Source organism: Rutidosis leptorrhynchoides, chromosome 7, assembly GCF_046630445.1.
Source record: "Rutidosis leptorrhynchoides isolate AG116_Rl617_1_P2 chromosome 7, CSIRO_AGI_Rlap_v1, whole genome shotgun sequence".
NCBI lineage: Eukaryota > Viridiplantae > Streptophyta > Magnoliopsida > Asterales > Asteraceae > Rutidosis > Rutidosis leptorrhynchoides.
Window position 1 is genome coordinate 352,592,333 of NC_092339.1, and position 72,089 is coordinate 352,664,421.

The following is a 72,089-nucleotide window of genomic DNA, read 5'->3' on the forward strand; positions in this document are numbered from 1 at the left end:
TTAGATTTTTGAATATTACCAACAAAGTAAATGAATCCTTATATAAGGCACGTCTCGTTTTGTTAAACTATTGTCAAAATTGACTTTTTGAAACGACTTTGGATAACTTTTGTATGTCGATCTCGAGCATTAGGATTGTGATACACTATGACCTGACCTAGCTTGATAGACATTTATTGACCAACATATGTTCTCTAGGTTGAGATCTACGGTTATTTGGTAATCCGAGTTTCGGTCACATTTTGGTGATTGACTTTATATGCTGCTAAGGTGAATTTCATTTGCTCCCTTTTTAATTGCTTTTGCAATCTATATTTTTGGGCTGAGAATACATGCACTTTATTTTAAACACAATGGATACAAGTACATACAAAATTCTATACTGAGTTTGAACCGAAAATCCCTTAGCTTTGGTAACTAGTAACTGCCAATTATATGAACTGGTGAGCGCGAGTAGTTGTATATAGATCCATAGGGCTTGACATCCCAGTCTGTTCCAGGTTTAGAAACCCTAGCCTGAACTATTAAACAGACGTATGCTATTTGAGTTTAGTACACGTTGGTTTGCGTGTATTGTACATGTTGGTTGCATGTATGTTAAAACAGGGGTACTTATTATAACGTTAAAGCTTAGTTACCAGGGTGCTCAATTTTGTAGAATATTTTGATAAACATTTCTGGATGAAACAATAGAAATCTTGTGATCTACCTTTATGTACAGATTATTCAAAACATTAAAACTATGAACTCACCAACCTTTGTGTTGACACTTGTTAGCATGTTTATTCTCAGGTTCCCTAGAAGTCTTCCGCTGTTTGCTTATATGATAGACAAGCTATGTGCATGGAGTCTTACATGGCATATTTTTCAAGAAAACGTTGCATTCACCAAATCATCACCATGTATCTTATTTTGACTGCATTGTCAACGGAAGTACTGTTGTAAACTATTATTTACGGTGATTGTCTATATGTAGAAATCATCAGATGTCGAAAACCTTTGATTTAAATATTCATATATGGTTTGCCTTTTCAAAAGAATGCAATGTTTATAAAACGTATCATATAGAGGTCAAATACCTCGCAATGAAATCGATGAATGACGTGTTCGTCCATATGGATTTGGAGCGATCGTCACAATTGGTATCAGAGCGTTGGTCCTAGTGAACCAGGTCTTGCATAAGTGTGTCTAACTGATAGTTGTTAGGATGCATTAGTAAGTCTGGACTTCGACTGTGTCTGCATGTCAAAAGTTTTGCTTATCATTTCTTGTCAGAAATTACTTGTCTATCATCTTATGTCTAAACGTGTCTTATTGCATTGATTGCATAGATAGTGTATAGACAAAATTCATATCTTGGCATATCTATTACAGCAAACTTTGACTGACATCTTCCGTAAAATCCTCCGTAACTTATGGGATTCTAGTATTGTAAATACATATGTAAACTATGTATGGAGGAATACCAAATTAGTCCTATAATCTATTCATTCCAAAAATATTTTCCTTGATTACACAAAATGGATCATGTGTCTAGTTCAAATTCCTCAGATTCCGACAGCTATTTCGATATGGATTTCCACTCGAGCGCTGAAAGCAGTGTGACCGGAATGGATCAACCAATTAGCCATCATCTATTCTGGATGAATTGGGGATGGGTTCGTAGTCTACTTAATCATTGGAGACAAGAAGAATGTGATCCCTTCCATCCACCACATTCACCTCTTGGCGAAGAACCTGAAGCACTTACCGGCGAACCTATTCATAATACCATTTTCTCTCTCGTTTCCCGAGTATCTCGTCACGATTATATACTATCCCATATTCTAAATCTTATTTATCCGATCATCCGAACCACCGATCATCCCAGTATAATAGAAGAAGTCAATGAGCTTCGCGCTCGGGTAGTGGCTTTGGAGAATATGTTGCAAAGATTACAAACACTAGCAGCAGCACCAGCAGCATAACCGGTATCACCATCATCAACACCAACGGAATCATTACCACCACCAACAACCACTTCCGCATCACACGCCTCTACATCACAATCTGTACCTCGGATATCAACATCATTCCCACCATAGATACCAAGGAATACCAACAACAACAAACGACGAAGTATTAATTCATAATTTCATCAAAGAAACATTCTACGGCGATTATGTAATTTCTAAAAGTTTAGAGATTATCTATTCTGGCCTTAACCCTAAATCAGATAGAGTAGAAACCTTTATCATAATGGTGTAAGATACAAGCTAGACTTGTATTTCCAACAGCATCAACAGTACCCTTAGCCTCACCAGCACAGTCAGTGCTATCAACATCGTCAGAATCAGCAGCACCTCTAACATCACAAGCTCTGTCAGTTCAAGAAAGCACCGTGGACATCATTACGAGTCAACAACGAGTATATTGTATCAATGAGTTATGAAGTAATAACTCAATTCATCTAAAGAATTAATATGTATATCTTATATATAAATTTTAAAACCATCATGAATCTTTTCGTACTAAGCTATTACGTGTGAATTTTAAGGGGTAGATACTACTCGGTTAATTCATATTACTAATATGATATGATGTACATCCTTCGTTAACAACTTAACCATCGTTAACTACAAATCTCTGTTTCAACTCAATGAATTCCATTTCCTAATAAACTAAGTGTATTATTCAATTACATAATTGATTTTACATTTTCATTTTCGATGTGCTCAAAACTTTCCAGAAAACATCATCTGTTTCCACGAGCATCAACATCCTTCACCGAGGAATAAGAATAAATAATGAAGTATTGATTTCATTAGTGAAATACTCCGTGAAGATTATGTAATCCTTAATGTTTTAGAGATTATTCATTCAAGTCAAAAATCAAATGAGCTTAATATGATATTAACTCATCAAATCTGTATTACATCTGAAGAAAATATACATACATATATTTTCATAAAGACGGTAATAAAAATTCTTTTGTACAAAGTATTAATTGTGAAATCTTTAACAGGTAGGTAATACTCGGGGAAATATATAAGTTCACAATTAATATGTTATACTGTACATTCTTCAACTTTGATTCCAAAATTATTAACTATGCTCACACCCATATACAATCGTTTCCATACAAATTCAATTACATATTCTGATTTTGAAAAATTAGAATTCAAGCCAATATTTAACAGAAAACATCACTCTTAGATTCTTACATTATAACGACCCTACTTTTTCCGTTATCTTTTACCGTTAATTATTTAACGACCGTTAACTGTTATTCGTGCCACGTCATTTCTATGACCTATATTATTATTTTTTTAATAATATATTAATTATTATGTGTTAAATGAATATTTGTATTCATATTTTAAATCGTACGTTTCTACGTGTCGCGGATTTCTGTCCGGCGAATCTTTTCGGTTTTCAAACCAACGGTCGCGTTTTTGGGATATTTAAATCCTAATTATTTTAAATATGATATTTTAAGGTCATATAATTATATAGGGTATTTATATTTATTTTTCGTCGCGCGTTTATTATCTTTCCGGATTTTTAATCGCGTAAGTGCGTTTTCGCGTTTCGGGACTCGTTCGGGATTTCGGGCCATCAGGAATTAATCACTTAGCAACTTGAGCTAGTGGGGCCCACTCCACACACCCCTATTCAGCCGAAATTCCAAGGGGGGAGGGAGTAATACTCCCCATTTTCTTTTTTTGGCATTTTAATTTTATCACTTCCACTTTTAATTAAAAACCTAAATTTAATTTGCTCTCCTCCCTCTTCCTTCTCCCTTTGGCGATGACACCATCATCCCACAACATCATCTTCATCAACCAATTGTATTACTTGGATCATCAATCAATTAACACCAACGCGTTCCTCGTTTCGTTCTCTACGCGATCATACCAATTGTTTCTTGATTAGGGTATAAACCCTAACCCTAGTACTTTTAATTTTTCTTTATTTTTCTGTATTTGATGTCTATTTTAATAGTATGATGATTAATTGTTATTGTAATGGTGTTTGTATGCATAGAATTACTCGTAAATATATGTTTTCGGTTTGATATAATTGGGACAGAAGCTTTTTCGTGTGTTTCTGACTTGGTGACTGTAATAAAAGTTAAAATAAAGTATCTAGAAGAGTTCCTCTCATCAAGACATTAATTTTAGACTCCGGATTCATGTCGTTTCGATTCCCGGAACCCTAATTATGATCAAAATGGTATTTTGTTAAGATTGAAATGTGATTTTGGTATGAACCAGGTTTGGTCCGACTTTGTGACCATATTTGGTGACTTTAGGGTGTTTTGGTGTGTTAGGACTGATGTTGGGGCGAACTTTCATGTTCGGGTCATCTTAATCCGAGCCACGAATCACCCGTTACGTCTAAAACACGTTTTTGATTGAATTGAAGTTGCAAGTAGTGTGTTGGCTGTATATCACGACTTGTGGGCTATTCATGGTGTGTTCTTGAGTATACCAAAGTGTCGGGTGGTTTGATTAGGCGGATATATATGTAAGGCTCGCCGAAAACCGACACCCGGGGTTCAGGATACGACCCGATGAACTTTTGATTTAAAACTTTTGACTAATTATGAAACTTATGATATAAATAATGGATTTCATTATCATTTAATTACTTATGATAAAAAAAAGTAATTATTATTATTTACAACTTATGATATATATTTATTATATCATTTAATTAATATTTATGATTTAATTAACTTTTTAATTAAACATATGATTAATAATACTTCATTATTAATGGAAAAATACTTATGATAAGTATTAAACTGATATTATGAGATTATTATAATAAGACTTATAATAAGGATTAAGTAATTATTTAATTATTATAAGACTTAGTTATTATTTAATTATAATTTAATTATTAAATACTTATGATTTAATAATTATAATTAGAAACTTATGATATGATTAATAATTCATTATTAATTAATAATACTTATGATATGATTTAAAAATTATTATTAATTAATAATACTTACATTATGACTAATATTTAATTAATTAATTAATTAAATACTTATGTTATATTAATTATATCATTTAAACTTCTATTAACTTTAATAATTCATTTTAATTTAATAAAACTTATGTTATGACATAATTAGACATATTTAACGTTAATAAACGTTATAACTTATATAATTACTATAAATTATACTTTTAAAATTTACGTTGACCATGTTTGACCAAGGTTGACTTTTGAGTTGACTTTCGGTTGACTTTGACTTTCAGTTGACTTTTGTTGACTTTCTAATTAAGGAAACTTTCCTAACTTATAAACTTTCCTAAAATAGCAACTTTCTAAATTTGGAAACTTTCCAAAAATAGAAACTTTCCAAAAATAGAAACTTTCCAAAAATAGAAACTTTCCAAAAATAGAAACTTTTCAAAAATGGAAACCTGCTAAAAATAGAAACTTTCTAAAAATAGAAAGTGTGTGTCCGTAAGCTGTTCCGATTAAACCGATGCATATTGAGTATTGTTCTATGACTACTTGCAACATGTACAATAGCTATCATACTAAGACTTGACCTAAGTTAGTTATTTATATCGACCTGCTTTATTTATAGGTCGGCGTTGTGATCATTCCTGATCACTATACTACATTTGCTGTTCGCTTAATTGTGTTGGTTACTTCATTACTATTAAGGTGAGTTATAGTCCCATTTTCCTATTTAAATCTTTTGGGATGAGAATACATGCAATTTATTTTATATTTTTGGACATGTGGAAGTTGGTTTAAATTATTCATTGTGAGTTGAACAAAAATATTCCCTAGTCTGGTAACTGTAATCACTGGTTTCTACTGGTGAACGCGAATCCTATGGATAGATCTATCGGGTTTGACAACCCCATTTCAAGCTAGTCGCGCTAGCAATTTATAATCGGAATGTTTAGTACTTCGTATTTTGTTGTAGATACACTTGTTCGGTGTATATTATTTATTGTGTTTTGTAAGGGTAAATAAATGGTTAAGTGATTACCAGGTGGCTCACGGTAAATGGAATAATGTTTTTATATATTTTCTAGCATATAATTTTGTGGTCCAAAAAGGAGTTTTTATGTTTTCAAACATAAATTTTTACGGTTTAAATTAGATATTGTTTACAATATTAAACCTATAATTCACTCAACATTTTTGTTGACAGTTACTCGCATGTTTTATTCTCAGGTTCATGATTGATTGCTTTTGCTGTGCTTAGAGAGTCTGCATATTTATGATGACAGCTTTTGTTAAACATTAACTTGCATTCTATTTTGATACATTAAATAGTGGATGTTGTTGACTTTATTTTGGTCAACTTTTGGTTAAGTAATAATGTATGGGTTTTCTAAACTTACACATTTTGGTAGGTTTCCTTTATAGGAAATCATTTTTAAATAAAGAATGCAAGGTTATTTATTAAATTCATATAGAGTTATGATCAAGCTGTGGGACCAAGTGACGGAGCCATTAAGTGTTTTGACGGGGACATCACATACATCTTTCAAATGCTATACTTTAACTTCAAAACTGTGCTAGAACATCACTTCTATTCATAAACCCAGAAGAAAAAAAATATTTGTATCGTTCAAAATTCTAGAACATTATATGTATCTTGATAATTACAATCTTCATGCAAACCCTTCAAACTTTTGAAAACACCTCGGATTGATAACCGACGATTCGGTTATGATAACTTTGAATGCTGATGAAGCAGCAAAAACTGTAAACGACCTTAACAGCCAAAAGTTTGATGATAAAGAATAATGTGTTGGCAAAGCTCAGAAAAAGAGAAGGTTTGGAACTGGAAAACGGATTGAGCAAAGTATGAAGGAGGCTGTGGATAAATCACAAAGACTAAATGATAATGCTAAAAACGAACACATATTCCATAGCATTATTCCTCAAGAAAGACAAGATTTTAGTTGCAATTGTTCTATTTACAAGTGATATTCGTTTAAATAATAAAAGGTGAAGACAAAAGGCAGATTCGACGATTTAAAGACGCAAACGACCAAAAAGCTCAAAAGTACAAAGTACGATTCAAGAGGTTCAAATTATTGATGAGAAACGTCTCAAAATTACAAGAGTACAAGTTACAAAATGCAAAGTACAAGATATTAAATTGTACGCAAGGACGTTCGAAAATTCGGAACCGGGACCTAAGTCAACTTTCAACGCACGACGCAACGGAGCGAAAATTACAAGTCAACTATGCATATAAATATAATATAATATATAAATAATTCTTAAAATTATATATATATTATATTTATTTATTAAAAAATTCGTCGGCAAGCTAGGAGCCAAACTTGGATGAGCTGTAATCCACCACTCCGCGATAGCGGAGCTGTGAAGGAGAAACCCTTCGAGATCGCGGAGGACACCAAAACTGAAATGGGGCCTATAAAAGGCAACGCATTCGATCGATATTTTTACACCTTCTTTTTTCTTTTCATCATACGTAAATATATATAAATATATATATATATATATATATATATATATATATATATATATATATATATATAATTTATAATTTTAATTTTAATTTAAGATTAATAATAATCAGGTTATGTTAACGAATGTTTTAAGGTTATAAGTCGAAATTCTGTCCGTGTAACACTACGCTATTAATACTCATTGTAAGTTATGTTTAAATTATTTTCATTAATATCTCGTAGCTAAATTATTATTATGCTTATTTAAGCCGAAGTAATCGTGATGTTAGACTAAAAAATAAAGAAGGGGTAATTGGGATTTGTACCATAATTGGGGTTTGAACAAAAGATCGACACTTGTGGAAATTAGACTATGGGCTATTAATGGGCTTTATATTTAATTAATGATACCTCGTTAATTTAATATAAAGGTTATGATTTGACGTATCTATATATAACCACATACGCTTAATCGGGTACGGTGCGCGGGATATTTATAAGTACAAATTATTGTTCATTTGACCGAATACGGGGATGGATTAATAGTCAATGGACTCATTAAAACAGGGGCGGATTACATTCAAGGGTAATTGGTGTAATTGTTAACAAAGTAATAAAACCTTGGTTTACATGCAGTCGATAACCTGGTGTATTCATTAAACAAAGTATTAAGACCTTGTTACAATTCGAATCTCCAATTAGTTGGAATATTTGACTTCGAGAATAAGAATAATTTGACGAAGACACTCGCATTTTATGATTATGATTGATGGACTTTTATGGACAAATCCGTATGGACATATCGAATAATCCAGGACAAAGGACAATTAACCCATGGTAATAAACTAAAAACAACACGTCGAACATCATGATTACGGAAGTTTAAATAAACATAATTTCTTTATTTCATATTTAATTGCACTTTTAATTATCGCACTTTTATTTATTGTTATTTTATTTAATTGCACTTTTAATTATCGTTCTCTTTAATTATCACAATTTTAATTTTATCGCAATTTTATTTATATCGTTATTTACTTTACGCTTTAAATTAAGTTATATTTATTTTTAATATTTTACATTAGGTTTTAACTGCGACTAAAGTTTTAAAAATTGACAAACCGATCATTAAACGGTAAAAAACCCCCTTTTATAATAATAATACTACTTATATATTTTGTATTTTTACAAATATAGTTTTTAAAAATATAGCGTTAAGCTTGTTTAAAAGATCCCTGTGGAACGAACCAGACTTACTAAAAACTACACTACTGTACAATTTGGTACACTGCCTATAAGTGTTGTAGCAAGGTTTAGGTATATCCACTCTATAAATAAATAAATAACTTGTGTAAAATTGTATCGTATTTAATAGTATTTCCTTGTAAAAATACAACTATTTTGTACCCCTTAGCTTTATCATCAAGTATTTTTGGCGCCGCTGCCGGGGAAAGCTGAAGCAAAACGCTATAAAAAAAAAAAGAAAAGGATTTTTATTAAGTTTTAATTAGTTTTGTAAAAATACGTTTTTAAATATTAAAATTCAAAAACATAAAAAGAAAAAAATATATATATTTATTTTTAAAAGTTTGTTCAAAATATATAATATATAAAATTATAAAGTAATTTTATTTCTATTTTAGTTTTTAAAATTAAGTTTTTATTTAATTTATATAAATATATTATATAAATATCAAAAACAGAAAAGAAAAAAAATAAAATAAAAATAATTAAAACTGAGAATTGGGCCGAAACCCGTCGAAGCCCAACACTGTTTTTATTTAAATATCGAAGTGGGCCGAACTGTTTTTAGCCCAATACTGAGTCCAGTAATATTTTACTCTGCGATCTCGAAGGAGAAAAGGCAGAGAGCTACGAGATCGCGTAGCACCATCTGACACGCCTGGTTTGACCTAATTCTGCATTAATTACGGAGTATTAATTATTATTATTAATTCTAAACCCTAATTAGTTAATTATTATTATAATTTAGTTTTAGTTTTTAAATTAATTTGTATTTTAAGTTATATTTAGTTTTATTATATATAAAAATTAATACTTTTATAAAAATAAAAATATAAAAATAATATTTTTATAAAAATAAATAATTTTATCATTTTTAGATTCTTTTTATTAATTGTATATTTTTATTGTTTAATTCGTAATATTATATATTTTTATCGTTCGTAACTAGTTTTAAGTTCTAGTATTTTGCCGTAGTTTATTTTTATTTCTAGATTTTTAGGCTTTACCGTAAAATCCCTTAAGTGCTTTTTCTTTAGACTAAGATTTAGGTGCTTTAGAATTTTGCGACGTTGTTTATAAATTTTAGTGCCTTTTAAGTTACGACACGCTACTTTCTTTTTATTTTTTGACCTTTTATTTTTCGACATTTTTTGACGCGCAATCTTTTTCTTTCTTATTTCTCGACGCTCTAGCTTTTAGGACATAGAATTTTTTTTATTTCTAAAATTTCAAACGAAAAATTATTTTAAGTGGTTAAATTGATAGACATCAAAATTTTCTGGTTCGTAGTAATAGTTGGATTTGTACGTGGACCGGGTTATTGGAGCCAAACATTACTCAATTATATTGAGACCAAACGAATCCTGCCCCTCTGCTGCATCTTTTGGTTATTCGAAACGTGGGCAAAATCAAAAAAGTCTATTAATTTGATAACTTATATAATTTTTCTTATTTTTATAACTAATAGGATATTCAGTGAATGCACCGAGCAAAACGTTCACCACCTTTTGTACGTTCACCACCTGTAACTCGATCAAGACATCTAGCAAATATTGTCGCCGTTGATTTTTCTTTAGAATCGTCATCCAGTCGACCAAGTACTCCAATTCAAATTTCCGATAATCCATTTTTTGAACCCGACCTCACAATTGAGAATCCGGAGGATATTCAGGGACAATTCAGAGACCCTGAACCACTAATCTTTCCTCCGGAACCACCAATCATTCAAACAGAAGTTGTTGAGGAACAACCCATTAAATCAGAATCCTCTAGTGATTCAGATTCAACAAATTCAATTATGGAGAATCTGGAACCTCTAAGTATGGAAGACCGAATGCGAGCTAAACGCACTGGCCAAGGTCACGCAATTACTCAACCTGACATTAATGCACCAGATTATGAAATCAAGGACAAATTCCACACATGGTGACTAATCAATGCCAATTTATTAGTGCACCGAAGGAAGATCCAAATGAACATCTTCGAACTTTTAACAGGATCTGTACTCTATTTAAAATAAGAGAAGTGGAGGATGAACATATATATCTCATGTTATTTCCCTGGACTTTAAATGGAGAAGCCAAAGATTGGTTAGAATCGTTACCTAAAGGGGCGATTGATACATGAGATGTTTTAGTTGAAAATTTTCTTAAACAATTCTTTCTGGCATCTAAAGCCGTGAGACTTCAAGGAGAAATTGTTACGTTCATGCAAAATCCAAATGAAACTTTATATGAAGCGTGGACAAGATTTGGAAAGTTATTAAGAGGATGTCCGCAACATGGTTTAGACACTTGTCAAATAGTACAAATATTCTACCAAGGATGCGACATCACTACAAGGAAAGACATCGATATAGCAGCTGGTGGTTCCATTATGAAGAAAACCGCAACTGACGCTTACAAAATTATTGATAACACTGCTTCCCACTCACATGAGTGACATCAAGAAAAAGATATCGTTAGATCATTTAAAGAAGCTAGAGCCGATTCTAGCCATGACTTCGATTCCATTTCTGCAAAGATAGATGTTGTCGAAAGACGAATGGAAAAGAAGATTAAAGATATTCACTCAATACGAATTAGTTGTGAGCAGTGTGGAGGACCACATTTGACAAAAGATTGTCTCAGTATTGAACTAACAATGGAACAAAGAGAGAATGTTTCATACATAAACCAAAGGCCTGGAAATAATTATCAGAATAATTATCAACCGCCAAGACCAAACTACAATCAAAACCAAAATTATAACCAAAATGTTCCATACAACAACTAACAAGGTCCTAGCAATCAACAAGTATCTAACAATACTTATAATCAGCAAAGACCTATTTTTCAAAATAAACTACCACAAACCGATGATAAAAAACCAAATTTAGAAGATATGATATCGAAGCTAGTTGAATCTCAAACGCAGTTTTTCAGATCTCAGAAACAAACCAATGAACAAAATGCTCAAGCATTTAGAAATCAACAAGCTTCTATTCAAAATCTTGAACAAGAAGTAAGCAACCTAGCAAGGTTGATAGGTGAAAGAAAACCGGGAAGTCTACCTAGCGATACTAATGCTAACCCCCGGAATGAAACAGCTAAAATCATTACCACAAGAAGTGGTATGACACTTAAACCACCTGAAATGCCTGTAATTTTTGATGAAGCTATTCCTACTCCACAAGAACCACAATCTGAACAAGATAAGGAAAAAGAACCGGTAGTTGAAAAGGTTAATGAAGATAACACAGTTAAGGCTAAACCTTATGTTAAACCATACCAACCACCACTTCCTTACCCGAGTAAAATGAGAAAAGAGAGACTTGAAGCCGAGCAATCCAAATTCTTGAATATGTTTAAACAAATAAATGTTAATCTTCCTTTCATTGATGTGATTTCAGGAATGCCTAGATATGCTAAATTTCTGAAAGATCTAATCACAAATAGAAAGAAAATGGAAGAACTCTCGGCTATTACTATGAATGCTAATTGCTCTGCAGTGCTGTTGAATAAGATACCAGAAAAACTTTCAGATCCAGGAAGTTTCACAATTCCATGTTTTCTGGGTAGTCTTAGTTCAATAGAAGCATTGGCAGACTTAGGTGCTAGTATAAATTTAATGTCGTATTCACTATACGCTAAACTAGACATTGGAGAATTGAAACCAACACGAATAAGCATACAACTAGCCGATAGATCAGTAAAATATCCTAGAGGGATAATGGAGAACATGCTAGTTAAAGTTGGTACTTTAGTATTTCCAGTAGATTTTGTTATTCTGGACATGGAAGAAGATTCTCGAGTTCCTCTCATATTAGGAAGACCATTCTTAAACACGGCCAAAGCAATAATAGACGTGTTTGGTAAGAAACTGACCCTAAGTATAGAGGACTAGAGTGTTACCTTTTCTGTGGATAGAGTCATGCAACAACCGCAATCTGTAGATGATACATGTTATTATATTCAAACTATAGAATCACATGCAGAATTGTTAGAAGAATTTCCAGAATTACAAGGAACAGGAGAATGTTCTTTAGGAGAAGGAACTGAACCAATTGATGAAACTGAAATGTTAGCTACACTTATGGCTAATGGATATGAACTAACAACAGAAGAAATTCAAATGCTAAAAGAAGAAGACAGATATCGATACAAATCATCGATAGAAGAACCACCGACATTAGAGTTAAAGCCACTTCCAAACCATTTGGAATATGCTTATTTACATGTTGAATCTGAATTACCTGTAATAATATCGTCTTCTCTTACTGAAAATGAAAAATCTCAACTCATTTCTGTGCTAAAAGCTCATAAACCAGCTATTGCATGGAAAATTCATGATATTAAAGGAATAAGTCCTTCGTATTGCACACATAAAATTCTTATGGAAGAAGGTCATAAAATGTATGTGCAACGCCAACGAAGACTAAATCCTAATATGCAAGATGTTGTTAAGAAAGAAATTATTAAACTGCTTGATGCAGGTTTAATTTATCCAATTTCTGATAGTCCATGGGTAAGCCCAGTTCAATGTGTACCTAAGAAGGGTGGCATGACTGTCATCACAAATGAGAAAAATGAGCTTATTCCTACTAGGACTGTAACAGGATGGCGTGTTTGTATTGATTATAGAAAATTAAATGATGCCACCAGAAAAGATCACTTTCCCTTACCTTTCATTGATCAAATGTTGGAAAGATTAGCCGGAAATAGTTACTATTTTTTTCTTGATGGTTTCTTCGGATATTTTCAAATTCCAATTGCACCTGAGGACCAAGAGAAAACCACATTCACGTGCCCTTATGGTACTTTTTCTTACAAACGCATGCCATTTGGACTTTGCAACGCCCCTGCAACCTTTCAAAGGTGCATGATGGCGATTTTTCACGACATGATAGAAGAATGCATGGAAGTTTTCATGGATGAATTTTCAGTCTTCGATGATACATTTGAATCATGTCTAGTTAATCTTGAACGAATGCTTATTAGATGCGAACAATCAAATCTAGTACTTAATTGGGAGAAATGGCATTTCATGGTTAAAGAAGGCATCGTTCTTGGACATAAAATTTCAAAAGAAGGAATTGAAGTGGATAGAGCTAAAGTAGATATAATTGCTAAACTTCCACATCCCACCAATATTAGAGGAGTTAGGAGTTTTCTAGGGCATGCCGATTTTTACCGACGTTTCATAAAAGATTTTTCTAAAATTGCCACTCCTATGAATAAACTCCTAGGAAAGGATGCTCCATTCATCTTTTCAGATTAATGTATCAAATATTTTAATATTCTTAAAGAAAAACTCACTAATGCGCCGATCATGATAACTCCAAATTGGAATCTACCGTTTGAACTAATGTGCGATGCAAGTGATTTTGCAATGGGAGCCGTTTTAGGACAAAGGATTGAAAAACAATTTCAACCTATTTATTACGCTAGTAAGACGTTACAAGGAGCACAAACGAATTACACAACTACTGAAAAAGAACTCCTTGCTATTGTCTTTGCTTTTGACAAATTTCGTTCATATCTCGTTCTAGCTAAAACGGTGGTCTATACCGACCATTCTGCTCTTAGATACCTATTTTCAAAACAAGATGCCAAACCAAGATTAATCCATTGGATCTTACTCTTACAAGAGTTCGATATTGAAATCCGAGATAAAAAGGGAGCAGAAAATCTCGCGGCTGATCATCTTTCTCATTTTGAAAATCCTGAATTAGAAGTTCTAAATGAATCGGCCATACAAGACAACTTTCCTGATGAATATCTATTGAAGATAGATTATAATGAAATTCCATGGTTTGCATACTATGCAAACTACTTAGTATGTGGATTCCTTGAAAAAGGATTATCGTACCAAAAACGAAAGAAATTCTTTAGTGATATAAAACACTATTTCTGGGAAGATCCACATTTGTTTAAAAGTTGTCCCGATGGAATAATACGCCGATGTGTATTCGGAGATGAAGCTAGTCAAATCTTAAACCATTGTCACACAGGACCAACAGGAGGACATTATGGGCCTCAGCTCACAGCAAGAAAAGTTTACGATGCTGGATTCTATTGGCCTACAATTTTCAAAGACGCACACCTTCTTTGCAAATCCTGTGATGCTTGTCAAAGGGCCGAAAAAATAAGTCAACGTGATGAAATACCACAAAATGTCATTCAAGTATGTGAAGTATTTGACATTTGGGGTATTGACTTTATGGGTCCATTTCCAAAATCTCATAATAATCTTTACATTCTCGTTGCCATTGATTATGTATCTAAATAGGCGGAAGCACAAGCTCTCCCAACTAACGATGCACGAGTTGTAGTCAACTTTTTAAAACGTCTTTTTGCAAGGTTTGGAACATCGAAAGCTTTAATAAGTGATCGGGGTACTCATTTTTGTAACAATCAACTTGAGAAAGTTCTCAAAAGATATCGAGTAACTCATAAAATCTCCACTGCTTATCATCCACAAACAAGTGGACAAGTTGAAAATACCAACCGAGCTTTAAAACGTATTCCTAGAGAAAACCGTAGGATCAAATCCGAAGGAATGGTCCATGAAATTGGAGGATGCACTTTGGGCTTTTAGAACAGCCTACAAAACTCCAATTGGAACCACACCTTTTAGACTCGTTTACGAAAAAGCATGTCATCTTCCAGTAGAAATTGAACACAAAGCATTTTGGGCTTTGAAGACATGTAATCTTGATTTACATGAAGCCGGACATCTACGGTTAAGTCAACTAAACGAATTAGAAGAATTAAGACATGAAGCATATGAAAATTCGTTAATCTATAAAGAAAGAACAAAGAAATGGCATGATAAAAGAATCAGAAGTTCAAAAGAATTTAAAGAAGGAGACAGAGTTCTTCTTTTCAATTCACGATTCAAGCTATTTCCTGGAAAATTGAAATCAAGATGGTCTGGACCATTTATAGTCAAAAGAGTTTTCCCATACGGAACAATAGAGTTAATAAATTCAAATGGGATTGAATTTAAAGTTAATGGTCACAGAGTTAAACATTACATACATGGTCCGATGGAAGTTGACAATGAAGTCAATCATAATTTCACCACCCAAGAAAACCTTCAAAATGAAAACATAAATATGTTATCAACAACATATGAAAAATCAAAATTGGAAAATAGGGAGGATTCAAATTGGAGTGATGAAGAAGAATTCTTATACAAACCTCCCATTACAAGAAACGAAGAAAAATGTAAACAAGAAGTTCAAATAGAAGTGAAAGAACCAAGAAAAGAACACCCGAAAAAGGTTTACAAACCAACTCGACTTACTAAAGCAGGAGACCCGGGTAAATTTATCATTTCTTGCTTGCTTAATGATGCTTCTGTATATAATGGACTCGCAGATTTAGGAGCAAGTGCAAATATTATACCTCTTTTCTTATACAAAAGATTAGGTATGGGAAAATTAAAACCAACCAAAATAGGTGTTCAATCATTTGACCTAACCATTAAACACCCGGTTGGAATAGCAAGTAATTTACTTGTTAACGTGGAAAGTTTGACCTTTGTTGCAAACTTTATAGTTATTAATATAGAGGAAAACCTTGATATTCCTCTAATTTTAGGTCGCCCATTTTTAGCAACCACCGAGGCGTTCATTGATGTAAGAGAAGGAAGAATGACACTTAGGGATGATGATAAATCGATCACCTTTGTGAACTGAAAGTTTAGATCTCCACCAACCAAAACTGTTAAACCAATAAAAATGTGTAAGTGTGAGGAAGATGAAGAAACACTTAATGATGATCAGATTACAAAGAACCCCGTTGATGATAAGAAATTAGATGAACCCGTTTTTAACAGTTCAACGAAGAAACTTTATAAACGGATTCACGATGCTAAGATTAAGGGAAACCTTAAGTTATGTAACCGATTAGTATCCAATTTATCGCCAAAAGAAAAGGCAATGTTAGTTGAATTTGTGAAAGTTACGGAGGAAATCAACAAATGGATTGAAGCAAAAGTCAGAGATATACAAGTTGTTGATGATCCAATTGAAAATAACGTTAATCACAATTTCAACACCACATCTAACTAAGTATGGGGAGGTTCGAATCTTTTTAGGGTAATTAGTATTTCTGTTAGAGTTAGATATTCTGTTTTCGTGTAGTTCCCGAGAATGGAATCCGAATGGTCTTTCCCTAGCAGACCCTAAAGAACTAGTCTTCTCCCCCCATTCTGAATTTTTATTTTTTTAGGTTTTACAAGATGAAGAATTCCTTTGATCTGAACCATGGTCTAATGCTACACGCTTTGATCACTAAACATAATAATGACACGCTCCCGAGTGACCTGGTATCAGTAATAAGAGCCAAATTGTATGGAGTAAGAAAAGAACTCAGAAACGATCATAATAAGTTACATTTTGGTAAAGGAAAATCAAAATTCTCAGCGAAAAGAAGAGCACGACACCTTGAAAGATGTCACAAATGCGAAAAATGGTCACACGAAGGAAAATGCTCGACAAATCAGACATATTCCAATACCGAGTTCGTTACTTTATGCAGAGAAGGACCGTTCATATGTTTCGAAGAAAAATCATTGAATGCTCGAGGTTATGCCTATGTAGCTATGAAAAACCAATTAGTCCGACTATCTTATGAGTGGGCTAAAGCAGGTCACTGAGAATTCTATCTCACAGATAAGTATGTACAGTTTTTTATTTTTATTTTATTGCTTTTAACCTTTTGATAATAAACGCTAAATTGTTCGCTATAAAGTATTAAATTGATACTCAATAAAATTAGGTTTTGCGATCGAAATTATTGATATCATACAAAAATTTATTACATCACTGCGAAATTTACCGTTTATTCTTAAGGTATAAATATCTTTAATCAATCAAACCAAAATATTTCAAAAATTCGTCAGGAGTAAAACTAGGTCGTTGAACCGAAATTACTTTACCCAAAAGAGGGACGTATATTTTTGTAAATATTTGTTTGATTAAAGTGGGATAAAAGACCAAAAAGATTTTTAATTTTATTTTTACTTTGTTTTTAAAATAAATAAAAAAATAATATTGTAAAATTTTTAAAATCAATATATGTAAGTTTGTAAATATTTGAAAAAATTATGTTTTTAATATAAGTTTGTATGTATAAAAACAAAATTATAATATAAATTTGGTGTAAATTTTTAAAAATTTTAATAATATGAATTTTTAATTTTATGCATTTAAGTTTGGTGTGAATTTAAAAACAAAAATTTACTTTATTTCATTAAGTTAAAAATATGATATTTAAAATTCGTCGTAAGTTGAAGACTAGGTCGTTGAGCCGAAATTGCTTTACCCGAGGGCGGGACAAGAATTTTATTATCATTATTTTTAATCTTATTGACTTAAAGTATGCCAAAAAAAATTAAAAAACCCAAAAATCTTAGTTTTTAAAACAATCGCTTCAAAAAGAAAAATTTTAAAATTTTGTCGAGGGACGGACTAGGACAACGATCTGAAACGACCTCGTCCTAAATAACAAGAAAAATAAAATTTTTAAATTATGTAATTTCTATTTTAAAACTTAAAGGTTTTATAAATAAAAAAAGGGTTTCGAGATCGCGGAGCCAGGAGGGTGTCCTCCTTCGAGATCGCGGAGATTAAAAATCCCAGAAAGCATAAACTGGTTGACATACCAGTTTCATACACACACACACCACATATTTTTGCGAAAATCCCACGGAAAAAACATACACAAATCGCCATTTTGCACCGTTTATATCAAATTTGTTGCTAAAAATTGATGTGGAGATTCCTACCTAAATCCCTTTCAAGAAGAATGGTAATTTCTACACCCCTAACACTCTTAAATTCGATTTTTTTGTGTTCTTGAGCTATTTTTTTTAATTTGATTTTTGTTAATTTTTAGTGTAATTAGTGTTAAATTGTTGATATATTATGCATGTATAGCCTAGATTGATGTTATTTAACATGATTTGAAGCCAAAAACTTCAAATTTTTTTAGGAATCTAGGGTTTGTGTTCTTGAGCAATTGGAGGCTTTTTGATATAAACGAGTTATGGCCGATTTTTGTTATGAATTGATGCTAAATTAAGTAATATAACATGTTTGATGTGTTAAATGATCCAAACTTTGATTACAAACATGATTTTTGAGACAATTTGTTGACTTTTTAAGTCAAAATTGAATGAACTTGATTAATTTGATATAAAATCCATTTGAAACTTGTTTAATTGTTAGTAATGATTATTTTGACATGTTATTTGAGTAGAATGCTTATAAACTTGGTAAACATTTTCATATATGCTTATTTGAAAAAGTGTAGAATTGTTAAAAATATGAAAATGAGCATGAGTTTAATATGGATTAAACATGTCATGTTAGTTATTTTTAATTGTTATTTTGCTAATACCAATGCATTTTTGGATGCACAATTCCTTTTTGTTTAATGTGTTTAGCAGAATGAACGAGGTGAATCTTCATCCGCGCCACAAAATTTGAATACTTATAATGAAAGTGACGAGGATCAAGATCTCAGTGAACAATACAAACAGAATCAACCGCACCCTTTTATTTCATTGTCACGAGCAGTTAAAGCAAATCTACACCCTAACTTACGATTTGACAGATTTTGGATAGACTATCCAAAATATCAGAGGAACTTGAGCATTCTTTATCCCAAAGATGTTGAAGTGTCCAGGGTGATAGATTGGGCACCATTAGAGACAGTGGGATTGGCCGAGCCAATAAGAGAATTACTTACACAAAGGTATGGTAATTCTACTTTCAATGATTGGATTAATCTATTCACTATACGTAGACCTGTGTATAAGGAATGGTGCGTTGAGTTAGTAAGTACTATTGAACTAAATGATGAAGTAACTAGTTTAACGGATAGAAGTTTTATTAGATTTCTATTAGGAGGTGTGATGCGCCGTATGTCTTTATTAGATATGGCTGAAGCTTTGTGTATTTATACGGCTGAAGAATTATTAACTGATGATTGTAGACAGTTGATAAGTAATGGTAGAAGGGTTGATTATGATTTTGATAAGAATGAGTTGTGGAGTATAATGACTAGCCATAATCGTTTTCGTGGAGGTCATTATTCTTATACTGATATAGATAGAGCCGAGCTTAGGGTAATCCATAGATTCATTTCCAACTCTATTACACAAAGGGGTAGAAATAAAGATAAAGTGACTGAAGATGATTTATTTTATCTGATGTGTATTAGAGACCCACAGAGCTTTGTAAATATTCCTTATTGTGTGGGCTATTATTTGTCGGATATGATAAAGGGAATGCGAAACAATAGTATTATAGGAGGTGGTATTTTTGTGACTTTAATTGCCGAGTACCTCGGTGTGGATATTACTCGGGGAAGGGAGTTAGTACAAGTACCCATTACTCGTGATCGGATTGATATGCGGATATAAGCTGGTGCAAAGGTTTTGTTGAAAAGAAATAATGTTGCACTTCCATATCAAGGGAATCATTCACAGGTAGAAAGAAGTCAACAACAAGGTAATGTGGGAGGAGGAAACCAAATGACCGATATACAAAGAATAATGTCCCAAAATGAATACCAACGGGTTATGCAACAAGAGTTTCAGGCTTGGTAATATCATCAAGAATATATCAAAACCTATTTAGCCTCCCAATGTAGGAACTACATTCCTACTGAGCCATTCTATTTTCCTCCGTGGACCGAGGATACGAGACCACCTTTTCCTACCTATGACCCATTTCAAGCATATCAAGATAGATACAATGAACCATGGAACCCCTACTGGTTTCAGAATCAACACTAGTTTACTTAGTCTTATTTATCTTATTTATTTGTAATGTTGCTATATTTAATACTTATGTTGGTATTGTATTAGTTTTTATAATTTTCTAACTTTTATTATTATATTTTAATAATTTTTGAATGTGGGGTAATATACCAAACTTCAAAAATATGTATATATGTTTGCAGTTTATCTTATGTACACAACAGGGTAAAACAATGCATTTTCAAAGACTGGCATTAAGTTCAGCAAAAGCTACTAATTTTGAAGACAAGATGCAAAATAAATGTGATGAAACAACAAACGGAATGAACAAATGATGTGCACCATTTATCATTCAACAAACAGACAACAATATGTTTGGAAACTTTGGTAAAATTTAATCATTTTTCTACGCTAATTACCCTCAATAATTTAAATTGTTACTGATTTCTTGCAAATGAGGGCATTGCAAGATCTTAAGTGTGGGAAGGGATTAAATTCTTTCGGATTTTTAAAAATTATTATCTTAAACACTTGGTTACCATTAAAAATACTAGTAATGCAGTAGTTGTATTAGAATCTAGTGCTCTCTGATAATAAAGAACAGTCCTAGTCTTATATACTGACTACCTAATTCTAGTAAAATTTTCAAAATTTTCAATTAAATGAATTCAAAATCATGTTTATACATATTTATGAACGATAAAACTAGGTGTTAATACCAAAATTATTGTTACCTCGGAAAGGACATAAATTGATAAACAAATCAAAATGTTAGAATTCATTTAAAATGGAATAGAGGACAATAAAAAGGCAAAGAAAGGAAAATAAAAGCCAAGTGTGGGAAAAATTTACCAAGTTATTTAAAACATATATCACATATTTTTGTACAAATAACTGAAGATACTTTTGTTTTGAACAATTTTATCAGTATTACCCAATTTCTTATAATATATTTGAAAGAAAGATGGATCTACACGATAAATCAATTCTATCATTAAAAGGAAGTAAAGTCTTTCAAAAAAGAAACGCGCTTCTTGATTTAGGTCAGGAAGTTGTCGTCCAGACCAGTTGTAGATCTACGAAAAACCTTGAAAAGTTTTCTCTAAAATCAGCTGGAAATCCGCGGACCTCAGCATCAAACAGGTCGCCAAATGGTCAGAATTATCCTAACCATGAGAGGATCTGTCTCGTAAAATAGGGAGGACGCCGTGCAAATTAGCTTGATAAGACTAATGAATCAGACCCCCAGAAAGGATAATCTCCTTAAAGATTAAAAATCAGCTTTTAAGACTGATATTACTCAATCCTTGAGATTGACTTTAAAGATTGAGAATTACAAACTCATGGAATTCAATGATATCTAAACTCGAGCTTGAACGAGAAAATATTTTGATCAAAAATACAAACCGATTTGTTTTCTAAAAACCTGTTTTCAATGCGTTCATTACCATTGAACGTAAAATCCTAGGAATTCACCTGGAATTCATTAGGTCACCTGAACCGAATCGGGTGTCAACCGTAAGAACGGTGGTTGCATAGCATGGTCGAAGACAGGACCTTGTGCCAGGCCGAAAAACTATAGGGTGAGCTTTACTATTGCTCCTAACAAGGATAGTAATTGCATCCGACACGTTATAGACCATAATTAAAAGCATGTCAGGGGACATTGCCTTAACAATTTCTTGTTCGACGCTTTCCTTTACAACTGGACGGTAGTTTACCGAAAGGTAATATACGGAGCAAGTATACTGAACGTGTTGCTTTCCCAATACAAGGTTAGCAAGTGGGTGACACAAAACCGCAAGTTTTGAGCTAAAATTTTAAAATCTGAAACCCGCCAAACCCACAAAAACAATTTGCAAACACCGGTGAAGGGTTATTCCGGAAAACTTATCTAGGGTAAAAGCTAGATTGTATTTTCAAAAGATCAAATGTTTTCATAAAGATCCAATTTCCTTAAGGATCTAAATTTTTATAGTCATGTGGGACTGTAAACCACAACGTTACTACCATTATTCATACTGCCGTATAGAAATCACTGATGTACAAAGTGTGAAGAATAAAGAAGTGATTCTAGTATGTTTTTATTTCAAGACTATATTGCTTGAGGACAAGCAACGCTCAAGTGTGGGAATATTGATAATGCTAAAAACGAACACATATTCCATAGCATTATTCCTCAAGAAAGACAAGATTTTAGTTGCAATTGTTCTATTTACAAGTGATATTCGTTTAAATAATAAAAGGTGAAGACAAAAGGCAGATTCGACGATTTGAAGACGCAAACGACCAAAAAGCTCAAAAGTACAAAGTACGATCCAAGAGGTTCAAATTATTGATGAGAAACGTCTCAAAATTACAAGAGTACAAGTTACAAAACGCAAAGTACAAGATATTAAATTGTACGCAAAGACGTTCGAAAATTCGGAACCGGGACCTAAGTCAACTTTCAACGCACGACGCAACGGAGCGAAAATTACAAGTCAACTATGCATATAAATATAATATAATATATAAATAATTCTTAAAATTATATATATATTATATTTATTTATTAAAAAATCCGTCGGCAAGCTAGGAGCCAAACTTGGATGAGCTGTAATCCACCACTCCGCGATCGCGGAGCTGTGAAGGAGAAACCCTTCGAGATCGCGGACCACACCAAAACTAAAATGGGGCCTATAAAAGGCAACGCATTCGATCGATATTTTTACACCTTCTTTTTTCTTTTCATCATACGTAAAAATATATATATATATATATATATATATATATATATATATATATATATATATTATAATTTTAATTTTAATTTAAGATTAATAATAATAAGGTTATGTTAACGAATGTTTTAAGGTTATAATTCGAAATTCTGTTCTTGTAACACTACGCTATTAATACTCATTGTAAGTAATGTTTAAATTATTTTCATTAATGTCTCGTAGCTAAATTATTATTATGCTTATTTAAGCCGAAGTAATCGTGATGTTAGACTAAAAATTAAAGAAGGGGTAATTGGGCTTTGTACCATAATTGGGGTTTGAACAAAAGATCGACACTTGTGGAAATTAGACTATGGGCTATTAATGGGCTTTATATTTAATTAACGATATCTCGTTAATTTAATATAAAGGTTATGATTTGACGTATCTATATATAACCACATACGCTTAATCGGGTACGGTGGGCGGGATATTTATAAGTACAAATTATTGTTCATTTGACCGGATACGGGGATGGATTAATAGTCAATGGACTCATTAAAACAGGGGTGGATTACATTCAAGGGTAATTGGTGTAATTGTTAACAAAGTAATAAAACCTTGGTTTACACGCAGTCAATAACCTGGTGTATTCATTAAACAAAGTATTAAGACCTTGTTACAATTCGAATCTCCAATTAGTTGGAATATTTGACTTCGAGAATAAGAATAATTTGACGAAGACACTCGCATTTTATGATTATGATTGATGGACTTTTATGGATAAATCCGTATGGACATATCGAATAATCCAGGACAAAGGACAATTAACCCATGGTAATAAACTAAAAACAACACATCGAACATCATGATTACGGAAGTTTAAATAAGCATAATTTCCTTATTTCGTATTTAATTGCACTTTTAATTATCGCACTTTTATTTATTGTTATTTTATTTAATTGCACTTTTAATTATCGTTCTCTTTAATTATCGTAATTTTAATTTTATCGCACTTTTATTTATCGCAATTTCATTATCGTTATTTACTTTACGCTTTAAATTAAGTTATATTTATTTTTAATATTTTACATTAGGTTTTAACTGCGACTAAAGTTTTAAAAATCGACAAACCGGTCATTAAACGGTAAAAAACCCCCTTTTATAATAATAATACTACTTATATATATTTTTGTATTTTTACAAATATAGTTTTTAAAAATATAGCGTTAAGCTTGTTTAAAAGATCCCTGTGGAATGAACGGGACTTACTAAAAACTACACTACTGTACGATTAGGTACACTGCCTATAAGTATTGTAGCAAGGTTTAGGTATATCCACTCTATAAATAAATAAATAACTTGTGTAAAATTGTATCGTATTTAATAGTATTTCCTTGTAAAAATACTACTATTTTGTACCCCTTAGCTTTAACATCACTAAACTTGCCTTCAAAGAATTCAAATGATTCAGTATCTGCTGAAGCCATTAACGAATACCTTGCTTTTGAATCTAAACCCTTGCGGACAATATTCTTCATCATCCTCTGATATTAGAAATTCTAAGATATCATCGTATCTTTCATTATAAATATCCTCCATATTTCTGGAGATAATTCCATAATCATTCTTATCGGAAATCAATTTTCTCCTTGCGATATCTGTGTAACATCATAAAAGAAACTATTTTAGTTTCTAAATTCTGAAACCTTCGAGTTTAAAATATGAATATTTTTGAAGTGGTGTTGGGAGCTGAAGCATGAGTTAGTATAATATAATGACACTTGATCAACGTGATTATATTACAGTAAGTCATGCTGAGTTTCTAATGGAACTTGATAAATGTTCACAGATCACACCCTCATCATGAACCATGTTACATAACTCTTTTATTCTATTTAACCTCTAAACATATCAAGAAAATATTTTTCTTGATGATTCGGTCTTTTTCGGATATTCTGGTAATTTGACAAATCAAGATCGTGCCATTACGATTACCTTCTCAGAACATTAACTATGTTCATCGAAAACTCCATACCTACGAATTCTGGACCATTACAAGAGATGCCTAATCGCAAGAAGAAGAAACGAAGGGACAAAGCTCCGAAATAGAAATTGGAGTATAAATCGCAGCAAATATGAGGGAGTATTAACTGTGAATGACAATGATTATAGAAGATAGAAGTAGGGACATTGAAATATAAAGCCTAATAACAAAGCCTAATAACAAACCCGAAATTACAAACCGTGTATATCAATGCGTATAGCAATATAAAGACACGGGAGAATGAAAAACACTATAACCCCAAGGTAATGGTAGAAGAAAATAACTTCCTCTGGTGGTAGATGAAAAAGAAAAATGACAGATATGAAAGTTAGGAATATATCAAGAATTAGAACTGGATGAAGCATTTTCACAATCTTTTGGAAGTATGAAATAAGAAAGAAGATTATAGCAGTGGTGAAAATAAATGAAACGGAAGAGGTCAATTTATAGCGAAATATCAGACATAGCAATCGAGGCAGATTATGCATTTAATCAAAGGATATCATAATTTCCTTAATTCCCGAAGAATCAAATCCTATTTAAATTATGAAGATCTTCTATTCCTTAAATTCCGGAAATCAATCATTACTACGTCAAAAGTTAAGACGAATCTTTATTCTTCATTTCACTCTATTACGATAACTTCTCTCATACGCTTCGAATAATCGGATTGTTTTATCCATATTATCCAACGGTGATAAAACTCTATTTATCAACTCATATACATCATGAAAACATTTTTATTGTTAGTCATGACGACCTCACTCAAATTTCGGGACAAAATTTCTTTAACGGGTAGGTACTGTGATGACCCGGAAATTTCTGACCAAATTTAAACTTAATCTTTGTATGATTAAACGTTTCTGACACGATAAGCAAAGTCTGTAATGTTAAGTCACGAAAGTTTTGGAACTATATTCATATAATCAATTATTCTTTGACTGTTCTCTATGATTCATAAACAATATATATAACTTAATGTATATATATATATATATATATATATATATATATATATATATATATATATATATATATATATATATATATATATATAAATATATATATGATTTCAAGTTATTTAGTAAACGATAGTAACATTTGTTTGTTAATTCGATTGATATTTAGATAAGTGAACTAAAACGTTTAAGATAAACTAGTAAAACACTAATTTGCTACAGTATTTTCGAATTGCTACAGTACCCAAAATGCTACAGTGTTTTCGAAAATCGCTATTTGCTACAGTAAAAAGTAACTATGCTACAGTAAAAACACTATTTCAAAATGAAAATGTATATATATATTTTACAAGGTGATAAAATAAAATATTAACTTAATCTTAAAACGATTTGATTTAAAATAATATTATTAAATATATATTAATAAATAACGAGACGATGATTTATAGAAGTAAATGACCAAAACATTCAAATCTATAAGTTATATTTCAAGTGGTATGATTTATGGATAATTTAAATCTATATTTTGACAAAGGTACGATTCGCGAAACGTAAAATGCAAGTTTTCTAAGTGTACGAAAGGATATTCGAAAAATCAGAACCGGGACATAAGTCGAGTGACGACGTACGACTTATCAGAACAAAAATTACAAGTCACCTATACACGAGAATATAATATAATATATAATTAATTAATTTAAATTATATATATTATATATATTATTAATAAACATGTCGACGAACAAAAATACAAAAGTTTGTGAGTTGGATCCTCAGGCCATGCGATCGCATGGCCAATGCTCCTCAGACCCATGCGATCGCATGAGGTACTTTTTCAGGCCAAGTCTATATAAAGCGATCGAATTCAGTTTTTGTGATTCATATTTCTTTTATCTTACACTCCGTATAACTTATATACATATATTATTATTATTATTAATATTATTAATATTATTATTATTATTATTATTATTATTATTATTATTATTATTATTATTATTATTATTATTATTATTATTAAGATTAATATTATTATTAATCTTATTATTATTAGTAGTATTATACATAAAATACTACGACGAGGTCATGAGCGTGTCACTTTCAAAATGGTTTTCGAGGGGGATAGAGCTAAGGAAACTATGGGAAGCTATGGGTTATAGCTATGGAGGTTATGGGTAATGTTCGTGGGTATTATTTTGCAAGTCAAACCTAGTGTTTATCATCTCTGTTACGTCTACGTACTTTCCTGCAATATTGAATCACAATATTGATACGTGAGTATTCATATCTTATCTTTTATATATTAATAATGTATCCATGTCTAGTGCTCGAGTATATATGTTTATGCATGCTTGTATGCTAAATTTCGTCGTTAAACAGTTTATGATAAATCACGAATTAAATACATATATTACTGATAAAAGGTATATGATATGCATGTTTTTGGAAAGCTGGCGAAAAATCAATAACTTTTCATTTAGAAATCGCGTAATTTCGGTGAACGAATCAAAAGATATGATCAACTGAATTATGATTGACGTTAATTGGAATTGCTTTTGAATCTGCAATTAATATTTAAACAACTTGTTTGTAAGATTGATAAATTGGATTTTTTAATATTACCAACCGAGTAAATGAATCCTTATATAAGGCACGTCTCGTTTTGTTAAACTATTGTCAAAATTGACTTTTTGAAACGACTTTGGATAACTTTTGTATGTCGATCTCGAGCATTAGGATTGTGATACACTATGACCTGACCTAGCTTGATAGACATTTATTGACCAACATATGTTCTCTAGGTTGAGATCTACGGTTATTTGGTAATCCGAGTTTCGGTCACATTTTGGTGAACGACTTTATATGCTGCTAAGGTGAGTTTCATTTGCTCCCTTTTTAATTGCTTTTGCAATCTATATTTTTTTGCTGAGAATACATGCACTTTATTTTAAACACAATGGATACAAGTACATACAAAATTCTATACTGAGTTTGAACCGAAAATCCCTTAGCTTTGGTAACTAGTAACTGCCAATTATACGAACTGGTGAGCGCGAGTAGTTGTATATAGATCCATAGGGCTTGACATCCTAGTCTGTTCCAGGTTTAGAAACCCTAGCCTGAACTATTAAACAGACGTATGCTATTTGAGTTTAGTACACGTTGGTTTGCGTGTATTGTACATGTTGGTTGCATGTATGTTAAAACAGGGGTACTTATTATAACGTTAAAGCTTAGTTACCAGGGTGCTCAATTTTGTAGAATATTTTGATAAACGTTTCTGGATGAAACAACAGAAATCTTGTGATCTACCTTTATGTACAGATTATGCAAAACATTAAAACTATGAACTCACCAACCTTTGTGTTGACACTTGTTAGCATGTTTATTCTCAGGTTCCCTAGAAGTCTTCCGCTGTTTGCTTATATGATAGACAAGCTATGTGCATGGAGTCTTACATGGCATATTTTTCAAGAAAACGTTGCATTCACCAAATCATCGCCATGTATCTTATTTTGACTGCATTGTCAACGGAAGTACTGTTGTAAACTATTATTTACGGTGATTGTCTATATGTAGAAATCATCAGATGTCGAAAACCTTTGATTTAAATATTCATATATGGTTTGCCTTTTCAAAAGAATGCAATGTTTATAAAACGTATCATATAGAGGTCAAATACCTCGCAATGAAATCGATGAATGATGTGTTCGTCCATATGGATTTGGAGCGATCGTCACATGTTATTTCCAAAATCGATTAAGTGGACCATGAATTAAACAATTGGTAGTAGGTGTAAAGTGTGGAACATCAATTGTCGGCAAAGGAGTAGATAAATAAAAAAATAACATAAAGGTTTTGCAAGTTGTAGCAGACTTCTTTTCTTTTCTTTAAATATCGATCATATCACATGACAGTTTTCGACATCCTCATTCTTATTATTCGCTGTAACAGCAAGAAAAGAGAAAGGAACAAAAATTAAATAAAACAGCAGCATGGTACTGTTTTGGTTAACAATCCCTATGGTGAAAGTGGTGGTGTAACATGGTGATTGTTCGTTGGTGGTGGATGGTGTTGTGTTGGTGATTTAAGAAATGAAAACACAAGATGGTTTTTAAGATGGCGGTTTATGGTAGACGGTAGTGGTGGTGCAAGATGATATTGAAGTGGTGGTTGACGACTTGGTGATGGTTGATGATCTACATATGTTTGCAGAGAGAGAAAGAGAGAGGTAGAGAGAGAAGATTGGAGTGGTGAGGATGTGGTTTTCTCAATAATGGTTAACCGGTGGTTGTGTTGTTCGAATGGGAACAGAAAACAGGATCGTGCAGCTGAAATTGAACCGTAACTAAACAGATTGCAGTAGGTTCATGGGTGAGAGAGAGATAATAAAGAAGATAGTGGTTGATGGTGTCGGGTGTTCAAGGTGCTCGATGGAATGGAAATGGGTTGTTGCAGTTATGATGTTTTAATGGGTTGGTTTAGGGATGTCCAAAAGGTGGTGATGGGTTGTGGATTGTGATGATGGTGGGTTAGTGATGGGGTGGTTTATGAGCAACAAATTAGGGAATCTTTAATGGTTTAATATCGGTAATAACAGTGAGTCGAGCAAGGTGAATATTTGGGTGATCGTTGATGGTTGTGAGTCGGTAGCAACAAAATATAGGTGACGATGGGTTTATGGTTTTCAAAGGGGTGATACGGTGGTGGTGGAGTGAAGGTTGTGTGGTTTAATACCTCAAATAGGTAGTATGTATATAAAGAAGAAGAGAGTTTGTGTTTTGAGTGAATGATCACAAGAGTTTGTGTTAATACCTCAGATGATTGACTTGTAGTTTTGTGGTGAGTGATTGGGGTCGACAGGTTAAATCACAAGAAAGAAGAAGAAACAAAAGAATTAAAAATAAAAATAAAAAGCAGATAGTGAGTTTTAACCGATTCGTACTAAGTCTGATTCTGATATCTAACAATTTAGAAAGGAAACAAAAATATAAAAGGTTGATGTTGAGGTTCACGACTTTTGCATCATCATGTGGGTTTTAATTTAGTATTAATAATTATTAAGTATATTAATAATAATTATAATAATAATGATAATTAATAATCATAATAATGAATAATAATGATAATAAAAATATGATATGTATAATAATAACATCAAAATAAAGAAAATAATACTGGTAATGATGATATTTAATAATAATGAAAATGATAATAATTTATGATAATAATCATAATATTTTACTAATAATTTATATCATTAATAATAATAATATCATTAGTAATATAACAATTTATATATATAACAAGTTTCATATTAGTATGTTATATTTATTATTATTATTATTTATTTTTTTTAAATATTGAAAGTAATATTACTATATACATGTATTAATAAGAATCCATATATATTTATATAGATTCATTTTAAAATATACTTAGTATTTTGTATCCTATCTTACGTATTTAATTCTAATGTTTAAATTTTATTGTATAATTTCAAGTTATTATATATACTTATATTTATATATATACATATTTATTTACAAAAATTGTTCGTGATTCGTCGGGAATGGTAAAAGGGCAAATGTATTCATGTAAACTGTTCCAAAGTTTTCGAGACTCAACATTACATAATTTGTTTATCATGTCGTGAACATATAAAGATTAAGTTTAAATTTGGTCGGAAATTCCCGGGTCGTCACAAATGGTTTACAATAATATTACACAACAATATATGTCTTCGAATGCAGTTTTCAAACAATATTATACAAGCATGGACTCCAAATCTTGTTCTTAATTTAGTATGCAACAGCGGAAGCTCTTAACAATTACCTGAGAATAAACATGCTTAAAACGTCAACAAAAATGTTGGTGAGTTATAGGTTTAACCTATATATTTATCAATCGTAATAATAGACCACAAGATTTCATATTTTCATTTTTCATAAATATCATCCCATACATAGAGATAAAAATCATTCATATGGTGAACACCTGGTAACCGACATTAACAAGATGCATATAAGAATATCCCCATCATTCCGGAACATCCATCAGACATGATATAAAAACTCGAAGTACTAAAGCATCCGCTACAACGGATGAGGTTTGTTGGGCCCAATAGATCTATCTTTAGGATTCGCGTCAATTAGTAGACAGGTTTACTAATTCTTAGGTTACCAAGCAAAAGGGGCATATTCGGCTTCGATCATTCAACCATAGAAAGTAGTTTCATGTACTTGTGTCTATTTTGTAAAACATTTATAAAGCTACATGTATTCTCATCCCAAAAATATTATATTTTAAAAGTGGGACTATAACTCACTTTCACAGATTTTTACTTCGTCGGAAAGTAAGACTTGGCCACGGGTTGATTCACGAACCTATAACAAATATGTACATATGTATCAAAGTATGATCAAAATATAATTACAACATTTTTTATTACGTTTTAATGATTTGAGTTTGTTAAGTCAGCAGTCCTCGTTAGTAACCTACAACTAGTTGTCCACAATTAGATGTACAGAAATAAAGCAATATATATTATCTCGAATCAATCCACGACCTCGTGTATAAAATTCTCAGGCTAGATCACAACTCAAAGTATATATAATATTTTAAAATCAATCTCAACCCTATATAGCTAACTCCAACATTACTGCATATAGAGTGTCTATGGTTGTTCCAAAATATATATATAGATGGGTCGATATGATATGTCAAAACATTGTATTCGTGTCTATGGTATCCCAAGATTACATAATATATGTTAGAATACATGTATAATACAATATAAGTTAGTTAAGTTAGGATTTGTATATATTTGTTACAAATTTCACGTAGCTACAACAAGCAAAATTATCCAATCTTGTTTTACCCATAACTTCTTCGTTTTAAATCCGTTTTGAGTGATTCAAGTTGCTATGGTTTTATATTGAACTTAAGTTTATGAATCTAAACAGAAAAAGTATAAGTTTGTAGTCGGAAATACAGATTACAAGTCATTTTTGTAAAGGTAGTCATTTTAGTCGCAAGAACGACGTCTAGATGACCATTTTGGAGTTTAACCATGATTTTTGAATATAGTTTCATGTTCATAAGAGAAATCATTTTCCCAGAAGAATAGCTCTTAAATCAAAGTTTATCATAGTTTTTAATTAACTAACCCAAAACAGCCCGCGGTGTTACTAAGACGGCGTATGTCCGGTTTTACGGTGTTTTTCGTGTTTTCAGGTTTTAAATCATTAAGTTAGCATATCATATAGATATAGAACATGTGTCTAGTTGCTTTTATAAGTCAAGTTAGAAGGATTAACTTTTTTGCGAACAAGTTTAGAATTAACTAAACTATGTTCTAGTGATTACATGTTCAAATCTTCGAAGAAGATAGTTATATATATATATGAACTGAATGATGTTATGAACATCATTACTACCTTAAGTTTAGTAGGTAAACCTACTGGAAGTGCCAAAAATTGATCTAGCTTCAAAGGATTCTTAGATGGCTTGAAAGTTCTTGAAGTAGAATCATGACACAAAAACAAGTTCAAGTAAGATTTCTACTCGAAATAAGATTGTTAAAGTTATAGAAATTGAATCAAAGTTTGAATATGAGTATTACCTTGAATTAGAAAGATATCTTACTGTAAATAAGAAAGATTTCTTGAGATTGGATGATCACTTGAAATGGATTTGCAAGATTGGAAATAAGCTAGTAAACTTGAAAGTGTTCTTGATGTGTTCTTGAGTTGTTGTTTTGTAAGTTGTTTTATGTTTGGATTTTTAAGCTGGATTGAGCTAGATTTTGATGAAGATGATGAAGAACACTTAGAATAATGGAAGAACACTTGAGAGAGATTAATTTGATTCAAGAAAATTGCAAAGTGAATGTGTTTGTGAGTACCATACTACACGTGATTTTGTAGTCTCCATATAGGCTCCATTAGTTTGTAATTTTGTGAGATATTTCATGCTAGATGTTAAATGATGGTTCCCACATGGTTAGGTGACTCACATGGGCTGCTAAGAGCTGATCATTGGAGTGTATATACCAATAGTAAATACATTTAGAAGCTGTGTATTGTACGAGTACAAATACGAGTGCATATGAGTAGAATTGTTGATGAAAATGAATGAGGATGTAATTGTAAGCATTTTTGTTAAATAGAAGTACTTTGATAAGTGTCTTGAAGCCTTTCAAAAGTGTATGAATACATATTAAAACACTACATGTATATACATTTTAACTGAGTCGTTAAGTTATCGTTAGTTGTTACATGTAAGTGTTGTTTTGAAACCTTTAAGTTAACGATCTTGTTAAATGTTGCTAACCCATTGTTTATTATATCTAATGAGATGTTAAATTATTATATTATTATGATAATATGATGTATTAATATATCTTAATATGATATATATATATATATATATATATATATATATATATATATATATATATATATATACATTTAAATGTCGTTACAACGATAATCGTTACATATATGTCTCGTTTCGAAACCCTTAAGTTAGTAGTCTTGTTTTTACATATGTAATTCATTGTTAATACACTTAATGATATGTTTACTTATCACTTATCATATTTAAACATAGTGTAACAATATCTTAATATGATTCATATGTATTTAGTAAGACGTTGTTATAACGATAATCGTTATATATATCGTTTCGAGTTTCTTAATTCGATAAACTCATTTTTATGTATAACACTCATTGTTAATATACTTAGTGAGATACTTACTTATCATAATCTCATGTTAACCATATATATGTCTATATATATAACATCATGTAGTTTTTACGAATTTGTAACGTTCGTGAATCGCCGGTCAATTTGGGTGGTCAATTGTCTATATGAAATCTATTTCAATTAATCAAGTCTTAACAAGTTTGATTGCTTAACATGTTGGAACATTTAATCATGTAAATATCAATTTCATTATATATATATAAACATGGAAAAGTTCGGGTCACTACATGTGACACGTAAGCCCTACACGTCGGTCCTAAAGGGCTCAAGCCCAATTCTCAAAATCGATTGGCCCGTCAAGTGAATCCACGACGCGTTGTGGGTCCATGAGTCATAATCCCCAGTTCTTCTTATAAAACTACTATCAAACATCACAAATGAATAATAGTTTTCAAAGCATTACATATCTCTACATGAGCGTCACGTCAGCATTTCTTCTCATCACAAATGAATAACAGATCCACTCGGAACCCACTTCCTTGATAAACTGAGACCCACTATATTAATTAATTATGCCAAATTATATGTTGGGAAGCATAGAATACAGCCCAAAACTCTAATCAGCTGGTGATTCCCGCAATGGCATATGCTTTAAAAGCACGAACGAAATGGTGAAACACCATCAGTATCACAATGAATGAAAATGAATAGCAGGAGTGCATGACATTGCCAATAGCATCATCACCATCAAATGAATGGGACAAATCCGTTGGTAGTGCTTTAAATATTCATCTACTACTTCACATTTGAGAAATTATTATTACTCTACTAATCCCCTAGTTATATTTAATTATAAACTGCTTAACCACTCTCTCGGCTTTTAATCGGAGAGTTAACACCAACTCCTACCAATAATCCATCCCTTAATCGCACACTTGATCAGTAAGGATACATTGTATTTGAATTTGAATTTAATGTCGCTCTCGCTTATACGTGATCCCTGTATACACATAACAGAAATTATAACAGCAATTTCGTTTCTCAACCAATGTACTCAAATGAACAATAATACAGAACATGAAATATACTTGTACAATATCTTAGTATAATCAGAATATAGTATAAAGTCTCCCTCATATCAAAAAATCTGCTAACAGAAAACAGACGTATATGAAACCATCACCACGTAATCGTGTCAGATCCACTGTATTTGCAGTATGTTTTCTTGTAATCATTTAGAACCTTAACCAAAACAAAGCACACGTACAGGTTGGTTAGACTACGATCACACAAGATATTCATTTTAACATATCAAATGCTTTTGACTGCCTTAATCGAGGATCCACAAAAGTCTTCGGTTAGGAGCGGGAGGTGCTAATCCTGGTATATCTGGAATGTTCTTGTTGTTTGGATGCACAAGCTGAAGATTGACAGTTGTACAACAAATTACAAATTCATATATCATTTATTTATATATAAGAAAAAACCATTTCTTCCAACTATCATCAGTTTTGTTTTCTCGGTATAATTTTATGTAAATAATTTTGCAAATCTAAAATTAATAAGTCAAAAGTAAGCATGTACCTTGACGATAATGACTGCTATAACACCAACCACAATAAGGAAAAGTAAAGCCATAATGCATCGATCAGTTGCAACCTATACAAGAAATAACAATATATATATATATATATATATATATATATATATATATATATATATATATATATATATATATATATATGAAATTATGGAAATAAGGTTGTGAATAGTTCAGATATTGACCTGCCTACCAATTTCCTTCACCAATTGAGAAGCTTTCTTGATTGAAAAATGGATCGAGTCAAGTTCGTTAACAATTCTACTCATTTGTTCTGTCTGAATATTTTTTTACACACACACACACAAAAAAAAAAATAAAAAAATACAAGGATTAGTCTCCATTTGAAAAAATGTACTACTACTTTAAACTTCAAAGACCTAAAAATGATAGCATACTTGCGCTTTAAGTGCAGCTGCAGTCTCAGTTCCAACATTTACCGTCTCATGAACAACCTACAATTACCAAATATTTAAACCAATTTATTATATGTATAAAAAAAATTTCCTAGCAGTATTATATGAGTTCTAAAGCATTGAATTGAATAGATCTGTTTATTATTATAAAAAAAAAAAAAAAAAAAAATACCTTTTTTGAACGTTCAATAGCTTGATCAGTCTCATCCATCATATGATGACCATTGTCCATTAGTTGCTGATTTGTCATAGCTGAAAAATAAACACAAATTTCTCGAATTTTACTCTCGTTTTGATATTAAATAAGTAGCCTCAAAAAAATCGTAATATGCATAAGAAAATCCAAAATCTAAGTCAACAAAGTTATTTCAACATTCTTACATGAGGCTAGCAAGCCATTATCTTCCTCAAATCCTTCAGCGGGCCCACCAAAAAGATCAACTCGTTTGTTCTCAATGTTGCTAGCATATCTATATCACCAATCAAAAAGTGATATGAATTAACAACATCATTGAATAACATGAAGTTATACTCACAGTAATTGGATTCAAAGAAAAGATAATTTATATTATTCACTGAGAGTTAAAGGCCTCTATGTATATACAAGAAAAACATGACTAGGAAAAGAAAATTAGATAATTTAACAAGGAACAAGATAAACTTATAAACGTAGATCAATCCTATCTTCATGACTTACTGTTTTTTCAGTGCGACGTAGGAATTCAACTCCTTGACCTGAGTAGAAATGAAATATTTTCATAAGATAACAGACATGCAATGATGTATATACACAAGAAAGATTTGAAATGAGATTACACCATTGATTGTTTTTTCTCGTTCAGTATCTTGCTGGTATCAGGATCAACTGTATGTTCTAATTCCTTGACTTCTCTATCGAACTCTTTGATAAGCCTGGGAATTTGAACATTGTATTTGGGATTAGTTATCATAATCAAAAGCATTTTCCTATATAATCTTCAATCTTTAATGATTAATGATTCACTCTTATGAATCAGCTCCAGATATTTTTTTCTTTGGCAAATAAATTGGAATATATTAATCAAGGAATCAAATGCAGATAGTTCATACAGGTGTCAGGAGCAAATGGCTAAACAAAGCCTGCACAGCAACTAATACCTTACAAAACACCATAATAACATAAAACATAAACCAAACATACACACCCGGCTTAATATAAGCTGTCTCACATTGTATATGACTTGTAATGAAAAGAATTGTTTTTATATTATCATTTCTAAGATTTAATGTCATACGTATATCTACAAATCATCAAGTTAGAAATAATGTCCCATATAGCAGCACTTTGTATTTACCTTATGAGTACATGCGCATATACGAGCAGTCTAACACTCCAACTATATAAATAAAGCTGTAAACAATCAAAAGTTACCTTTTACATTCGCGCATTTTACCAGTGAGCTCTTCCAGCTGTCTACTCTGTCTATTTGCGTCTTTGATTTTCTCAAACTTTTGAAATCCATTTCTGCACCAAATTTAAACAATAACATTTCCATCAAATAGCTTATTTAGGTAACAAAGCTTCAGTGAAACTGCGTAACAGATAGTGGATTCCATCTTTTCAGTATCTACATGATGATGTACATACAAATTTCTAAAACACTAATCCAATAGTTGATTAATGATAAATATCACATCACATATAAGCATTAAATTACCACATTACACGTATTTTTGTTTGCAAATTTGATTTACCAGAGATCACTACAATCCTGATTCGCATTAATTTTGAAACTAAAATGCAACTAAGTTATCTGCAAGCTATCTTAACTAATATTGTATACATTTTATATTTATATACATCATAGAAACAACATTTTAATTCTAATTTTCCCTAACCTCTAAACACTAATAAGGCCTAGATTCTTCAACTTACCTTATGCAACTACATTTCATACATAAAACCTTCAAAGAAATAAAATCTGACATCATACAGTGACAAATCAATCAATCAATTTAAAAAAAAAAATATTACTTACGAAAGTGCTCGAAAAATATCTGAAATCTGTCCTTCAATATCGTCAAGCTCCTCGCTAACGGCCGAATTCGAATAGGCCATTGTTAACTATCTCAATCAAAATCAATAAATTATATGTAGATATATAATTATGTATCTATCTTCGTGTAATAAATCATTAATTGATTCAAATCTTCGATAGATCTCGATCCGAATATTGTTTCAGAACTTGAAATAACGATTTTGAAGTCGCGAAGTTGAACTTAAGTGATCAGATCAGAGCAATGTAGCTCGATTACATACAGATCCGACTGAAAAACTTGAGAGATGAATTAAGCAGTTACTAATTTGGATGTTGTTGACATATAGAGACAGAAAACTATGAGCTGTGGAATCTCAAACTGGCGAGTGATTTTGGATTTGGATGTTATAATAATTTATAATTTATGTTGTACATTATGCAGCGATTGTTGTACTGACTTTGGATTTAAAATCAAGGGCCTAAATTTCGGCCGTTTAAACCGATGAGTGGGTCCATGTATATCATGTTATTGGACCATTAATGAAATATTTTTGAACCATTATACCATTTATATCGGTTTAAGTGACTGCGTCAGTTGGTGATGTGATGGAGAAGAAACGTCAGAATTCGACGTAACAGAGCGGCACTTGTTGGCATTTTTTTGACGTCAGTTGAAAAGAGACGGGAGAAGAAACATGTATTTCTTTATTTATTTTTTTATTAATTTAAAAATATTATTTTTATCTTCTTTTAATACTTAACTCAATTATATTTTTACACATCATCACAATACTCCTAACCAACACCAAAAACTAACTTCACCACTACTCCACCCAAAAAAGAAACATGTCATAGTCATCAAAAAAGTGCAAAAAGCAAGAAACGCGAGCATGAAACGCCACACACCGTTACAAATGGTCTTAGTGAATGGTTTGGCACGTCCATGACGTATGAATGTTATATAAGACCATTTCTATCGGTCCGTTACTATGTCCCGTGAAATGACATGGAACTAAAGTGACGGATTGTCACGAAAATAATGGGGCTTTAGCTACACCCAAAAGTCACCAAAGTGACACAATGTCAAAGTGCCTTTGTTTTTAGGCCAGCCAATTACAATTTTTTTATTAATTTTTTTTTTTTTTTTTGAAAAGCAAGATGGATTATATAAAATAAAATGTTTACATGGAGTATGCGATAGCATATTTTCAAAACAAGGAAACAAAGCTAAATTGAAAACAAAAGGACATGAATATCAACTAGGCTAAAAACTATCCATGGTCGTGGTAGGAATTCGGATTTAGAAGCCATTGGTTCCAATCAATCTTTATCTTCTTCGAACGAGTAGATAACCATTCAAAAGATCTTGTTTGAATTTCGCTTAAAATTGTCGGACCCGTTCCTTTTTTCTTCCGAAAAACAACTTGATTTCTATTTTGCCAAATTGAATAACCACACACCCACTCTATTGCTTGCCTAAAGGATGAAATAGTATAAGCATGCGGCGTATTAACATGAGATAAACCTTTGAATCTGTCTTCTAGAGGCAAGTGATTCGAAATAGACATGTTCCACCATCGGGCAACCCGATCCCATAAATCTTTTGCAAAATTACATTCAAGCAATATATGTTCCACTGTTTCAATGCCATTATCACAAACAGGGCATCTCAATGACTCAAGGTCCATTCCACGTTTATCTAATTCAGTTCGAACAGGGATTCGTCTTAACATCACACGCCATTTATAAATACAAATCTTTTTAGGAAGCAACTTATTACGCATTGTTTCATCGATATTCGGTTGACTGTCAAGTAACTTTTGGTCAAGCATGTGCGTAAGATTGGAAACAGAGAACAAACCGCTTTTGTGAAGATTACATTTCCACGTGTCTGATTCGTGTTGCTTAAATTAAAACTCGCTTAGCATTCTTTGTAGTTCGTCTAGTTCTGCAGCTGTCCTCCCTGTCGGATCACATGTCCAGTTCCAACTAAATTGTATTGAGTTTTCGGCCAGCATTATTCTGTTGGATATCGTGCAACATGCATCTGTTTCAAGCCTGAATAAACGATGAATTTATCACATATAAGCTGTTCGCCGATCCATTGATACTTCCAAAGTAGTGTGGAATCTCCATTCTTTACTTCCTTCAAGAAACTGTTAGAAAAAACAATCCCCAAGCTATCGATTTCCTGCCCCGTTTTACATATATTTGACCAAGGAGTTCTTTTGTTTTGATGTTGTGTTGGAAATGTTTCACCCAAACCCCCGTCGCGCCCATATAAACTTTGAATGATTTTGACCCATAAAGCATTTTTTTCGTTTCTAAAACGCCAGCACCATTTCCCTAGAAGGGCAATGTTTTTGGCTTTTAAAGAACCGATATTTAAACCCCCACCCTTGTAAGGTAAAAGGACATTGTCCCATTTTACCCATGAAATTTTTGAGTTATCTATCGACCCACCCCAAAAGAAAATGCGTCTCATACCTTCGAGCGTGTTTAGGACACACGTTGGAGCACGAAAAAGGGAGAAGCATAAAACGGAAGGCTAGTTAGAACCGCTTTGACTAAGGTAAGACGCCCACCAAAAGACATTGACTTTGCCTTCCAATCCGCTAATTTGGTTTTGAATTTTTCAATTATAAAACGGTGGGAGGAAAAAGCTTGTTCAAAACCAAATTACAACAATAATCGCAACAATTATCCCAACAATTTGAATTTTTCGTAGCATAATGTGAAGCAAGTCAAAAGAAAGTGGGAGGAAAACGGTGATAAGAATCACCAATACAACAACAACAGCAATTACAACAATAATCGCAACAATTATCCCAACAATCGCAACATCAATCGCAACTACAACAAACGGCCCAACAACAACAACAACAACAACAACAACAACAACAGCAACAGCAACTACAACAATCATCCCAACAATAATAACCGCAACAACAACAACAATCAGAAGCAGCTATGCCAAAGGTGTGAAAAGTATCACTCGGGGTTCTGCACCAAATTTTGCAACAAGTGTAAAAGAAATGGTCATAGCGCGGCGAAGTGTGAGGTCTACGGACCAGGGGTTAATAGAACGAAAGGAACAAATGGTGTCGGAACGAGTAATGGCGGAGCAAGTAGTGTCGGAGCAAGTTATGCCAATGTAGTTTGTTATAAATGTGGAAAACCGGGCCACATTATTAGAAATTGCCCGAACCAGGAGAACACGAATGGACAAGGCCGCGGAAGAGTTTTCAATATTAATGCGGCAGAGGCACAGTAAGACCCGGAGCTTGTTACGGGTACGTTTCTTATTGACAATAAATCTGCTTACGTTTTATTTGATTCGGGTGCGGATAGAAGCTATATGAGTAGAGATTTTTGTGCTAAATTAAGTTGTCCATTGACGCCTTTGGATAGTAAATTTTTACTCGAATTAGCAAATGGTAAATTAATTTCAGCAGATAATATATGTCGGAATCGAGAAATTAAACTGGTTAGCGAAACATTTAAGATTGATTTGATACCAGTAGAGTTAGGGAGTTTTGATGTGATAATCGGTATGGACTGGTTGAAAGAAGTGAAAGCAGAGATCGTTTGTTACAAAAATGCAATTCGCATTATACGAGAAAAAGGAAAACCCTTAATGGTGTACGGAGAAAAGGGCAACACGAAGCTACATCTTATTAGTAATTTGAAGGCACAAAAACTAATAAGAAAAGGCTGCTATGCTGTTCTAGCACACGTCGAGAAAGTACAAACTGAAGAAAAGAGCATCAATGATGTTCCCATTGCAAAAGAATTTCCCGATGTATTTCCGAAAGAATTACCGGGATTACCCCCACATCGATCCGTTGAATTTCAAATAGATCTTATACCAGGAGATGCACCAATAGCTCGTGCTCCTTACAGACTCGCACCCAGCGAGATGAAAGAACTGCAAAGCCAATTACAAGAACTTTTAGAGCGTGGTTTCATTCGACCAAGCACATCACCGTGGGGAGCTCCTGTTTTGTTTGTCAAGAAGAAAGATGGTACATTCAGGTTGTGTATCGACTACCGAGAGTTGAACAAACTTACCATCAAGAACCGCTACCCACTACCGAGAATCGACGACTTATTTGATCAACTACAAGGCTCGTCTGTTTATTCAAAGATTGACTTACATTCCGGGTATCATCAAATGCGGGTGAAAGAAGATGATATTCCAAAGACTGCTTTCAGAACACGTTACGGTCATTACGAGTTTATGGTCATGCCATTTGGTTTAACTAATGCACCAGCTGTGTTCATGGACCTTATGAATCGAGTGTGTGGACCATACCTTGACAAGTTTGTCATTGTTTTCATTGATGACATACTTATTTACTCAAAGAATGACCAAGAACACGGTGAACATTTGAGAAAGGTGTTAGAAGTATTGAGGAAGGAAGAATTGTACGCTAAGTTTTCAAAGTGTGCATTTTGGTTGGAAGAAGTTCAATTCCTCGGTCACATAGTGAACAAAGAAGGTATTAAGGTGGATCCGGCAAAGATAGAAACTGTTGAAAAGTGGGAGACCCCGAAAATTCCGAAACACATACGCCAGTTTTTAGGACTAGCTGGTTACTACAGAAGGTTCATCCAAGACTTTTCCAGAATAGCAAAATCCTTGACTGCATTAACGCATAAAGGGAAGAAATTTGAATGGAATGATGAACAAGAGAAAGCGTTTCAGCTATTGAAGAAAAAGCTAACTACGGCACCTATATTGTCATTGCCTGAAGGGAATGATGATTTTGTGATTTATTGTGACGCATCAAAGCAAGGTCTCGGTTGTGTATTAATGCAACGAACGAAGGTGATTGCTTATGCGTCTAGACAATTGAAGATTCATGAACAAAATTATACGACGCCTGATTTGGAATTAGGCGCGGTTGTTTTTGCATTAAAGACTTGGAGGCACTACTTATATGGGGTCAAAAGTATTATATATACCGACCACAAAAGTCTTCAACACATATTTAATCAGAAACAACTAAATATGAGGCAGCGTAGGTGGATTAAATTATTGAATAATTACGACTTTGAGATTCGTTACCACCCGGGGAAGGCAAATGTGGTAGCCGATGCCTTGAGCAGGAAGGACAGAGAACCCATTCGAGTAAAATCTATGAATATAATGATTCATAATAACCTTACTACTCAAATAAAGGAGGCGCAACAAGGAGTTTTAAAAGAGGGAAATTTAAAGGATGAAATACCCAAAGGATCGGAGAAGCATCTTAATATTCGGGAAGATGGAACCCGGTATAGGGCTGAAAGGATTTGGGTACCAAAATTTGGAGATATGAGATAAATGGTACTTAGAGAAGCTCATAAAACCAGATACTCAATACATCCTGGAACGGGGAAGATGTACAAGGATCTCAAGAAACATTTTTGGTGGCCGGGTATGAAAGCCGGTGTTGCTAAATACGTAGGAGAATGTTTGACGTGTTCTAAGGTCAAAGCTGAGCATCAGAAACCATCAGGTCTACTTCAACAACCCGAAATCCCAGAATGGAAATGGGAAAACATTACCATGGATTTCATCACTAAATTGCCAAGGACTGCAAGTGATTTTGATACTATTTGGGTAATAGTTGATCATCTCACCAAATCATCACACTTCCTGCCAATAAGAGAAGATGACAAGATGGAGAAGTTAGCACGACTGTATTTGAAGGAATTCGTCTCCAGACATGGAATACCAATCTCTATTATCTCTGATAGGGATGGCAGATTTATTTCAAGATTCTGGCAGACATTACAGCAAGCATTAGGAACTCGTCTAGACATGAGTACTGCCTATCATCCACAAACTGATGGGCAGAGCGAAAGGACGATACAAACGCTTGAAGACATGCTACGAGCATGTGTTATTGATTTCGGAAACAGTTGGGATCGACATCTACCGTTAGCAGAATTTTCCTACAACAACAGCTACCATTCAAGCATTGAGATGGCGCCGTTTGAAGCACTTTATGGTAGAAAGTGCAGGTCTCCGATTTGTTGGAGTGAAGTGGGGGATAGACAGATTACGGGTCCGGAGATTATACAAGAAACTACCGAGAAGATCATCCAAATTCAACAACGGTTGAAAACCGCCCAAAGTCGACAAAAGAGCTACGCTGACATTAAAAGAAAAGATATAGAATTTGAAATTGGAGAGATGGTCATGCTTAAAGTTGCACCTTGGAAAGGCGTTGTTCGATTTGGTAAACGAGGGAAATTAAATCCAAGGTATATTGGACCATTCAAGATTATTGATCGTGTCGGACCAGTAGCTTACCGACTTGAGTTACCTCAACAACTCGCGGCTGTACATAACACTTTCCACGTCTCGAATTTGAAGAAATGTTTTGCTAAAGAAGATCTCACTATTCCGTTAGATGAAATCCAAATCAACGAAAAACTTCAATTCATCGAAGAACCCATCGAAATAATGGATCGTGAGGTTAAAAGACTTAAGCAAAACACCTACAAACACTTTCATTCTTCAACGACCAAAAACAAAATTACATATCCTTTATATCTAATCCATACACTAACGACCAAAAACACCTACAAACACTTTCATTCTTCAATTTTCTTCATCTAATTGATCTCTCTCAAGTTTTATCTTCAAGTTCTAAGTGTTCTTCATAAATTCCAAAAGTTCTAGTTTCATAAAATCAAGAATACTTTCAAGTTTGCTAGCTCACTTCCAATCTTGTAAGGTGATCATCCAACCTCAAGAAATCTTTGTTTCTTACAGTAGGTTATCATTCTAATACAAGGTAATAATCATATTCAAACTTTGGTTCAATTTCTATAACTATAACAATCTTATTTCAAGTGATGATCTTATTTGAACTTGTTTTCGTGTCATGATTTTGCTTCAAGAACTTCGAGCCATCCAAGGATCCATTGAAGCTAGATCCATTTTTCTATTTTCCAGTAGGTTTATCCAAGGAACTTAAGGTAGTAATGATGTTCATAACATCATTTGATTCATACATATAAAGCTATCTTATTCGAAGGTTTAAACTTGTAATCACTAGAACATAGTTTAGTTAATTCTAAACTTGTTCGCAGACAAAAGTTAATCCTTCTAACTTGACTTTTAAAATCAACTAAACACATGTTCTATATCTATATGATATGCTAACTTAATGATTTAAAACCCGGAAACACGAAAAACACCGTAAAACCGGATTTACGCCGTCGTAGTAACACCGCGGGCTGTTTTGGGTTAGTTAATTAAAAACTATGATAAACTTTGATTTAAAAGTTGTTATTCTGAGAAAATTATTTTTATTATGAACATGAAACTATATCCAAAAATTATGGTTAAACTCAAAGTGGAAGTATGTTTTCTAAAATGGTCATCTAGACGTCGTTCTTTCGACTGAAATGACTACCTTTACAAAAACGACTTGTAACTTATTTTTCCGACTATAAACCTATACTTTTCTGTTTAGATTCATAAAATAGAGTTCAATATGAAACCATAGCAATTTGATTCACTCAAAACGGATTTAAAATGAAGAAGTTATGAGTAAAACAAGATTGGATAATGTTTCTCATTTTAGCTACGTGAAAATTGGTAACAAATCTATTCCAACCATAACTTAATCAACTTGTATTGTATATTATGTAATCTTGAGATACCATAGACACGTATACAATGTTTCGACCTATCATGTCGACACATCTATATATATTTCGGAACAACCATAGACACTCTATATGTGAATGTTGGAGTTAGCTATACAGGGTTGAGGTTGATTCCAAAATATATATAGTTTGAGTTGTGATCAATACTGAGATATGTATACACTGGGTCGTGGATTGATTCAAGATAATATTTATCGATTTATTTCTGTACATCTAACTGTGGACAACTAGTTGTAGGTTACTAACGAGGACAGCTGACTTAATAAACTTAAAACATCAAAATATATTAAAAGTGTTGTAAATATATTTTGAACATACTTTGATATATATGTATATATTGTTATAGGTTCGTGAATCAACCAGTGGCCAAGTCTTACTTCCCGACGAAGTAAAAATCTGTGAAAGTGAGTTATAGTCCCACTTTTAAAATCTAATATTTTTGGGATGAGAATACATGCAGGTTTTATAAATGATTTACAAAATAGACACAAGTACGTGAAACTACATTCTATGGTTGAATTATCGAAATCGAATATGCCCCTTTTTATTAAGTCTGGTAATCTAAGAATTAGGGAACAGAGACCCTAATTGACGCGAATCCTAAAGATAGATCTATCGGGCCCAACAAGCCCCATCCAAAGTACCGGATGCTTTAGTACTTCGAAATTTATATCATATCCGAAGGGTGTCCCGGAATGATGGGGATATTCTTATATATGTATCTTGTTAATGTCGGTTACCAGGTGTTCACCATATGAATGATTTTTATCTCTATGTATGGGATGTGTATTGAAATATGAAATCTTGTGGTCTATTATTATGATTTGATATATATAGGTTAAACCTATAACTCACCAACATTTTTGTTGACGTTTTAAGCATGTTTATTCTCAGGTGATTATTAAGAGCTTCCGCTGTCGCATACTTAAATAAGGACGAGATTTGGAGTCCATGCTTGTATGATATTGTGTAAAAACTGCATTCAAGAAACTTATTTTGTTGTAACATATTTGTATTGTAAACCATTATGTAATGGTCGTGTGTAAACAGGATATTTTAGATTATCATTATTTGATAATCTACGTAAAGCTTTTTAAACCTTTATTGATGAAATAAAGGTTATGGTTTGTTTTAAAATGAATGCAGTCTTTGAAAAACGTCTAATATAGAGGTCAAAACCTCGCAACGAAATCAATTAATATGGAACGTTTTTAATCAATAAGAACGGGACATTTCAGTTGGTATCCGAGCGTTGGTCTTAGAGAACCAGAATTTTGCATTAGTGTGTCTTATCGAGTTTGTTAGGATGCATTAGTGAGCCTGGACTTCGACCGAGTTTACTTGAAAAATGATTGCTTAACAAATTTTGTTGGAAACTATATATTTTTAACATGTGAATATTATGTGATATATTAATCTCTTAACGCATTTGATATTATGTGATAGATGTCTACCTCTAGAACAAGTCCCATTGACTCACCTAATAATAATGAAGAGTCAAATGTAAATTGGAATGATTCGTGGACTGATTCACAAGTTCCCGAAGAGGAACCGGAAGAAGAGTCGGAACCGGAAGAAGAATCGGAACCGGATGAAGAAATAGAACCGGTGGGGGAAATAATAAAACGGTTAAGTAAAAGAAAATCCTCAACCAACCGACCAAGGTTAATTATGGTCAATGGTGTTTCCGCCAAGGAAGCAAAATATTGGGAGGATTACCAATTCTCCGATGAATCGGATTCCGACGAGAATTCCGATGATGTTATAGAAATTACCCCAACTGAATTTAAAAAGGCAAAAGAAAATAATAAGGGAAAGGGCATAAAAATAGAGAAATCTAATTCCAACCCCGATGAACTTTATATGTATCGTCAACCCCCGAAGTCCTTAAGTTGTAACAATGACCCGGGAACCTCTAAACCACCAGGTTTTTCTAAACCGTTGTGGAAAACGACAGCTAATATTAGGGGAACATCATATATCCCTAGAAACTTGGCAAAACGAACCAAAACTTAAGAAGAAGAAACGAGCGAGTCGGAATAAGATAGTTGTATTTGTGTGGTGTAATATATGTAATATAGTGTGCTTATGCTTTATGATATATGTAAAAATTGCTTGTATTAATAAGTATTTTTTATGAATCTAACTCTTGTCTATTTTACAGTTTAAAAACATAAAATGGTTAGACAACCCAATATTTTAAGAGACCTACCCGGAGACATGATTGATGAAATCTTGTCTAGAGTCGGTCAGAATTCTTCAGCACAACTATTTAAGGCGAGATCAGCTTGTAAGACATTCGAAGAACGTTCCAAGAATGTCTTGGTTTATAAGAGACTTTCGTTTGAAAGATGGGGGATATCACATTGGGAAACCCATAAGTTACGATGTGTTTACTTTGACGCATATATTGCGGGGAACCCAAATGCTATTTTACGCAACGGGTTAAGAAATTATTTTGACTCAATATATCCGAATATTGGGCTTCGTGATTTAGAAAAAGCGGCTAACATGCAACATAAAGAAGCATGTTATGCTTACGGATTAGTAATGTTCGCTTCTCACCAAAGTGAGAACAAGAACATCGGGCTACAACTATTAAACAAAGCGTTTCCACAAGTGACGGAGTCGGTAATTGGGGTAAGAAATGAGGTTTTTAGATTATTACGGGACTGTTGTACATTACGTAACCCTCGTCCCTTTGACGACGTTACAACACGCTGTCTTATCAACGGCCATAACGGTTATGTTCCACAAGACCAAGGATGGGAAGTAGTCCTAATAAAACCAGAATGCATGACTTGTTTCTGGACGTATGAATTACGTGTCTTTATTGCCTTTGCTGAACGACTTGTGTACTAGCTAGAATTATCTTCACAACTATCTTGTATCAAAGTTATTGTGTGCTATATTTCATGCTTTATGTAAAATAAGCAGTATTGTAAGTTTGTAAAATATTGTATAAAAGTTTGAACGCGAAATATTATTATAATCAATTTTTCATATAGAATTGTAGTAGTTGAATTGTATATTAGCTACTAAGTATGAACTTAACGGGTAGGTACTACCCGAATTTAAACTTATAAAACGCTAATATGAAGAAAAAGCTTTTATAAATGAGTTCATATTATGCTACGAAATACTATTAACTACTCTTAATATTCTGTATGATTAACTTGTTCCATTTGACTATTTTGAAGGAAATGGCACCGACTACTCGACACACCGTGAATATGAATGAAGAGGAATTCTGTACTTTTCTAGCTTCAAACATAGCCGCAGTACAAGCTGCGCTACATACCAACAATAACCTTGGATCTTTGATGAAATAAAGGTTATGGTTTGTTTTAAAATGAATGCAGTCTTTGAAAAACGTCTCATATAGAGGTCAAAACCTCGCAACGAAATCAATTAATATGGAACGTTTTTAATCAATAAGAACGGGACATTTCAGGTACTATATCCCTATTGTGACGTTAAGTACACATAACTACTTACCTTGTATCCTAGGGTTGATCAGGTCCTAATACTAGGTTATAGCCATGTGAATAAGTGAAAAGGGTGATCCGTAAATTAAACTTCTAAACCGTCAAGGTTTCAGCATAACAGTATGATAAGTTTCAGATAAAATATTCAACATATAATAAACATTTGTAACAGATAGATAATCATGCAAGATGAAAGCAACTCAAGATAATAACTTTATTAAATTAAGAAAAGCATTCACCGTTTATAGACGAGATCTGGACCATTACAAGTGCTGACAACCTCTAGATCGCTCCTATTACAATCTTCGGCGTTCGCCTCCGGGTACTTAATTTCCCGCTCGGAGGTGAGAAGGCCTTGAAAGCTCTAGTGAGAGAAAGGGTATTATAGTGAGAGAGTGAAGAGAGGTGTATGGAAATTGGATGACAAAAAGCCCTTTAAATAGACTAGAAAATTGCCTGTAAATGGCTGGCAGGCCGTTTGGCAAGCCGTTTGGCAGGCCGTATTTAGCAGGCCATTTGCCAGGCAAGCCGTTTCTTGGGGCCGTTTGATGGACCGTTTGGCAGGCCGTACCCCATACTGGCTAGCCGTATGGTAGGCCGTTTTTGATCTGGTCAGCCTTGATTCACTGGATCGTAACTTGATTTCTTGTCTTTCACCGTTTTCGCTCTAGAATCTTCATTTTAGCTCCGTTTCTCTTGATTCTTTTTGCATCGTCTTCGTAATTACTTTACCTACAAATTTAACCGAAAAAGCGATTATTTTACCGACAAATCTTTGAACTTTATGCTTTTGGGACTCAATATCGGGGGTAAAAACATGACTTTTTAGCCGATATCAAATATCTCATACTTAGACTTTTCTTGTCCTCAAGAAAACTTCTGAACTCAAAACAGCGAGGACTTTAATTTGTAGTGATCAAGTTGTTTTTGTTTCGCAAGACGAAAGAGCGGAAACTTAGTTTTTTATTCTTTTTGCTATCCTCGAATCTTTTTCCGCAAACATGAGAGGAGGTTACATAACTGAGGCTATCTCACTCGGGTCACTCATTTCACTAAAGTGTCTAGGGTGTCCTATAGTTCTAAGAAATGAAGTCACTCTTAGCCAGTCATGCTTACATTCTTCGTCATAAGCTTGATCAAGACTCAAATCTCCATCACTTATTTGCGAGAATTTTTGGTTATCGACTCAGCTCGAATTGTGAAGAGATGGGGGTTTGGAAGTTTCTATAGTGCGAAGGGTTTTGATAGATAGGAGTTTCTTTTAAAAGATTGATTTTTGCAATCCTTTTAGCTTTTTGTCAGGAATTTCTCGGTAAGCATCCTTCTTTTTTGACTGCCAGGAGTTTCTTTTCTCGAATCTTTTCTGGTTCTGCTCCTTTTCTCAGAACCTTCATTCATAGAGACTTTGCTCTTTTTTTTTTCTTTTTTTTTTCTTTTTTGTAAAGCATCTTTTGCTTTTTTTTTCTTCGAGGTCTCCTTTTGGCGATCTTCTTTGATAATTGGCTTGGATGCTCGCATTTTTCTCGTGCGATTTTGTAGAGGGTTCTCCCGAAAAAGAATGATTTGGTCGGGATTTATTTCTTTTATGAAGCGGATAAAGTAGATAAGAAGGAGTGAATGAACTTGTATAGTGAAAATGAAAATGAAAGTGTGTAGCAGGGGTTGTTTTTGTCTTCAAGAATAGCTGAGGTTCTAACTTAGTCATCCTCGTCAAAATGTGTGATTCCGAAATGTAGATCAAGAGCAAGTTTTGATTCCGAGATGTTAACATTGGCCCTCTCAACGGAAATATAGTGAAGCACTAAAAATGAGTGCTTATAAAGCCTTATTTGGGGGTGCCTCACAACAATTATAGCAGGTCGATTTGCGCCTTTCGTTATGTAATGCTCTTTTGAAAAATTGATTTTTGATTTTCGCAAAAAGTTTTCAACCTTGTTTTACCCTTTTTGTCTATTTTGTAGCAAAAACTTTTTGATCTTTTATAGAATTTTATAATCCTTAGTGTTTTATAATTCGGAAAGTTTTAAATTTTTGTGAAAAACTTGAGGGTTTTACAAGAATCGTTATGTGCAACATTTGCTATCCCACACTTTAAAATAACATTGTCCTCAATGTTAAAGATACGACGTATCTCACACTTTAGATTTTAAAAGAGGCATTGTGTTATTAAAAGTTTATGTTGGTGGGGTTGCCAATCCTACACTTAGTTTTCAAAGTGGTATAGTAGTTTGCGTATATTCTATTGAAAAGGTGATGAAGACGTAGTACTCCCCTATGGTTTCAGGACGTGTGGTCGGATGGCGCGCTAGTTATTGATCATTCAATTCTTGTGCCGACGTCATCCTCGTTCAAAGCGTCCTTGCTCCAAGTTGTGTTTCCATCTCGTACGGTCTCGATCGTCGTTTGTTTTGTGACGTTTAATTCATGCAATTTATTATTCTAAAAACCACACATACTAAAACATAAAGATAGTTATGCCCGGAACCGGGCGTACAAAAATAAGATAATGTAGCATAAGTGATAATGCGAATGTTCGAAAATAAACATGGCCACAGTTGAGGTGGTGGGTACGGAGGGGAATAGATTACGCTGGTGCGTGGCTGGGCCGGGTTTCTCAATCTAGACTGACCCTCGTCGGTCATTTCCTCGTCCGTGGCGAACTGGTTTGCCAACTCTTCCGTGTTCATGCCCGAGGATATTCTAAACTGTATTTCGTCCGATCGTGCAATTAACCCAGTAAGTGATGATGTGCTCGTGTAAACTATAGGCCCTGTCTGCTAACCCATTCCTTCCTGTAAATCTCTACCTCTACCCCACTGCTGTTTAACGTCCATACCATCAATACCCTGTGCAATCCCTGCAGTCGTATGTTGCTGCAACACCTGATCCTATCTCGACTCCTGAGCTTTGGTAGATGTGTTAACATTAACGTTCATGTGGTCGGTGTTGAAAAGGTCGTCGACAGAACTCCCGGCCCCTGTGTTCTGTGGAGGTGGTGGTGGAGGTGTAGACGTGATAATTGTATGCTGCGTGTAGTGATGTGTAGGTGGAGGTGGAGGTCCTGAACACTGGTGGCTTAGGCCTGCTCCTCTGGGATCACTGTGGGATTCTAGTATTGGGTACTCATGAGGGTATGGCAGAACGTGGAGCTGTCTGCCTGCATAGTGTGCAAAATGATCCAAATTCTGAAGGATCGCATGTTGGGCAAACCAACTCTCGTGCCCTGGTAGATCCCCCATGTGGTATTGGTATGGCGGATACCGTGGCCGATCACCCTCCCCAACTGATGAGTGTCGGCGGGTGTCAGTGGGCCGTCCATGTGTTGTCGGATCATCCTCATCCCTTGGTTCCTGAGAACCTCGCCACCTACTACCTTCTCGCGTCCTCGTATCTGGTCTGAAACCCTGTACTCTCACCCCTGGCACTGTCCGATCTTCAGAACTAGGTATTTCTAGATTCGCCTGAATGATTAACTGCTCACCCTCAACACGAATGTAATCCCAGCTGCTCAGTAGCTTTGTGATGACCCGAAAATTTCTGACCAAATTTAAACTTAATCTTTGTATGATTAACATTTCCGACACGATAAGCAAAGTCTGTAATATTGAGTCACGACAGTTTTGGAACTATATTCATATAATCAATTATTCTTTGACTGTTCCCTATGATTCACGAATAATATATATAACTTAATGTGCATATATATATATATATATATATATATATATATATATATATATATATATATATATATATATATATATATATATATATATATATATATGATTTCAAGTTATTTAGTAAACGATAGTAACATTCGTTTGTTAATTCGATTGATATTTAGATAAGTGAACTAAAACGTTTAAAATAAACAAGTAAAACACTAATTTGCTACAGTATTTTCGAATTGCTACAGTACCCAAAATGCTACAGTGTTTTCGAAAATCACTATTTGCTACAGTGAATTGCTACAGTAAAACACTATTTCAAAATAAAAAAAATGTATATATGTATATGTATATACTACGAGACAATAATTTATAGAAGTAAATGACCAAAACACTCGAAAGTTTAAGATACACTTTGAGTGATATAATTTAGGGATAATTTAAATTTATATTTTGACAAAGGTACGAGTCACGAAACAAAAAGTACTAGTTTTCTCAGCGTACGAAAGGGCGTTCGAAAAACCGGAACCGGGACATAAGTCGAGTGACAACGTACGACTTATCGGAACAAAAATTACGAGTCAACTATGCACGTGAATTTAATATAATATATAATTAATTAATTTAAATTATATATATTATATTTATATTTTATTATGTCGACAAATGTTAGGACAAAAACATGTGGGCTGGAAAAATAGGGCCATGCGATCGCATGGCCTGTGGCCTTCAAACCCATGCGATCGCATGGGAGGTCTGGCCAGGCGAGGTCTATAAATTTCATCGATTTCGGCTCAGTTTACACACATATATATTCATCTTACTCCGTATTTATATTATTATTATTATTATTATTATTATTATTATTATTATTATTATTATTATTATTATTATTATTATTATTATTATTATTATTATTATTATTATTAAGATTAATATTATTATTAATCTAATTATTATTAGTATTATACCAAAAATACTACGATGAGGTCATGAGCGTGTCACTTTCAAAATATGTTTTCAAGCGGGATAGAGTTAAGGAAATTATGGGTTATTGCCATGGAGGTTATGGGTAATGTTCGGGGGTATATTTATGAATCAAATCTAGTGTTTATTATCTCCGTTACGTCTACGTACTTTTCTACAATATTGATATGTTGAGATCTACAGTTATTTGGTAATCCGTGTTTCGATCACATTTTGGTGAACGACTTTATATGCTGCTAAGGTGAGTTTATAGTATCCCTTTTTTAAATACTTTAAATATTTTTGGGCTGAGAATACATGCAAATGCTTTATTAACCGATATACAATATTTATATGCGTGAGTTTCATTGCTCCCTTTTTAATTGCTTTTGCAATATATATTTTTGGGCTGAGAATACATGCACTTTATTTTAAACGCAATGGATACAAGTACATACTAAATTCTACACTGAGTTTGAACCGAAAATCCCTTAGCTTTGGTAACTAGTAACTGCCAGTTATAAGAACTGGTGGGCGCGAGTAGTTGTATATGGATCCATAGGGCTTGATATCCCCGTCCGAGCTAGAGCACTAGCCTTTTAACGGACGTATGCTATTTGAGAAGCGTACACGTTGGTTTGCGTGTATTATTAAGATGATTATACAAAGGGTACAAATTATATATACGTTAAGTTTAGTTACCAGGGTGCTCAATTTCGTAGAATATTTTGATAAACGTTTCTGGATGAAACAACTGAAATCTTGTGATCCACCTTTATATACAGATTATACGAAATATTAAAACTATGAACTCACCAACCTTTGTGTTGACACTTTTTAGCATGTTTATTCTCAGGTTTCCTAGAAGTCTTCCGCTGTTAGCTTAGATGTTAGACAAGCTATGTGCATGGAGTCTTACATGACATATTTTTCAAGGAAACGTTGCATTCACCAAATCATCACCATGTATCTTATTTTGACTGCATTGTCAAAGGAAGTACTGTTGTAAACTATTATTTATGGTGATTGTCTATATGTAGAAATCATCAGATGTCGAAAACCTTTGATTTAAATATTCATTTATGGTGTGCCTTTTCAAAAGAATGCAATGTTTACAAAACGTATCATATAGAGGTCAAATACCTCGCAATGAAATCAATGAATGACGTGTTTGTCCATATGGATTTGGAGCGATCGTCACAAGCTTATACCCTATTTCTTCTGACATAGCCCTGATCCTATAATTAAACAGTTCTACACTTCCCAAAACGCGCATTCTACGAAGAAGTTTAGTAACAACGCCCCCTAAAACCGGCACAACTGTTCTTGCTGAATTCTTCTCATTAGTGAAAGCCTGAGCCAGGAGATGTGCTACCTGCATATTTTGGTGATGTATCATGGCGTGCATCAGGCGCATATCGCCAATCGTAACAACGCCGCCATGTTGGGCTTTAGGGTGTAGGGTTTTAGTGATGAGGTGGTGGAGGATTCGGTGTACGGGATTGGTGAATTTGGATGCCTTTTTACTCGATTTCCATTGCCCATTATCAGTGGTGTAATCGCGCCAAAAAGCCTGGTGATCTATGTTATTCAAGGTGGTGAATCCCCTCTTGAATATTGACCGGGTGAGCTGCGACGATTTATACAACTCCAAGTACTTTGCAAACTATGCGAGAGTTATGTTATACGTATGGTTTTGGTGTCGGAAATGGATACACTCTTGATCATTATAATCTTCCTGATCAACATCCGAATCAAAACTCCAAGTAGCCATAAATTCTGCATATGGCTCATTGTATGTTGTCTCATTTAACTCAAACAACTATTGCCAGGCCCGGCGTGTTCTACCATCAGCTTTAAAGGTTAAGATTCCCCTGAGCTCATCGGCCCATCCACATTGTTCCAAGATCGTCCAATTGATATATTTATTACCCGCTTTAGGCCGGTTGATCCAAACTCTCATAACCGGCTCATTATCAGTCGGGTTATCTTGCCCGCGGAGGTAATGGGGCAACTCATACTCGTTTGGTAAACGATTAGCCATCTGCAAAAATCAAGTAACATAGGTTATGTTCCAAAAATTAAGACTTAGAATTCAAAAATGCATATATTTTTCGAAAAAATTTCGAAATGAGGGCTTTAAAAATGGCATTTTCCAAAATCCTGTTATAGTCAAATATAGCCAAAATTACCACAAACAACACTTAAACAAACTATAAACTTACTCTTAAGCAAAATTCAAAGTGTACCCGTGATTACAATAAATATTGCTAAAAATAATAATTATAGCAAGTTAGTCGTAATAAGCAATTTTGAACCAAATGTGATGATTTTTAAGCATACAATGATTCTAATGACCATTTTTGATTACCTTAAATATTTTTAATCACCAAACTTGAGCTATAACATCTTAAAGTCAAAGATTAAAGCCATTTAACCGAAAAATAATCATTTTGTTCAAAACGTACAAAATAAGGAAATTCAAAGAATAAGCTACATTTTCACGAGCAAATCAATGATATCATCATTTGAACTAGTTTTAAGGCAATCCTAAGTTTTAAAAACGTTTTAACTATAGGAAAAACCGTAATCCTAATTACGTGTAGTTTGACCAAAATATCAAAATTAAGCAAACAAGCCTACTTTGTTCCAAAATCAGTTTCTAAACACTCCTAATGCATCACTAAGCCTAACTAAGCTAGCAAGACATAAAATTTTCAAGAATTTCACCAAATTCTACCCTAAAACCTCAACAAGCGAATCGATAGCCAAAAACTATCCAAAATGCTTCAATCAAGCCTAAAAACTAACACAAAACAATCACATTATCTATCTAAACATAAAGGAATCAAAATTCTGTCAAAAACAAGGTTTTTCCAAAAAGTCAAAAATTTGACTCTAGGAGAGAATTCGAATTTTAACCAAGAAAGAGTACCTTTTATGCCAAATTGACGATGGAATCGAGTTTAGAAGGCAAGAGAGAACAAGATTTGAGCTTTGAATCGTTGATTTTGGTTGATATTTGATGGTGGGATGGTGGTGGTGAGGCTGTCGGCCGAAGCTCACAAGGAAGGGGAGAAGAGAAAAAAAGAAAAGAGAAAAAGCAGAAGAAAAAGGAGAGGAAGAGAAGAAAAGGAGAAAGAAATTGGCCCGTGTGGCTCGCGTGCTTATTTCCCCGACCCGACTTGCAAAATTTTTAACTTTTTAAGATTTTAAAATTTTAATGGGTTTAAGAAAAGATAAATAAAATTTTACTTCGGATTTTAATCCAGTTATTTTTATATAACTAACTAAAATAAGAAAAGAAAAAACAAATAAATGGAGTAGAATTAAAATATTTTATTTTATTAAAAACACAAATTACACAGGTTCTACAACTAAATTCCAGAAATGATGTGGAAAGAAAGACAAGTTTAAAGCTTCTTTGACCATCCAGAGTAAATCAGCGGAGTGTACTGAAAATATTTCGAAATCACTTAACATCTTGCACTCGCGCTTCTATAAATCTTCGATATCGTCCATAAGTTTAACCAGGGCCCTTTTAACTTTCTTAGTGTTTGAAATTCCATCTATTGGCCCAGTATCTCTATAATTAAGTTCGAAAAGAAGTTTTGACACCGTGTCTTGAAATAAAAGATCTTCCGCGCAGTCAGGATCACCGATAGTAAATTTAAAATTTGTAGATATTTCCCGAATGATCTTCCTTTGCGGAGTTGTAAATGGAAATTTTGACATAGTGAGGATTTGCACGAGTTCTGAATATATTTCCTTTCTTTTTGCGAAGAAATTCTGATGTATTCTTTCCTCGGTAGAATCCGGAAAAGCTTCAATTAATCTTTTGATAAGAAATGAGGCTGGATCAAAGTAAAAGAAATCTCGGTTTTCATATGTTGAAATAGGGTTAGGTTTCGTGCTTTCAATCCAAAATTCTAATTCAGAGATCATTGCCGAGACATAACGGTTTATATGAATTGGAGAAATTTCCTTATTAGTGAAGTGAGGGAGAAAACTGACGAATGACTCTAAATCGAATTTGAAATCAATTTCTGCATCACGATACTTGACGAAAAGGTCATCCCCACATTCTTTTAATAGTTTGTGAAGAGAACGCATCTGAGAACGCAACTCTTTTAACAGATTGATTTGAAATGTTGAAAACGGGATGTCTGAGGAATAGAGGTGCCTAATGAATGCTCTATAGACGTCTAACCTTCTGCTAGGATTTAACAGATTTCCAATAAACGGAGCTTTTGTTTTATCAGGGTGTCGTATCTCTTTAGGATTAAATTCGAACAAGTCTGGATAATTGAAAATAGTTGGATATTCTTTCCGCATTTCATCTTCCATAATCAGGAGTTCGTTAAGACTGAGCCTCCCTTTTGGATCATGAAGAGGTTCGAATCCTGGTTTATTTGAGTAAAACTTATCCAAAAGCAATGAAATCTCTAAGTCATATGAAATTATCCGGCGTCTTGGACTACAAGGATCAAGAACTAAGTCTTGATGAGATTCATCAGGGTTTAGATTTGTTTTGGGTTCATAAAGAAAAACTTCGCCGGTTTCTGAAGTTGTGGAAGAGCAACTGCCATTCGCACTTTCTTCGTAGTCGGTTAAGTTTGAACTGGAAACTACAGAAATGAAAACCATAATTAATATTTTGTTTTTATAATTTTGAAAAGGGTTTATTGTAATGGCGACTTTAAATCCTATACCGACAAACTCTCTGCTTGTTAAGCATGTGTGTTTCTTGTCAATTTATCTTTGAAACAAGTGGCCATGCAGACAACGGAGAGGCAGGATCCTTTTGGTTCCAATATAATTGGAGACTGTTCTGAAAATCCAACAACCAAGTCCGTGTATAATTGTCTTTCTTAGACACCACCCAAGAATCTCAAATATCTTGATAGAATCAACGATTACCTTAACAGACAGAAAATAAGTCCCCGGCACCGGCGCCAAAAACTTACCTCCCTCGTGATATGGCCAAAACGGGGGTGTCTTTAGGCCGCGACGCGTCAGAATCAGCTACCACAGGGGCGAGTAATAGTTTTATTATTTATATTTAGCTGGGGTTCCTAGCTATAACTCACCTACTTGTCTTCCTTTTAACGAGTAAGTGGTAAATATAACTCAGGTACGTATTTTTGTATGTTTGCTCAGTAACGTGGGACAACAGTACCTATATAGCTAACTTTAGTGACAAGAGGTGATAGATTAAGACTAACTAAATAAAACAGTAATTGGACAATAAAAGTAAAGATAGATAGGTATGAAGAATAGAATTCTGAAGGGGAATTATCGCAAGAGTTTAACTTCCTAGGATAAACACTAAACCTCAATCAACTTGGCTATGAACCTAACTGATTTGTCACTAAGAGTTTAGGCCTTGAAGATTCTGGCTAAGACGAATATCCCTACTCCCAACGTTAACCTTAAAGGTTTAAACGACCTTATGGAATGAATCCTAGGTGCATGAACAAAGTGGTATACCCATAAAGGAAAGTCTCAGCTTTTCTTAATCCTAGTTATTCTAACTAAAGCAATATCCTACCACTTAATCACTATGCTATGCCTTAACATTAACAGATGTGCAATCTTAGATATTCTAAGGTACTGCTAATTGGGATAGAAGTCTCTCCTTTGCGATCACTTATTCAACCCCAGATCATCTTACAATAACTCAAGAACATTGCTTCTGACGCGAATCATGCTTTTGGGTAAGCTAGTGTTCACTGAACTCTCTAATGCTAACTCTAATCACAACCTAAATGGGCAGCTCTTCTATGACGAACAAGTGGTTATTCGTACGTAGGTACTATATCCCTATTGTGACGTTAAGCACACATAACTACTTACCTTGTATCCTAGGGTTGAACAGGTCCTAATACTAGGTTATAGCCACGTGAATAAGCGGAAAGGGTGATCCTTAAATTAAACTTCTAAACCGTCAAGGTTTTAGCATAACAATATGATAAGTTTCAGATAAAATATTCAAGATATAATAAACATTTGTAACAGATAGATAATCATGCAAGATGAAAGCAACTCAAGATAATAACTTTATTAAATTAAGGAAAGCGTTCACCTTTTACAGACGAGATCTGGACCATTACAAGTGCTGACAACCTCTAGAATGCTCCTATTACAATCTTCGGCGTTCGCCTCTGGGTACTTAATTTCCCGCTCGGAGGTGAGAAGGCCTTGAAAGCTCTAGTGAGAGAAAGGGTATTGTAGTGAGAGAGTGAAGAGAGGTGTATGGAAATTGGATGACAAAAATCCCTTTAAATAGACTAGAAAATTTCCTGCAAACGGCTGGAAGGCCGTTTGGCAAGCCGTTTAGCAGGCCGTATTTGGCAGGCCGTTTGCCAGGCAAGCCGTTTCTTGGGGCCGTTTGATGGACCGTTTGGCAGGCCGTACCCCATACTGGCAAGTCGTATGGCAAGCCGTATGGCAGGCCATTTTTGGTTTGATCAGCCTTGATTCACTGGATCGTATATAGCATTTTTGGGAGATTTTCGGTGGAAGCCACTTATACCAAATATACCAAATTTTGCTACTTGATTTCTTGTCTTTCACCGTTTTCGCTCTTGAATCTTCGTTTTAGCTCCGTTTCTCTTGATTCTTTTTGCATCTTCTTCGTAATTACTTTACCTACAAATTTAACCGAAAAAACGATTATTTTGCCGACAAAGCTTTGAACTTTATAGTTTTAGGACTCAATATTGGGGGTAAAAACATGACTTTTTAGCCGATATCACATATCAAAAGCCTTTTCAAAATCCGCTTTGAATATTAGACACTTTTTCTTTTCGAATTTCGCATGCTCATATACTTCATTTGCTGTGAGAATACTATCAAGAATGTATCACCCTTTGATGAAAGCACTTTGTTCACTGCCAATGATTTTGTCGATTACTTTTTGAATCCGGCTTGTTAGTATTTTTGGAAATAATCTTATAGTAACTCCCGATGAGGCTAATAGGACGATAGTCACCCAGTTTTATTGGATTTTCAATTTTTGGTATTAAAGTGAAGAATGATGCGTTACAACATTTTGAGATGGATTCATGTTGCTAAAACCATCTGATGGCCTTCAAAAGATCATCTTTTATAAACCAATAATATTTTTTTATAAAAGTTGAGGTTGAAACCGTCAGGTCCCGGGGCTTTGTTTGGCTCACATTCGACTATTGCATTCCATACTTCTTCTTCTTGGAATTTTTTATTATTTATACTTTTGTTACGGAGTATTAATTAAATTTTTCCACTCAATTTCCAATCAGATTTTACCACATCACCCTAACCCAATATTTAACACAAAAAATTGACATAACGCTTAAAAATTGTCAGAAACTGACATTGTCAAATCACATTCAGATTGCACTTTTTGGAGTAACTGCCTATGATATCATCGCCACGGTTAGGAATGGTCTAACAAAAAATTCAAATTTTCTCCAAACATCCAGCCTAATCCACTTCCTACTACCCTAAAACTCCACCCTAAACTACCACCAGCCACTGTCAAATTCAAAAATGTCACAATTTAACATCTTCAAACCCACTTATCCAAACTCAATCCCTGTTTTCCCCAATATCAGCAAAACGTTAATAACTGTTTCTTTCAAAATCCCTTCACGTACAATGAATCTCGAGCCTCCTTTCCCAGAAAATTCACCGTCTTTATAGGAAGCATCTCTATTTTCACAAACCCATATATCATTCATAACGTTCTTAAACCCTTCGAGATCATTCAAGGTGTAGCTTGGAAACATGGACATAGCTCCGCCTTTGTTAAATTTAGCGATGTGAATTCTGCTGATTCAATCATCTCAAAGCTGAACGGTTCATCGATGAACGAAAGAAAGTTTTTTGTTGGGTTCGCAAAGGTAGATATGGTGATCAGAGATTGCAAAATCGGTTTTCTTCAAATTCCGGTAATTAGCCTTCGACATTATTTTAACTGTAAATCAAGATGTTCTAGATAAGATGAAACGATCTGCGTTAATTATCGATAGGGTACCAATAAAAGCTGTCAAGTTATTTATATGGTTACGTAGTCGTATTATTTCAAATGTGTCCGTTTCGACTTGGGGTATTTTTGTGTATATAGTCGAATGTAAAGATGTTGAAAGTTTCAGTCGTATAATCATGGGCCCAATATTGAACAAATATTAGTTCTTGAAGGTCCATCCCATGGATAAAAGGTTCCTTAAATTCTCAAGGTTCACTCATCTCGAGTTAAAAGGGTGTATGTTTGAATGCTTGTCCATTGATTCTTTAAACCTAGTTGCTGGTCAATTTGAAGAAGTAATATATGTTGATCAAAAAACAACCGATTAAAATACGTCGAGTCTCTTTTTGCATTAACAGAGGTTAGTGACTCGGCCCCATACATCATTTTATCACAGTCAAAGTCTCAAAATCGCAAGAATGCAAGATTTGGGTGTTGGAGTTGAAGTAGGATTAAACAAAATATTTAAATGGAACTTTTCTTGTAGGTTGGTGAAAAAAAAATAGATGGCATGTTCATACGTGAAACTATATGTCACAACGTGACAAATTGGATCGAGCATAAATCTATGTTTTGGAAATATGAATGTCACCAATGGTGACATTAATGTCACCAAATGTGAGAGTTAGAATCATTCTCGTATACAATTTGCAATTAGAGAAGTATATTGCACGAATTGTTTTAGGGAAGTATATTTCAATTAGGACTCCGTATACAATTGATATTGTGGTTCTAAAATATACTAGCTTGCTCCCTAAGTTATTGTTTTCTCCTATAAATAACCCCATATGTAACCCTGTAAATTGTACCCAAAAATTTCAATAATAAGAACTACTCTTTGGTTGGCCGTGGATTAAACCAATAGCAATATTGGATATAACTACGTTATATTCTTGTGTTCTTTTTTACACTCTTGCAATTTATTTTCTTTGTTCACTTGAATTATTTGTTTATTGTTCGTGGGTTTGATAACTTGAGGTTATCAAGTTCTTGTTGAGGCTTACTAAAATTCCTAACAAGTGGTATCAGAGCCAGGTTACGAGTATTTTTGGGAACAATGGCAGATAAAAGTGATGTGAAGATAGATCGGTTTGATGGGACCGATTTTAGCTTTTGGAAGATGCAAATTGAAGATCTACTCTATCAAAAGAAGCTTTACCAACCGTTAACCGGTGTTAAACCGAAAGACATGACTCAAGGTGTCTGGGAGTTGTTGGATAGGCAAGCCCTAGGAGTTGTTCGACTTTCTCTGGCCAAGAACGTTGCTTACAACATCGTAGGTGAAACCACAATGGCGGGATTGCTTGCGGCTTTATGATGTTAAAGCGAAGGGGTACAAAATAGTAGTATTTTTACAAGGAAATACTATTAAATACGATAAAATTTTACACAAGATATTTATTTATTTATAGAATTGATATACCTAAACCTTGCTACAACACTTATAGGCAGTGTACCTAATCGTACAGTAGTGTAGTTTTTAGTAAGTCCAGTTCGTTCCACAGGGATCTTTAGCCAAGTTTAACGCTATAATTTTAACTTATAATTGTAAAAATACAAAAATATATATATATGTAGTATTACTATTATAAAAGGGGGTTTTTACCGTTTAATGACCGGTTTGTCGATTTTTAAAACTTTAGTCGCAGTTAAAACCTAATTTAAATATTAAAAATAAATATAACTTAATTTAAAGCGTAAAGTAAATAACGATAATGAAATTGCGATAAATAAAAGTGCGATAAAATAAAATTGCGATAATTAAAGAGAATGATAATTAAAAGTGCAATTAAATAAAATGACAATAAATAAAAGTGCGATAATTAAAAGTGCAATTAAATATGAAATAAAGAAATTATGCTTATTTAAACTTCCGTAATCATGATGTTTGACGTGTTGTTTTTAGTTTATTACTATGGGTTAATTGTTCTTTGTCCTGGATTATTCGATATGTCCATACGAATTTTTCCATAATAGTCCATCAGTCATAATCATAAAATGCGAAAAATCTTCGTCAAATTATTCTTATTCCCGAAGTCAAATATTCCAACTAATTGGGGATTCGAATTGTAACAAGGTCTTAATACTTTGTTTAATGAATACACCAGGTTATCGACTGCGTGTAAACCAAGGTTTTACTACTTTGTTAACAATTACACCAATTACCCTTGAATGTAATCCACCCCTATTTCAACAAGTCTATTAACTATTAATCCAGTTCCGTGTCCGGTAAAATGAACAATTATTGGTATTTATAGATATCCCGCCCACCGTGCCCAGTCAAGCGTATGTTGTTATATATAAATACATCAAATTATAAGTCTATATATTAAATTAACGAGGTATCATTTAGTTAATATAAAGCCCATTAATAGCCCATAGTCTAATTTTTACAAGTGTCGTTTTTTTATCCAAACCCCAATTATGGTCCAAAGCCCAATTACCCAATTTTAATATTTAGCCCAACATCACGATTACTTCGGCATTAAATAAGCATAATAATAACTTAGCTATGAGACACTAATTTAAAAAGGTTGAACATAACTTACAATAATTAATAATAGCGTAGCATTACACGGACAGAATTTCGACTTACACCCTTACAACATTCGCTAACATACCCTTATTATTAGAATTTAAAATTAAAATTATAATTAATATATATATATATATATATATATATATATATATATATATATATATATATATATATATATATATACGTTGAGATTAAGGAGAAGAAAAAGATGTATCAAACTGAGCCAAAACACGCGAAATTTATAGATGTGGCCTGCTACCTACTGCCATGCGATCGCATGGGATTTAGGCCTTCAGGCCATGCGATCGCATGGCCACTTTTTCCAGCTTACATGATTTGTTTCCTAGCTTTGCCGACGATTTTAAATATAATATATAATATATAAATAATTTTAAGAATTATTTAAATATTATATTATATTCAGGTGCATAGTTGACTTGTAATTTTTAGTCCGTTGCGTCGAGCGTTGAGAGTTGATTCTGGTCCCGGTTCCGGATTTTCGAACGTCCTTGCGTACAATTTAATATCTTGTATTTTGCGTTTCGCGTCTTATACTCTTGTAATTTTGAGATGTTTCTCATCAATAATTTGAATCACTTTGATTGTACTTTGTACTTTTGAGCTTTTTGATCATTTGCGTCTTCAATTCGTCGAATCTGTCTTTTGTCTTCACATTTTATTATTTAAATGAATATCACTTGTAAATAGAACACTTGCAACTAAAAGCTTGTCTTTCTTGAGGCATAATGCTATGAAATATATGTTCGTTTTTAGCACTATTAAATATTCTCACACTTGAGCGTTGCTTGTCCTCAAGCAATATAGTCTTGAAATAAAAATACTAGAATCACTTCTTTATTCTTCACACTTTGTACATCAGCGATTTCTATACGGCGGTATGAACAATGGTAGTAACGATGTGGTTTACAGTCCCACATGACTATAAAAATTTAGATCCTTAAGGAAATTGGATCTTTATGAAAACATTTGATCTTTTTGAAAATTAAATCTAGCTTTTATCCTAGATAAGTTTTCCGGAATAACCCTTCACCGGTGTTTGCGAAATGTTTTTGTGGGTTTGGTGGGTTTCAGATTTGAAAATTTTAGCTTAAAACTTGCGGTTTTGTGTCACCCACTTGCTAACCTTGTATTAGGAAAGCAACACGTCCAGTATACTTGCTCCGTATATTACCTTTCGGTAAACTACCATCCGGTTGTAAAGGAAAGCGTTGAACAAGCAACTGTTAAGGCAATGTCCCCTGACATGCTTTTAATTATGGTCTATAACGTGTCGGATGCAATTACTATCCTTAGTAGGAGCAATAGTAAAGCTCACCCTTATAATTTTTTGATCTGGCACAAGGTCCTGTCTTTGACCATGCTATGCAACCACCGTTCTTACGGTTGACACCCGATTTGGTTCAGGTGATCTAATGAATTCTAGGTGAATTTCTAGGATTTTACGTTCAATGGTAATGAACGCATTGAAAATGGATTTTCAGAAAATAAATCGGTTTGAAATTTTGATCAAAATATTTTCTCGTTCAAGCTCAAGTTTAGATATCATCGAATTCCATGAGTTTATAATTCTCAATCTTTAAGGTCAATCTCTAGGATTGAGTAATATCAGTCTTAAAAGCTGATTTTTAATCTTTAAAGAGATTATCCTTTTCTGGGGGTCTGATTCATTAGTCTTATCAAGCTAATTTGCACGGCGTCCTCCCCATTTTACGAGACAGATCCTCTCATGGTTAGGATAAGTCTGACCACTTGGCGACCCTGTTTAATGCTGAGGTCCATGGATTTCCAGCTGATTTTCGAGAAAACTTTTCAAGGTTTTTCGTAGACTCTACAACTGGTCTGGACGACAACTTCCTGACCTAAATCAAGAAGCGCGTTTTTTTTCCGGAAGACTTTACTTCCTTTTAATGATGGAATTGATTCATCGTGTAGATCCATCTTTCTTTCAAATATATTACAATTTTCCCGGGTAAAACAGATTAAATTAGTCCACAGCAAAAGTATCTTCAATTATTTGTTACAGAAATATGTGATATATGTTTTAAATAACTTGGTAATTTTTCCCACACTTGACTTTTATTTTCCTTTCTTTGCCTTTTTATTGTCCTCTATTCCATTTTAAATGAATTCTAACATTTTGGGTTGTTTCTCAATTTTTGTCCTTTCCGAGGTAACAATAATTTCGGTGTTAACACCTAGTTTTATCGTTCATAAATATGTATAAACATGATTTTGAGTTCATTTAATTTGAAAATTTTGAAAATTTTTACTAGAATTTGGTAGTTAGTATATAAGACTAGGGCTGTTCTTTATTATCAGAGAGCACTAGATTCTAATACAACTACTGCGTTACTAGTATTTTTAATGGTAACCAAGTGTTTAAATTTAAAATTTGAAAAATCCGAAAGAATTTAACCCCTTCCCACACTTAAGATCTTGCAATGCCCTCATTTGCAAGAAATCAGTAACAATTTAAATTATTGAGGGTGATTAGCGTAGAAAAATGATTAAATTTTACCAAAGTTTCCAAACATATTGGCGTTTGTTTGCTGAATGATAAATGGTGCACATCATTTGTTCATTCCGTCTTGTTGTTACATCATATTTGTTTTTCGTTTTGTCATCAAAATTAGTAGCTTTTGCTGAACTTAATGCCAGTCTTTGAAAATGTGCTGTTTTACCCTGTTGTGTACAATTGACAATATACATACATACAAATATAAACATGCATGGTAATTTGAAATGGGACTTTAAATCCCACATTCAAATCAAATATGAAATATTAGTACAAAATAATAAAAATATTAAACAATACATTAATGTATCACAATATCATATGTTTAGACATAAATAAATAAAAATAATAAATAATAAAAATCATAGAAATCACCAACAGGAACTATATCAATCTGGATAGGGGTTCCAGTTCATGTTATCGTTCGGGTTCCATGGTTGGTGATAGGTGTACTGGTAGGCCTGGTTAGGGTCGTAGAGAGTATATGGTGGTCTCATCTCGGGTTGGTGTAGAGGATAGTAAGCAGGTCAGGTCAGTACCTAGTGATCCTGAGGTGATAGCCAGCTCATAATCTGACGCTGATGATAGTCCCATCTATCATGCTATCGTTGCCTGGAATGTTCGTAATCATTCCGGGCTTGCCACTGCTCCATCCGACCAAATCTCTCCGCGTTTGTCATATCTACCTTATCTACACGCTGGTAGACGTCAGTCATAGCCTCCCTAATGACATCCCTAATATCATCTGCTTCCTCCATTTCCTCATCTGAAACTCTCTCTACCTGAGGATGACTACCTTCATAGGGTATTGCCTGGTTGCGTCTGCTCTTTAATACCTTAGCACCCTGATAGAACTTTAATCCTAAAGGCTCAACCTGTTCCCTACATTCTAAAAGTGGACCCCCTTGGTCCCTATCTACACCCAAATACTCTCCAATGAGAGTAACAAAAATACCTCCTCCTATTATTCCCCCTTCCTGTATTCCTTCCACCATCTTAGACAAATAAAAACCAACACAGTAGGGGATATTAACAAAGCTTCTTGGGTTTCGAATACACTTTAGGTAAAATAAATCATGTAAGGTCATTTTCTCCTTGTTGTGACCTCTCTGTGTAATCGAATTAGCCAGAAATCTATGAATTATACGAAGTTCGGCTTTGTTAATATGTAAGTAGGAATGTTTTCCTCCCAGTGTAAAAACATTATAGTTTGACATACGCCTCCAGACGGCGTTCGCGTCAAAATTCCTATCTACCCTTTCACCGCGATAAATCAAATTCATACAATCGGGTAGTAGTAATTCACCAGGAGTATATATCTGTAAAGCCCTGGCCATGTCCAGCATGGACATCCTGTACATCCTACGGCCAAGTATAAATTTAAGAAAACTTCTATCATCTAATCTATCTATATCTACATTTAACGCTATAGTACTCATGAGCTCAACACACCATTCCTTATATACAGGCCTACGAATGGTGAATAGACGTTCCCAATCGGTAAAAGAAGAACTGCCATACCTTTGGATCAGATGCTCCCTAACTGAGTTAGCTAGTTGGACCCTTTCCAAAGGATCCCAATCGATTACCCTTGGCACTTCTACATTTTTGGTAACAGTTTGAATTTGTTACTTTGATATGCCGGGTAATCCCTCCAGCTTCTATCGAATCTCAGATTAGGATGCAACGTGTGTTCAGGAATTGTTGGGTATTCTACTGGTGGATGCATCGGAAATACTGTGAAGGCATCAACAAATTGTAGCGGATCATAATAAGGTACGTGTTGATCAGGTTGTTATTGTGGTTCATGTTGTTGCTCCGGTTCAGGTTCATATTGCATTTCTGGTTCAGGTTCTGGAGCAGGTTGCCTGGATGATGATGTTGCACCATCAGTATCTGTAAATCTCTGCAAAACACATTAAACACAAATTTTGTGCATCCAAATATGCATTAGTGTTAGCAAAATAACAAATTAAAACAATTACAATAACATGTTAAATCAAAATTAAACTTATACACATTTTCATAATTATTTACAATTCTACACTTTTTCAAATAAGCATATATGAAAATGTTTACAAAGTTCATAAGCATTCAACTCAAATAACATGTTAAAACATCCATTACTAACAATTAAACAAGTCTCGAATGGCAATTATATCAAATTAATCAAGTTCATGAATTTTATACCTAAAAAGTCCACTTTAATCTTCAAAAATCATGTTTAGGATCAAAGTTTGGATCATTTAGCTACCTAAACATGTTACACTACTTAATTTAGCAATAATTCATGATAAAAATCGGCCATAACCTGTTTATATCAAAAAGCCTCAAATTGCTCAAGAACACAAACCCTAGATTTCTAAAAATTTTGAAGTTTTTGGCTTCAAATCATGTTAAATAGCATCAATCTAGGTTATACATGCATAATATACTAACAATTTAACTCTAATTACACTAGAAATTAACAAAATCAAATTAGGTAAAATATTGATAAATATCACAAAAACTAGAAAATTTATGAGTTTAGGGGTGTAATTTTTACCTTCTTTGAAAAGCTTCTGAACAATTTCATGATTAGAGCGAATTGTAGGACGAAATTTGGTGAATTTTGGTGAAAAATGGTGATTTTAGGGATGATTTTTGGGAGATATTCGCGTATGTGTGTGTGTTGAATGTGGAGCAGCAGCAGCGAGCTGCTATTTTTTGTATCTGACCAGAAAATGGACCTCATGCCATCGCATGAGGTTAAAGGCCAAACCCCATGCGATCGCATGGGGGTCTGTTTTTTTTTTTTAATAAAAACCTTACACTTTTTAAAACATATAATTAAATTAAATTTTAAAAATTTGTTTCTTTTTAGAATGAGGGCGTTTCGGAACGATGTCCTAGTCCGTCCCTCGACAAAATTTTAAAATTTGTCAATTCAAAGCGCGGTTTTAAAAGTAAAGATTTTTGGGTTTTTTAATGTTTTTGGCATACTTTAATTCAATAAGATTAAAAATAATGATAATAAAAGTTCTCGTTCCTCCCTTGGGTAGAGCAATTTCGGTTCAACGACCTAGTTTTCAACTCACGACGAATTTTAAAAATCATATCTTTAACTTAGCGAAATAAAGTAAATTTTTGTTTTTAAATTCACACCAAATTTAAATTTAAATTGCATAAAATTAAAAATTCATATTATTAAAATTTTAAAAATTCACACCAAATTTATATTATATTTTTGATTTTATACATACAAACTTATATTAAAAACATAAATTTTTCAAATATTTACAAACTTAAATATATTGATTTAAAAAGTTTACAATAATAATTTAATATTTATATATTAATAAACAAAGTAAAAATAAAATTAAAAATCTTTTTGGTCTTTTATCCCACTTTAATCAATCAAATATTATCAAAAATATACGCCCATCTTTTCGGTAAAGTAATTTCGGCTATATTACCTAGTTTTACACCTGACGAATTTCTGAAATATTTTGGGTTGATTGATTAAAGATATTTATACCTTAAGAATAAACGGTAAATTTCGCAGTGATGTAATAAATTTTTGTATGATTTCAATAATTTCGATCGCAAAACCTAATTTTATTGAGTATCAATTTAATACTTTATAGCGAACGATTTATCATTTATTATCAAAAGGTTAAAAGCAATAAAATAAAAATAAAAACTGTACATACTTACCTGTGACATAAAATTCTCAGTGACCTACTTTAGCCCACTTATAAGATAGTCGGACTAATTGGTTTTCCATAGCTACATAGGCATAACCTCGAGCATTCAACGATTTTTCTTTGAAACATATGAACGGTCCTTCTCTGCATAAAGTAACGAACTCGGTATTGAAATATGTTTGATTCGTCGAGCATTTTCCTTCGTGTGACCATTTTCCGCATTTGTGACATCTTTCAAGGTGTCGTGCTCTTCTTTTCACTGCAGATTTTGATTTTCCTTTACCAAAATGTAACTTATTATGATCGTTCCTGAGTTCTTTTCTTACTCCGTCCAATTTGGCTCTGATTACTGATACCAGGTCACTCAGGAGTGTGTCATTATTACGTTTAGTGATCAAAGCGTGTAGCATTAGACCATGATTTAGTTCACATGAATTCTTCATCTCGTAAAACCTAAAAAAATAAAAATTCAGAATGGGGGGAGAAGACTAGTTCTTTAGGGTCTGCTAGGGAAAGACCATTCGGATTCCATTCTCGAGAACTACATGAAAATAGAATATCTAACTCTAACAGAAATACATATTACCCTAAAAAGATTCGAACCTCCACACACTTAGTTAGATCTGGTGTTGAAATTGTGATTAACTTCATTGTCAACTTCCATCGGACCATGTATGTAATGTTTAACTCTGTGACCATTAACTTTAAATTCAATCCCATTTGAATTTATTAACTCTATTGTTCCGTATGGGAAAACTCTTTTGACTATAAATGGTCCAGACCATCTTGATTTCAATTTTCCAGAAAATAGCTTGAATCGTGAATTGAAAAGAAGAACTATGTCTCCTTTCTTAAATTCTTTTGAACTTCTGATTCTTTTATCATGCCATTTCTTCATTCTTTCTTTATAGATTAACGAATTTTCATATGCCTCAAGTCTTAATTCTTCTAATTCATTTAGTTGAGTTAATCGTAGACGTCTGGCTTCATGTAAATCAAGATTACATGTCTTCAAAGCCCAAAATGCTTTGTGTTCAATTTCTACTGGAAGATGACATGCTTTTCCGTAAACGAGTTTAAAAGGTGTGGTTCCAATTGGAGTTTTGTAGGCTGTTCTAAAAGCGCAGAGTGCATCCTCCAATTTAATGGACCATTCCTTCAGATTTGATCCTACGGTTTTCTATAGAATATGTTTTAATGCTCGGTTGGTATTTTCAACTTGTCCACTTGTTTGTGGATGATATGCAGTGGAGATTTTATGAGTTACTCCATATCTTTTGAGAACTTTCTCAAGTTGATTATTACAAAAATGAGTACCCCGATCACTTATTAAAGCTTTCGGTGTTCCAAACCTAGCAAAAAGACGTTTTAAAAAGTTGACTACAACTCGTGCATCGTTAGTCAGGAGAGCTTGTGCTTCTGCCCATTTAGATACATAATCAATGGCAACGAGAATGTAGAGATTATTATGAGATTTTGGAAATGGACCCATAAAGTCAATACCCCAAACGTCAAATACTTCACATACTTGAATGACATTTTGTGACATTTCATCACGTTGACTTATTTTTCCGGCCCTTTGACAAGCATCACAGGATTTGTAAAGAAGGTGTGCGTC

At 33.4% G+C, this 72,089-nt stretch overlaps 3 protein-coding genes across 3 annotated transcripts; all 3 read right to left on the reverse strand.

The window, feature by feature from the left end:
- Positions 1-34,873: 34,873 nt before the first annotated feature.
- On the reverse strand, positions 34,874-38,280 carry LOC139857539 (novel plant SNARE 11). The gene is made up of 10 exons (XM_071846348.1): positions 37,907-38,280; positions 37,300-37,392; positions 36,707-36,800; positions 36,586-36,623; positions 36,270-36,358; positions 36,061-36,140; positions 35,871-35,927; positions 35,658-35,750; positions 35,457-35,531; positions 34,874-35,292 (listed from the first exon to the last, which is right to left on the reverse strand). Exons 1-10 carry the CDS (start codon positions 37,984-37,986, stop codon positions 35,203-35,205), a joined length of 789 nt encoding a protein of 262 aa, XP_071702449.1. The 5' UTR covers positions 37,987-38,280; the 3' UTR covers positions 34,874-35,202.
- An 897-nt stretch (positions 38,281-39,177) lies between these two features.
- On the reverse strand, positions 39,178-39,738 carry LOC139860422 (uncharacterized). Its single transcript, XM_071849182.1, has one exon. It carries the CDS (start codon positions 39,736-39,738, stop codon positions 39,178-39,180), a length of 561 nt encoding a protein of 186 aa, XP_071705283.1.
- A 185-nt stretch (positions 39,739-39,923) lies between these two features.
- LOC139860423 (uncharacterized) lies at positions 39,924-40,391 on the reverse strand. Its single transcript, XM_071849183.1, has one exon. The coding sequence runs from the start codon at positions 40,389-40,391 to the stop codon at positions 39,924-39,926; it is 468 nt and encodes a 155-aa protein (XP_071705284.1).
- Between the last annotated feature and the right edge of the window lie 31,698 nt (positions 40,392-72,089).

Coding starts and splice junctions, on each gene's coding strand:
- LOC139857539 (XM_071846348.1), bottom strand. CDS start 37,986: ATGGCCTATTCGAATTCGGCCGTTAGCGAGGAGCTTGACGATATTGAA. Junction 36,801..37,299: donor AAAATGCGCGAATGTAAAAG/GTAACTTTTGAT, acceptor TCAAATTCCCAG/GCTTATCAAAGAGTTCGATA. Junction 35,532..35,657: donor TGAAGGAAATTGGTAGGCAG/GTCAATATCTGA, acceptor TTTCTTGTATAG/GTTGCAACTGATCGATGCAT.
- LOC139860423 (XM_071849183.1), bottom strand. CDS start 40,391: ATGAGACGCATTTTCTTTTGGGGTGGGTCGATAGATAACTCAAAAATT.
- LOC139860422 (XM_071849182.1), bottom strand. CDS start 39,738: ATGCTTGACCAAAAGTTACTTGACAGTCAACCGAATATCGATGAAACA.